Source organism: Saccopteryx leptura, chromosome 4 (assembly GCF_036850995.1).
Source record: "Saccopteryx leptura isolate mSacLep1 chromosome 4, mSacLep1_pri_phased_curated, whole genome shotgun sequence".
NCBI lineage: Eukaryota > Metazoa > Chordata > Mammalia > Chiroptera > Emballonuridae > Saccopteryx > Saccopteryx leptura.
Window position 1 is genome coordinate 118,560,489 of NC_089506.1, and position 70,519 is coordinate 118,631,007.

The 70,519-nt window shown below is 49.9% G+C and overlaps 2 protein-coding genes across 2 annotated transcripts; one reads left to right on the forward strand and one right to left on the reverse strand.

Moving 5' to 3' along the window:
• Nucleotides 1-32,356: 32,356 nt before the first annotated feature.
• Nucleotides 32,357-58,695, forward strand: IL17RA (interleukin 17 receptor A). Its single transcript, XM_066381126.1, has 13 exons — nucleotides 32,357-32,826; nucleotides 42,783-42,807; nucleotides 44,523-44,669; nucleotides 45,517-45,629; nucleotides 46,836-46,962; nucleotides 48,559-48,606; nucleotides 48,695-48,861; nucleotides 49,548-49,631; nucleotides 49,960-50,044; nucleotides 50,767-50,778; nucleotides 53,201-53,302; nucleotides 55,266-55,307; nucleotides 55,865-58,695. The coding sequence occupies exons 1-13, from the start codon at nucleotides 32,461-32,463 to the stop codon at nucleotides 57,388-57,390; spliced, it is 2,844 nt and encodes a 947-aa protein (XP_066237223.1). The 5' UTR covers nucleotides 32,357-32,460; the 3' UTR covers nucleotides 57,391-58,695.
• Nucleotides 58,696-63,947: 5,252 nt separating this feature from the next.
• TMEM121B (transmembrane protein 121B) lies at nucleotides 63,948-66,863 on the reverse strand. The gene has a single exon (XM_066381127.1). The coding sequence runs from the start codon at nucleotides 66,682-66,684 to the stop codon at nucleotides 64,960-64,962; it is 1,725 nt and encodes a 574-aa protein (XP_066237224.1). The 5' UTR covers nucleotides 66,685-66,863; the 3' UTR covers nucleotides 63,948-64,959.
• Nucleotides 66,864-70,519: the final 3,656 nt, after the last annotated feature.

The window sequence follows — 70,519 nt, forward strand, 5'->3', positions numbered from 1 at the left end:
CATAAAACCGTAAGCATCTTAGAAGAAAACATAGACAGTAAGCTCTCTGACATCTCTCGCAGCAATATATTTGCCGATTTATCTCCATGGGCAAGTGAAATAAAAGACAGGATAAACAAATGGGACTATATCAAACTAAAAAGCTTCTGCACAGCTAAAGACAATAAGAACAGAATAAAAAGACAAACTACACAGTGGGAGAATACATTTGACAATATGTCTGATAAGGGGTTAATAACCAAAATTTATAAAGAACTTGTAAAACTCAATACCAGGAAGACAAACAATCCAATCAAAAAATGAGCAAAAGAAATGAATAGACACTTCTCCAAAGAGGACATACAGATGGCCAATAGGCATATGAAAAAATGCTCAACATCACTAATCATTAGAGAAATGCAAATTAAAACCACAATGAGATATCACCTCACACCAGTCAGAATGGCGCTCATCAACAAAACAACACAGAATAAGTGCTGGCAAGGATGTGGAGAAAAGGGAACCCTCCTGCACTGCTGGTGGGAATGCAGACTGGTGCAGCCACTGTAGAAATCTGGAGATTCCTCAAGAAATTAAAAATCGAACTGCCTTTTGACCCAGCTATTCCACTTTTAGGAATTATACCCCAAGAGCACCATAGCACTGTTTGAAAAGAAGAAATGCACCCCTATGTTTATGGCAGCATTGTTCACAATAGCGAAGATCTGGAAACAGCTCAAGTGTCCGTCAGTGGATGAGTGGATTAAAAAGCTTTGGTACATATAAACTAAGGAATACTACTCAGCCATAAGAAATTATGACATCGGATCATTTACAACAACATGGATGGACCTTGATAACATTATACTGAGCGTAATAAGTAAATCAGAAAAAACTAAGAACTATATGATTCCATACATAGGTGGAACATAAAAAGGAGACTCAGAGACATGGACAAGAGTGTGGGGGTTACGGGGTGGGGGGGAGGAGAGGGAGGGGTTTGGGGGAGGGGAGTGGCACAAAGAAAACCAGTTAGAAGGTGACAAAAGACAATTGGACTTTGGGTGATGGGAATGCAGCATAATCAAATGTCAAAATAACCTAGAGATGTTTTCTCTGCACATATGTACCCTGATTTATCAATGTCACCCCATTAAAATTAATAATAATAAAAAAAGCTTGGGGTCTTCAGAATTCTATGGACAATGTCATTATTGCATTTACTACGGTAGATACAAAGAAGTGTTCCAGGAAAAGGAAGTGACTTGAGTAGGTTCACACAGTGACTCAAGGCAAATCTAATATTTCCCGTAATATTACATTTCCCTACACAGAGCAGAAAACCCAGAATGATACAGGCACAAAGTCAGTAATTCTGTCATTGTCATGAGGGAGAGCTATGGATATGGACAATCCATAGTTAGGGTGGACGTAACTGCCCTCCTTAACAGGAGGCCATTATCTGTCTTTCTGCCCTATCTCTTATTGGAATCCATCCTCAAGACTTTGTCTTAGTGTCAGAGACTGCTGGATGAGCAGCGCTGAACCATGTCCACATTTCAGGTTATGCGGCATCACCACCTAACTGCCTTAATTTCAGCAGTACATTACTTACTACATATGATTGCAAGTATTACTGGGAGGATGCTTAACTTGGAGAGACTACACTTTTTCACATGCTAATTCAGGAAACCAGAGTTCTTCCACCATATGCCTTCTCCATCCCTAGCACACCAATGCCTTCTGCATCTGTCAGCAGAAGTGGATAGACCTTGGAGAAATGTATGAGGGAGAATAGAATTTCACAGGCTGGGTCCGCAGTGGTACATACCAGTCTACTTCCTCTTGCATTGATAACTTAGGACACGATTGTGTGGCCTCAAGGGAGGCTGGGAGAGGCAGTGCAGTTGTGGGCCTTGAGAGATAAAATGTTCTCTGCCTCAGTGAGTAACTCATTCAGATTCATCGTGATTTTCAAATGAATAATGAGTATTTACCATACACTCACCTCCATCTGGAGAGCTGAAGTGTGATTTGACTGAGGATAGTTGTCCTAGAAGGAAATCCACAAAATAAAGATGATGAGGCATGGTGTGGTGTGCCTGGCATCCTGGGAGAAAATGCAGAAGGGCTTTGGAAGTTCAATGAACAATTCTAGATTTGAAGGCTGCATGCAGATCACTGCAGGTGAGGCCCACATTCAAAGGGGGGGGAAAAGATGACAGCAAGAATGATAGAAGCAGATCACTCATGTGCAAGGTTTTAGAACACATACTATGTAGCAATGAAACATATTCTGGAGAGCTTATTAGGAATGGGATAATTGCTTACATAAAGTGAAAAACTGATGGAGAATTAGGATGGTTCCATTATTAAAACATTCAGCCCTGGCCAGATGCTTGATTGATTAGAGCAGGAGTAGTCAACCTTTTTATAGCTACCGCCCACTTTTGTATCTCTGTTAGTAGTAAAATTTTCTAACCACCCACCGGTTCCACAGTAATGGTGATTTATTTAGTAAGGAAGTAACTTTACTTTATAAAATTTATAAAGCAGAGTTATAGAAAATTAAAGCATATAATAATAATTACTTACCAAGTACTTTATGTTGGATTTTCGCTGTTTGGCAGAATAAATCTTTATAAAACAACTTACTATAGTTAACTCTATCTTTTTATTTATACTTTGGTTGCTCCATCCACCATGAAAGCTGGAATGCCCACTAGTGGGCAGTAGGGACCAAATTGCCTACCACTGGGTTAGAGCATCATCCCGATGTGCAGAGGTTGCTGGTTTGGTCCCCATTCAGGGCATATACAGGCACAGAATGATGTTCTTGTCTTTCTCTATCTCTAAAGTCAATAAATATTTTTTTTAATTTTTATGAATTTAGATGGCTTTATACAGATATATTGAGTTGTAATATTCAAATTAAAAAATATTTTGATACAGTCAGGAGATTTCATAAAGATTCTTTGGTTGTTTTGCCTGACTAGGCAGTGGTGCAGTGGATAGAACGTCAGACTGGGATGCGGAAGACCCAGGTTCAATACCCCAAGGTCACCAGCTTGAGCACGGGCCCATCTGGTTTGAGTAAAGCTCACCAGCTCGGACCCAAGGTCGCTGGCTCGAGCAAGGGATTACTCGGTCTGCTGTAGCCCTACAGTCAAGGTACATATGAGAAAGCAATCAATGAACAACTAAGGTGTCACAATGAAAAACTAATGATTGATGCTTCTTATCTCTGTTCCCGTCCGTCTCTGTCCCTATCTATCCCTCTCTCTGACTCTCTCTCTGTCTCTGTAAAAAAAAAAAAAAGATTCTTTGGTTGTTTTAATATGATTCTTAAAGCAAGTACACAGATCTGTGATGTAAACAAGTTATTTCCAACACTTTCCGTCTATTTGCTGAGCTGTGACGCTGGGCTTTACACAGGTGCCAATATCTATTCCCTGAAATATTGCATTTGCGAACTGGCCTATGTTTTTCACAATGAGAAATGCCAAGACAGTGATTTGTATGGAATGCACCCCATAAACATTGATTCTCACAGAATGTCACTCAGTTTCCAGCAAGCCTGGGAAGATGTCTCAGTTCTGTAATGGCTTCCATAGCTGACACAACCTGAGCCCTGAAGGGTTTATGCCATTTATCAGTTGGCCCCAAGGGGGCAGTGCTTGTCTGTATGGGACAGTGACTCTGCCTTCAAGGTTTCTTTTTAATTTTTTATTGAATTTATTAGGGTGCTGTTGGTTAATAAAATCTTGCAGGTTCAGGTGCACAATTCTACAGCATATCTCTGTACACCGTATTTGGTGTTCATTACCCCAATCCATCACCATTCATCCCCCTATACCCTCCTCCACCTCCCCCCAGCAATCACCACATTGTTTATGTCCATGAGGGTTTTTTCCTTTTTCTTTCTTTTTTTTTTTTTTTTTTTGCTCAGTCCTTCCACCCTCTTTCTCAGACCCCATACCTGACAGCTGTCAACAAATTGTTTTTCAAAATCTTCCTTTCTGGCTTTAATAATTCAAAGGTAACTGCAATTAGAGGTCTGAAGTTAAAAAAAAATATCAGAGTCAAGTGGTTACAATGTTAAATAATAACATTCCAATACACTAAGATTTTACTGGATTAAATGATAAATAAAGCCAATGAGGGGAAAAAATTAATTTTTAACCATGATCAAATGATAGGGTCAAGATGAATATTTTCAACCTAATACTGGTACATCTTTTTTTTTTTTTTTTGACAGAGACAGAGAGAGGGATAGATAGGGACAGACAGGCAGGAAGGGAGAGAGATGAGAAGCATCAATTCTTCATTGTGGCACCTTAGTTGTTCATTGATTGCTTTCTCATATGTGCCTTGACCGGGGGGAGGGGGGCTACAGCAGAGTGAATGACCATTTGTTCAAGACAGAGACCTTGGGCTTCAAGCCAGTGACCTTTGAGCTCAAGCCGGCGACCTTATGCTGAAGCTAGTGAGCTTGTGCTTAAGCCAGTGAGCCTGTGCTCAAGCTGGCAACCTCGGGGTTTCAAACGTGGGTCCTCCACATCCCATTCCAACACTCTATCCACTGTACCACCACCTAGTCAGGCCAATGCCTGTACATCTTGATTTAGCTTTCTGAATTAGCATCATCTACTTCTTGGCAAACTTGATAAACTCTTCCTGGGGCAATGTTTCAGCTAAAAGAGTAAGAAACTTACCAATTTGTAATAACTCATGTTCCTACCATAACACGAAAAAGAAACATCACAACTAGCTCTGGCCAGTAGCTCCATCAGGTAGAGTGTCATCCCGATATGCCTACATTGCAGGTTTGATCCCCAGTCAGGTCACATACAAGAATCAACCAATAAATGCATAAGTCAATGTCTTGCTCTCTCTTCCTCTCTCTAAAATCAATAAATGAAAATTTAAAAGAAGAAATACCATGTCTGCCAAAAACAAAAATTCTACTAAATATGTCAACCAAACACGCTACTTTTTGAAATGAGCAAAAGCAGCTTCAATTTTCAGTTGAGCAATTATTAGGAAATGTAGAAGGTGGCACATATCCTCTTACATACAGACATCACTGTCAGAGGTGAAGACACTGTCAAGGTTCTGATTTCTTTCATTATAAAATTAGGGAACTGGGACTAATTTTACTTAAAGTTCCAATGAAATTATTTCATTTTGTCCAAGGCTGAAAAGAAGTCTTTGCCTACATGCAAGCACGTAAGCATAATTCTTACAGCAATGAGATGAACCAGGTTGCATTTCGTCTTTAACTTAAAAATCGGGGGAAATTACTTGACCCGTGGGCTCAGTTTTCTCACCTATAAAATTGGATAACAATGGTAGTTATCATGGTTACCACGAAGCTGCTGTGATGAAGTAACTGTTTAAACAAGTGCATGAAAGTCAGTAAGCTGTTGTGGACTGTTAATGGTAGGAAGCCATTATAGATTCGAGGCTTAGCAAAAGGCTAAGTTCTCCCCCCTCCATCTCCATATTTGGCTTTGATGCTGAATATTTGCACCCACTCCACTTGCTTCCTTGGGTTGCTGGAAGCAATATCCATGCCCTTCCTCTGACTCTTTGTTTGTTTCAGATGTTTGTAAATTTCACTAATGTATCCTGTTTTTGCCTTGGGAGAGTTCCTGTTTTAGCCTTTGATGTGCAACTTTGTATCAGGGTCCTTGATTTGCATAGGTCTATATAATAAAGCGAACTGGGGCTATGACTCACTCAGATACTGCCAGGCAGTTTGAGGAGTCCTCCCGGTCCCATTGGTTTTGTTTTGACAAAGTGTGTTTCCTTAATTCCGCACCGTTGTTTGGAGCCGCGCTGGTCCGCGGCAAGTGGCGCCCGAACAGGGACTTGAGTATGAGTATGAGGAAACTAAAACTGAAGGAAGGTGACGGAACTCCCCAAAGTGAAGTGCGCACAATGAGTAAAGAAAGTTTTGGGGGACAGTGTAGTTGGGAGTAAAAGAATATGGGACAGATAGGGTCAAAAGTAAGGGACCTTTATGTAGGAATGTTTCCGTATGAAGACAAATCATTGTCTGAAGAGTATCAGGGTGAGCTGGAAACAGAGGGATGTGAATACGAGGATAACTTGGATTCTGAGGATGACAAGGGGGATGAAAAATCCGTGGCTGCCTTAGCCGCGGGGCCTCCGCTGCCCTCAGCTCCTTCCTACATTCAACCCTCTGCTCCTCTGTTCCCTTAGCAGGCTGATTACCAGGCTCGAAATGTAGGGGAAACAATAAATGATGGCTTTACCCATTTTCCTGTTGTAGAAATACAGGATGATATGGGGAGACTAGTGCGAGAACATGAACCTGTACCTTGTAAAACTCTGAAAGAGCTTAAACTTGTTTGTGTTCAGTATGGGCCTACTGCCCTTTTTCACTTGGTTTATTGGATACTATTAGGGCAAAGGCTCTTCCCCCAAATGACTGGAAGGTGATTGTTTGTGCTTGTCTCTCCGGGGGTGATTATTTGCTGTGGAAGTTGGACTTTCATGAAAGGGCTGTTGAGGTAGGAGAAAAATCTCAGCATAGTCAACCTGAGCCGCCAGTTACAGCAACTATAGAATTTGAGAATGGATAGGAGATTCAGGTATTAGGAAAGTTATAGCTTTTCCTGTCCTGATCTGATTTTCTTTAATGTTTTGGCTATGATCTTCTGAACTATTATTTTGTTTCTTTCTTGTTCTTTGCCTGGAGATTGAGGTGGGGGACCTGTGTTGGATCTGACTATGGAAAATATCCCAGCAGCTGCCAAGAGCAAATTTTCTCGGGGAGATTTTATTTAGTCACATCCTTCAGTCCCTCTGTCAGAAAATATCAGGCAGGCATCTTTCTAATCTGGATGTGCTCTGAAATCCCGGGTTTCTCTCTGGTTTGTCTGGTTCGTCTAATTCTTGTTTCTGTTTAGTCTTTGTTTAATGTTGTCAAAATATGTCTGTTTTCAAGGCCTGAATTAAGGTTTTTTTGCATGCAAAAATTGGAAATGCTGGCTCTAATATTTAGAAAAAATGAAATGTTTTTAGAACTTGTAAGGAGCGCTCATTTAAATTTAAATAGAATAGAATGTAGATCCTTAAGACTTACTGATTTGGATAGTGCATTGTGAGGTGTGTTCAGAGTTAGGAGCCAAATAGTAACTTAAGTATTAGGAAACTCCTGCAAATCTTCTTTGTCATGCTCTTTTTACTTTAAATTTTTTGAATACTGATGTACAGGGTCATTCAGCAGCAGAGAGACTCTGGAACCCTGCAAGGAAAGCCTTCCCTGAAGTGCGATGGAGGGACCCGCTCACAGGAATCTGGCAAGGGCCAGACCCTGTTCTCTTATGGGGCCGAGGATAAGTGTGTGTTTTTCCTAGGTCTGCTGAAGCTCCTCGGTGGATCCCTGAACGACTGGTGAGACACCATGATTCTAGATGAGAGACTCACTTAACAAGAGCAATTGTATGAGGCTTATTTTACTATGCTCTCTTCCCTTTCTCAATTATTATTATCTAATTTTTTTAATGTTTTAGATCATTTTATTTTCCTGCTCCATTGCTTGAAAAGAGGGCGAAAAGGGGGCCTGATTTGGGTATTGCTGAACAGAAATCTCATACGGCCGTCCTGAGATTTTTCAAGAGAGATCTCTGTTTAATATATATCCTTATTACGTTCCTATTAGGGTAGCCCTACTTAAGATCAAGCAGGCCATAGTTTAATCTCTAAAACCCCGGGTTTCACTCTTGATTTTGTGATTGTATGTGAAGTCTTTGTTTAATGTCTAAGTGTTTTTGTTTATAAGGCCTGAATTAAGTCCTTACATGAAAAGTAATGATGATAATAGTTTTGGAAGTGCCGGCTCTAGTATTGAAAACAAAATGGGGATAATTTCATTTCCCTATATAAATATAATTTTGTTTGGAATAAATAAAGCGCGCTCATTTTGGATCCAAAAGACTTGCTGGTTTGGCCAGGCTGCTCCAGGCTGCAAGTGAAAGGCTTGAAGCAGCATAGATTTACATAATAAAAGTGTAAAGATTTTTTTTACTATAGGAGAATAATGAAGATCCACTGGGATTTTTCAGTTTTGATATGTACTCTTTAAGGTGCCTGTTAATTAATATTAAGGGGGTGTTTTGATAAGTGTGGGAATGTTGCTTGAAGGTACATTTACTCTATTTTTGTTAAAAGTTAACAAAGTCAAGAATTTCTTGCAATTTTTGAAGTCAAAATATTGTAAAGTGTGCTTAACATTTGTTTGAAGATTCAATTGTAAATAATATAAAAAGAAAGGGTGGGGGGAGTCATGTCCTGGAGCTCCTGCAGGTCTACCCTGTCATGCTTTTTACTTCGGTTTCTTTTGAATGCTGATGTACAAGAGATGCCAAATTTTTTGTCCTGCAAACTACTACCCCTTTTTCTTTTTTATTTGATTCAGCTAATAACACTGTTTTGTCTTTTTCCAAATAGCTCCAGATATATAGGCAGATAGGGACCCTCAAGCCCCTCAGCGAGATCTTCTGAGCATGGCTTTTAAGGTACCAAGAGGCCGAAAAAGCCCAAAGGAGATCAGGTAAAATACTAGCTCTTGGCTTATGCCCTCAGAAGCTCCAATGCTCCAACTGGAACTTCATCTGGGTCCTGCTTCAATAGTGGAAAGGATGGTCATTTGAGCCAAAGCCTGCCAGGCTTACATGCCTTTGCTGTGAGGAAGAAGGGACACACTGGAAGGTAGGCTTCCCCCTCACTCCTCTAAGGGAGGGTTCGGTCTCTTCCAGCCCTGCTCCAGCCACCTGTGACCTAACCTTGCCCAGAATACTGGGATTTGCCACTGAAGGCTAAAAGGTGCCCAGGGCCATCGGCCCCATCTACGACACTGTGGACGAGCCTGGGGTATTTCTTCCAAGTAGCCGGTAGACTGGTCTCATTTACACAAGGGCCACTTAACTATGTCTTGCCTGAATATTCAGGTTTTTTATTCTTCCCTCGAAGATCTCTGTTGTGGGTATTGATAGTCCTGTTTTCTGCTGCTTTGTTTAATATATAGTCTTTCCTTTATTCCTCCTGCCTCAATGCCCCATATTTTAGGCTAGGACCTACTCCTAATTCAGAGCTCCTTTTTTCCTTTTTTGCCAACTTACAAATTTACCTCTGCCACCCAGCTTAGTGTATCCCAAGGTTCTCCTCACCACCCCATGGCTGTAAAGCTCCAGTATAGGACCCCTGGGTTCATCTTTCCAGTTTGAGGAAAACGGAAGCTCCGTCTTCATGCGTGCTGCGGATGGCTTTTCCAGTCTACCTGGGTCATTGCCAGCTGGGAGCAGCAGTCATTGGGACTTTGATGCTAGCTGCAGAGTGTGGAAGTGTGACGGCAATTCCACTGCCATGTGGACTTCTCCTGAATGTGGACTTTTCCTGAATGTGGACTTTTCCTGGACTCCTGCTCCTTGACAGTTTTTGATGGACTGAACTGGGGTTGGGTTGCATTTGCAGAGATTTGGAATGATGTTGGTGTCAACTTGGACTTGGTGAACACTTTAAGGACATTACTCTTTTATAGATTCTTGTTGTATTAGCTTCAAGAGTTTGCTTAAAGGCTTTAATCACTGTGATGTATTAGTATACTTGTTTTGGGTATCTGTTAGCATTGGCTATACTAATTTTGTGTTTGTTCTGTATTTTTTCCGTCTGCCTCCAAATTGGAAAATCAGATGAGTGCAAATCTCAGCACACAAATTAAAAAGAAAAGGGGGATATGTTGTGGACTGTTAATGGCAGGAAGCCATTATAGATTCGAGGCTTAGCAAAAGGCTAAGTTCTCCCCCCTCCATCTCCATATTTGGCTTTGATGCTGAGTATTTGCACCCACTCCACATGCTTCCTTGGGTTGCTGGAAGCAAAATCCATGCCCTTCCTCTGACTCTTTGTTTGTTTCAGATGTCTGTAAATTTCACTAATGTATCCTGTTTTTGCCTTGGGAGAGTTCCTGTTTTAGCCTTTGATGTGCAACTTTGTATCAGGGTCCTTGATTTGCATAGGTCTATATAATAAAGCAAACTGGGGCTATGACTCACTCAGATACTGCCAGGCAGTTTGAGGAGTCCTCCCGGTCCCATTGGTTTTGCCGCGGCAGTATGCAAGCTACAAACCACTCTCTTTGAGAATCATTGAATGGTAGACTGTTGTACGTGGCCATAAATATTACCCAGTTGAACTCTTTCTTTACATTATAGGAGAGAAGCCTACAGAATGGAGTCCCTTGCCTCCTACCTATGTCTCTGCTCTTTCCACTACACTGAATCCTCAAAAATTAGACTGCTTTGTTTAACATTTAAAAAATTGTAGGAGCAGGAGCTTTGGGCACACACTCAACTTACTTCTGGGGGTGACATGCCCACACAACCATACCTTCTCTGTAACATCCTCATTCTGACCCCCCATCTTTGCCTCTCCCACATGTGATGAAGCCTTATATAGACAAACTGCCTTGTGCTGACAGCAAGACTGCGCAAGGACTGCAAAGCAAGGTCAGTGACCAACATGGGGGCCTGAGCTGAGCTCCTATGTATCTCAAAACAGGTCATGTGGGAGTGAGACACTGTTCTGGGCACAGTCAGATGCAGTTCACTGCCTCCACTGAACCCCACTCCCACCCTGGGCACACACAGCCTCTCCCTGGTAGGGCTCATTCAGATTTCTTCAGTCCTCACTGGAGACTCAATCCAGTGGCTGGGGAGCCTGTCCTGCAAGTCCCACTGAGGGTTCTCCTCTGGAGAAGGGTTCCTTCTATTATAGCTAATGCTGACTAAGGAGGCAGCACACAAGGCAGTTGGTCCCCTCTGACTTTTTTTATAAAGAGCAAGAGACAGGAAGGGAGAGATGAGAAGCATCAACTCATAGTGGGTCACTTTAGTTGTTCATTGATTGCTTCTCATTTGTGCCTTGACAGGGGTGAAGGGGGCGCTCAAGCCGAATGAGCCCTTGCTCAAGCTGGTGACCTTGAGGTTTCAAACTGGGGACCTCAGTGTCCAGGTTGATGCTCTATCCAATGCACCTCCACCGGTCAGGCATCCTCTGAATCTTTACAGCTCATTGTCAGAAGACATTTGTAAGTAACTGATTCGAAGATACTGGGAGAAAGATGTAGCAGCGTCAATGTCACAGGCTTCTTGTGAGGAACAAATTGGATGGCACATGTGAAACAACAAGGAAATGTTATCAAGTGCATCCTGTCCACCCCACAGTGAGACAACCTGAGCCTAGCTGTCGAGGGAGAAAACAAGAACAGCACATGTTTATTTTATGAAGGAGGAAAGGCGAGAAGGTTAGCAGGAGGAAGCCCCTTCCCCCAAACCCAGTATTTAGAGGAACACAACTTCAAGTGTGAAGGATGGAAGACACTCAGTAAGAACTACCAAATAGTGGTCAAGCCAAAACTTCGCACCTGCTCGCCCCTTCAACAGGAAATGATGGATACTGTGCAGGAAGAAACCCGAGCAGAAGAGGATGGTCATGAAGGACATGGCGATGAGGGTGTAGATGGACATGCGCTTCTTCGTGGTCTCAGGATCAGGCAGAGGTGGGTCCAGGGCAGCTATCAGTCCTGCAGTGGATAATGGCTTGGCTCACCCGTGGCAGGTACTGATACATGAGAAGGGACAGATACACAGTGTGCCAGCCTGCGGAAGGAAGTAAAGGAGGTAGAAAAACAAAAGCACCTTCTGGTGGAAGTTCAGGATGGACTTCTTCGAAGAGGGGACATGCTCCTGGATTCCCCCCACAGAACCCTCCATGTCCATGTCACCTGCCACTGACTTGGCCTTGATCTGCTTAAGCCAGATTGAGCCATGAAGAATTCCACTAGGAAGATGAAGAGAAATACCAAGTTTCCTCCCTGCTAAAACTTTTCTCAAAACAATCAAGCAGGGGTAGGTATGTTGCCATGGCACTAGAAATCTTTGTGGATGGGGGACCAGAGTGTGTGGACCACCGACACCACCACTGTGTACACGACAATGAAACCAAACCCCAGCTGCCTCCCGGTGTAGTAGCCAGATGAGTCACCGGCCACAGAGCGTAACTCAGGGATCAGTCCCACCACCGCTGCTGCCATCATCTGCTCAGCTCCTCACGGGACGATGGAATTCCAGACAGGAAAACTCCGGCCTCTCCTCAGGAAGGGAAGGAGAGAGCGCAGGGTCGGAACGTGAGAGCAGGTACCAGGAATCTAAGCTCATCTGAAAAGTGTGCTCGAGTCTTAGATTCGCCACCAGCACTCCGTTTCACATCTTTACACATGAGCAGCATTTGTACACCCAGGTGGTGGTTCCTTTCTCCACATCTGGACATACCCACGGCATTATAATGTGTGTATCTCATCTCTCCTACTAGATTACAAGCCTCTGGAGGTCAGGCACCAAACTTGACTCACAATTACAGCCCCCATATCATCCAGCACAGACCTTGCGTGTAATAAGGACCTAATTAGACTTGATACATGAATGAAGAAAAGAAGGAACAAGTACAAATATTGATTGAATTACGACCTATGCAACTTACGACCATTTGACTTTATGACCACAATCAGCCACAACTGCTCCGTGTCTGGCAGTGCAAGCGTTGCCCAGCTGGGCGTACAACAGTGCAGACCAGCTTTCGGCAGCACTACCATCTCCGCGTGCACCATTTCAACTGTTATCCCAGACTCGGTACAGCAATTTGTGTTTTGTGTCTTGGATATTTTTCATCAAACCCCTCCCAAGATGTCTACCAAGAGGAAATTGTCTTTGCAAATATTAAACCAGTTGTACTGGTAATGCAGTGTTTTACTTAAACCTGATGAATGTAAAAATAAGAAACAAAATGGTGTAGAGATGATACAAATGGCATAAAATGAACAAAGAAAATTATGATATATAACAATAATGAAAGAAAATTATGAAAAAATATGACTTAAAGATTTTTATAACATCATTTCACGGTACTGTACATACAGCCTACTCAACTTACGACCAAATCATGTTACGGCCGGTCTGTCGGAACCAATCGTGGTCGTAAGTTGAGCACTAGCTGTAAGTGAATTTAATAATTCTGGTTGTGTCTGGCTGCTTTAGAAGCCCTATGGCAATCTCTATACTTTGTATCTTTGCTAGGAAATTTCCTAAGACAACAGAGAAAAGGGGTAAAACATTTCCTTTTCTTTCTTGCATGACTTCTCGTCCAACCACAACTCTTCAGAGGGTGCTTATCACACACTTTATTAATCATAATAAAAATACTGACCACCTGCCAACTCTCTGGAAGATGAAATAGCAGGTGGCTAGGTCTGCAACTAACTACTTGCTTTTCTTCTTTAATGACAGCTTTGTGGCCGAGTCCTAGTTAGCTCAAATTCAAGAGCCAGAGGTCCGATAATGTGTGTGGAATGGTGACTAGATGCCCAGGTTCTCTCTGAAGCCCATGTTTTCTCTCCTCTCCTTACCACCTCTGCTCATCAGGAATCCTCCCTTTCTCGCCAGCTACTCCAACTCCTTAGAATCTTCCCACTCGCTGCCCCCTTGGCTGTGCTACCTGTCTGTCTGCACGCTGTCTACGAACCATCATGACCCTTGGAAAAGCAGGTTTCCAGATCAGTCAGGTCCCCTGTGGGTTTTTTTGTTTGTTTGTTTGTTTTTTGTATTTTTCTGAAGCTGGAAACGGGGAGAGACAGCCAGACAGACTCCCGCATGCGCCCGACCGGGATCCACCCGGCACGCCCACCAGGGGCGACGCTCTGCCCATCAGGGGACGATGCTCTGCCCCTCCGGGGCGTCGCTCTGCCGCGACCAGAGCCACTCTAGCACCTGGGGCAGAGGCCAAGGAGCGATCCCCAGTGCCTGGGCCATCTTTGCTCCAATGGAGCCTTGGCTGTGGGAGGGGAAGAGAGAGACAGAGAGGAAGGAGGCAGTGGGGGGTGGAGAAGCAAATGGGCGCTTCTCCTATGTGCCCTGGCCGGGAATCGAACCCGGGTCCCCCGCACGCCAGGCCTACGCTCTACCGCTGAGCCAACCGGCCAGGGCCTACCCCTGTGGTTTAGGAGGGAGGGTTTATGGCATCAGGGGCCTGCTCTGAAGACTGAGCCAGGGCCCTGGTGACTTCCTGTTAGTATCTATCTTTTTCCTTTTGTCTGTTCTTGGATTCAGATGCCCCAATAGTCAGAATCTGGAACCAAGTACCAGAAGATTCAACAGCAAGTATCTGGTACCTTTTCCTTGCTTTTCAAGCCTCCAACCCCTCTCTCTCTTACCCTCTCATCTCATCTAAACTGGGGAGGAGAGGGTCACCAGCCAAGAAACTTTCTCATTTTCTATGAGTCCCAGATCCCACCCTATATCTTCTCAGGGACCCTGCCCCTCTCTCCCTGAACCCTCAATTTCTCTCTTTGCAGCATTATCACCATTAGCACCCTGTTGCCCCTGCCTAGCCTCTCCACCATTCCTCAGCCATGCTCCTTGAAAGGGTTAGCTGTCTGTGTAGGCTGTCTCCCCACCTCTGGCCCACTTTGATCTCTGCCCACTGAGGAGGTCAGACTCTCTCTCCATGTCCACTGGAAGAATGGTGTATGTGCTTTAAATAAGAATAACTAATAGTTTCCTTTTTGCTTGCCTGACATCTCAGAGCTACATGTTCAATTATATCTAGTAATTCTATTAGACCAGGTTAGGTTTATGGTGTATTTATTTTTCTCCCTTGATATTTTTTAGCTGTAATTTCATTTTTATGACCTGATACCATAGGTCATACCTATAAACTACCATAAAAATTCTTTAGAGGTAAAACTTATAGATAGACAAGAAAAGAAACACTTAGATCAATTTATGTGCAATTCAAAGAGCAATTTCAAAAGAATCATTATATAAATGTGGTAAAAACTACAAGTCCTTTATATCTAAATTCTCCATGCCAAGCATAAAGTAGAGCTCAATAAATGCTTGTATAATGTGTGAGTGAAAGACAAAGCCAAGAGAAGAGGAAATGCAAATTTTTATGTACTTAGTAAACACAACATTGCTTTTCCCTGTGTGTTTGGTATTGACTACTAGAAAGTGTGCAGAAAAGTGAAAACAGATGAAACATTCGAATGCTGGGCTTGTATTGAATCTATTTCTTTTTTTACTTATTTTACTATTGTCACAGTGAATAAAAACTGGAGTGGAGGATGTGCTGGATCTCTCTGTCATATACTCCAGTGCTCAATTGGGTAGATGTTGTCATTTGTGTCATCTATTGCTGTGAGTCAAACCATTTTGAAACTTGATGACTTAAAACAGCATTGGCATTTATTTCTAATGATACAGTGGGTCAGAACTCTGAGCAGGGCCTAGTCAGCCAGTTCTTCTGTTGCAGCTGGGGTGTCTCATGAAGTTGCAGCCAGTGGCAACTAGGCTGAGCTGAAGGCTTCACTGGTATGCCCCACTCAGCCCCTAGCATGCCCTCTGTCACTGCATGTGTTGCTGCATTTATCTCGAGCTCCTGCATAAAAGCAGAAACTACCCCTGCCTCTTAGAGGCTAGCCTCAGAAGCCACATGATTTCACTTCTGCCATCTCAGTCCCACGGAGAGGGAAATGGACCCCACGTCCTAATGAGAGAAAAGGCAATTTCTCACTGCAAAAATCATGCCAGACTGGAGGTAGAGCTGTTGTCTTTGGAAAAGTCTGCCCGAGTGCTTAAACAATATTTCATTCTCAAAGTCGCAAAGAGACCTGTTAAGGTTCTCCTGCCCAGCGGGTAGGCTGGTGTAATAGATAGTGGTCCATAAGACCCTGAGCGTTCTTTCCAATGGTCTCAATTGCAATGAACAAAGAAATGAGCAGAGGCAGTCAGTCTTGAGCAGATGTGAGGCTGCTCAGAGGCATGTCCAAATGCGCTGAGCCTGGCCACAGTGGGACCTCACCAAGATCTTCCCGCTATGGGCTCCTGAATCTTGACCACAGTTCCCAGAAAGGGGCCTGTTAGAAAGTGTGGGTTTATCCTAAAGATAATAAGAAGTCATTGAAACATATCAAGTCAGGAGGTGGTGTGATCTGTTTTACATGTTACATGACCAGCCTGTCTGTGGTGTGAGAATAGACCACACTGAGTGGAGGCAACAGACCAGAGAGGAAGCTACTGTTAGTACCTGAGCCATAAAGGGTGCAAGCTGGAACTAATAGGAAGTGGGAAGTGCACATAAGGGGCATCTGGTGGCTGACTGTAGGATGTGAGGGACAAGGTGGCATTGAGAGAAGAGAATCCTGAGTAGTTATTAAACAGCTAATTTAAGCACAAAGAGGAGTGTAGCAAAGTATTGGTAATGTAGAGTCGGGGTGTGTGGCATTGGCTTTTAGTACTTTTCCAGGATCTGGGGGATATCTTTTTCTGTCTGTTCTGATCTAACTTTTTTCTTCTTCTTCTTCTTTTTTTTTTTTTTTTTTTTTGTATTTTTATGAAGTTGGAAACGGGGAGGCAGTCAGACAGACTCCTGCATGCGCCCAACTGGGATCCACCCGACATGCCCACCAGGGGGCGATGCTCTGCCCATCTGGGGCATCGCTCTGTTGCAACCAGAGCCATTCTAGCGCCTGAGGCAGAGGCCACAGAGCCATCCTCAGCGCCTGGGCCAACTTTGCTCCAATGGAGCCTTGGCTGCGGGAGGGGAAGAGAGAGAGAGGAAGGAGAGGGGGAGGGGTGGAGAAGCAGATGGGCGCTTCTCCTGTGTGCCCTGGCCAGGAATCGAACCCAGGACTCCTGCACGCCAGGCCGACGCTCTACCACTGAGCCAACCGGCTAGGTCTAATCTTCCTTTTTTTATGGCTGGATTCTTTGTTATCTGCTTGACCTTGCTATGGCCCTCATCCAAAAACCTATCATATTTAGAGCATAATCTACATCCTGCAGCTCTCAAAACAGTCTGTTATGGACTGAATGGTATCCACCAATCAACTTTATCTGATGAGATCCTGACCACCAACATGACTGTTCGTTCGTAAGAGGGTAATCAAAGGTCAATGAGGTCGTAAGGGTGGGTCTTTGTCAGAGAGGCCTGGTGTCCTTAGAAGAAGAGGAAGAAACATGGGAGCTCCTGCCCTCTTCATGCACCCACAGATGTGAGGCCAGGTGAGCGTGTGGTGAGGAGGCAGCCATCTGCAAGCCTCCCAGAAACCAAACCTGCCAACACCTTGATCTTGAATTCTGGCCCCCAGAACTCCTAAGAAAGTGAATTTCTACATGACCTGTGGTGGCGCAGTGGATAAAGCATCGACCTGGAATACTGAGGTCGCCAGTTCTAAACCCTAGGCTTGCCTGGTCAAGGCACTTATGGGAGTTGATGCTTCCTGCTCCTCCCCCCTTCTTTCTCTCTCTCTGTCCCTCTCTTCTCTAAAATGAATAGCCTTAAAAAATATTTTTTAAAAATAAAGTAGTAAAAAAAAAACAAATTAATTTCTGTTGTTTAACACTCCCTAGTGGTATTCATGAAGGCGTCTGTGGTCCTTCGTCATCGCAGTTCAGACTAACAGTTTGAACAGGTAAATACTGTGTCCCCATTTATAGAGGAGGGTGAAGCTCAGAGTCGGACTTGACTAAGGTCCCACAGGCGCCAGCAGCTCAGCCGCTGCACTCCAGGGTGGCCTTCCTTGAGTAAGCCTTTTGTTTCCACAGAGAATTGTCCTGGCTCTCTCAGGAAGTGCACATCTCTACCAGCTCTGTTTCTAAGGCCTGGCTGCTTCCTCCCTCTCCACCTGCTGTGCAGACCCATAGAGTGATGGAACTTCTAGGGCTACTCTGAAGAACTAGCCAGACTGGCTCCCAGTCTCAGGACTGAGCCCGGCTGCACCACACTGTTCTTCCACTGTACCAAGGGGATGGTTAAGTCATTTATAGACGTCATTGCAGGAAAAGAGCCACTGCCAGGCTGCATATGACTTCACACGAGACTCAAGCACCTCACCGCTTTATGGAACTCCAGTGTTGCTAGTTTTAAAGAGGAGCCTTTCTGGTTTAATTATTTCTAGTCACCTGTGTATAAGCTATCTATGCTTCTAATACCCTTATTTTATATATATACACACACATATATGGTATACTTGCAGAAGGGCTCTATTAAAGCAACTTCTGATGTTTCAGTGTGAACCAGATGAAACTGCTGTTTTTTTGGTCACTAATGATCAAACATCAGCCATTTCATAACTCAGTTGGCCCTCATCCCTCCCTCTTCTCTCTCATTTGGTACCTTCTGGGTAGCTGAGGCTCATGCTGCCCTCTGTGGCGCTGGGTCCCTCACTGCTTCCCACCACCCAGCTGGACAACGTCCAGGTCTGCACAGACACGGAGCCCACAGGCGGTCTGACCTGGCGGGTCTTCCCTCCTTGAGGCTACCATGACCAGGAATTTCTGGAGTGCCTCCAAGAGGGGCAAGGAAGGCACTGGGCACCTGAGCACCCTCACCACTGCTGTCCTGCCCTCTGCACAGCCAGGTGCAGGGCTGGCAGTATAATGAAGGGAAAACAACATGTAATAATTCTCAACAAAGCCACCCAGCCTCCGTGGCTGGCAGGTCCCGTTTGGTAGATGTTGGCAGGATTTTGTCAGGAAGACCTTGTGATTCAATACAAGAACAAGAAAATTTCAAGGTGAGCAAAAGCCTGCCACACTCTGTCACAGAGATGGCCTGACTAGGCCCTCAGCTGTGTAGGCCCAGTGGTATGTCCCAACTGGGCCAAACTGTCCCCCAGAGGTGTAGATGAGCTGAGGTTGAAGGGGCAGGGAGGGACTGTGGTTCAAGTCTGCCTTACCACCAGTGCTGCTGGCTCATCGGAACAGACTGCCAGGGCAGGGCGCTCAGCTCAGATACCCTTTGCATTGTGAGTAGAGCTTTTCATGAGTCGGTCATGTGATCAGCATGCCTGGCCTGGGAGAACTCAATGCTAAAGATACTCAGGGTGTCTGGACAACTAACAAGCCCAGGGCTGGACACAAAAATGCAGTGTATGACCTACTTATTTAAAAGAGGTATTCCCTGAGGACTTCCAGCCCTCTCTCAATCCAGTCTTAAGCTGAACTCCACCTTTCTAGCGGTGGCTGATCTGAGGACAACTACGGAAGGAAGGGCAGGGTAGCTCACGGGGAGCTTGAGGAGGGAAATGCAAGGAATGATGTCTCCAGCTCAGCTCCAATAAGGAAGGGCCCAAAGGGGAAATTGATCATGAGTAGGGGGAAATGGAGAGGGTGGGTCAAACCCGACACCTGCAGCCAAGGCGCCAACATTTTGCTGTGAAAACGATAAAGAGGAAGAAGGCATCTGCATCCCTGGGGTCCTCAGCAAAGACTACAAAAGCACAAGGACAGGCACTGGCACGGAGGCCCTGACCTCAGCACCAGCAGTGGCTGGAAGCCCCCTTGAGGAATTCACAAAGTGGGCTGAGGCAGGCGAGCAATGTCCTATGGGGTCTGGGGGTGAGAACTTGGGTGTTCCAGGGGACCTCCATCATTTCAAGACCAATTTTTGATGAGACCAGGTGTTTCAAGGATGTTTCCTCACTCCCTCACTCCACAGGGTCAGGCAGGAGCCCGAGGGAGCAGTTGCCATGGAAGCAGAGTGGCCTGAAAGCAGCAGAGGTGGGTATTTGGGCAGCTGGCACAGGTGCTGCCAGTCTTCAGTGTCAGAGTGAAGGCTGCACCGTGGGGTGAGAAAGGCATCCTGGAAACCCTCAAGGTGCCCCACCCAAGTGATTAGCACCCGTCACTACCACTTTGTCACAGACACAAAAGAGCAGGGGTTTGTACCACCCGTTCCCTTTAGAACTGTTTGTTCTCTGTGCATCCCAGTGCCTAAAGGAGCTGAATAAGAAAGTAGGTAAGTAACAACCCACGTAGGCCAAGAAAGGTGTTTAAAATGATACATTTCGGCCCTGGCCGGTTGGCTCAGTGGTAGAGCGTCGGCCTGGCGTGCAGAAGTCCCGGGTTTGATTCCCAGCCAGGGCACACAAGAGAAGCGCCCATCTGCTTCACCCCTCCCCCTCTCCTTCCTCTCTGTCTCTCTCTTCCCCTCCTGCAGCCGAGGCTCCACTGGAGCAAAGATGGCCCGGGCACTGGGGATGGCTCCTTGGCCTCTGCCCCAGGCTCTAGAGTGGCTCTGGTCGCAACAGAGCGACGCCCCGGATGGGCAGAGCATCGCCCCCTGGTGGGCAGAGCGTCGCCCCTGGTGGGCGTGCCGGGTGGATCCCGGTCGGGCGCATGCGGGAGTCTGTCTGACTGTCTCTCCCCGTTTCCAGCTTCAGAAAAATACAAAAAAAAAAAAAAAAAAAAGAAAGAAAAAGAAAAAAAAAAAAAGAAAATGATACATTTCACCGTACCCTGCTTGAATTAAATAAAGTCATGCCCCACAGTGCTCCAGGAATAAGCCGGGTCACCAAGACCCAGGACTTGTGACAGAAGGTGTCCTCTGACAAAGGGGACCCAGAGAGTAAGTCAGGGTTTTCCAAAGCAGCAGTGAAGAGGAAACCATAACCCAAGGATCTGCAGAAATTCCCAGCCCATTACCGTGGGGGTTGGGGGGGATGTCTAGGGCCCAGAAGACACAGATGTGTATCATCAGGGGGAATTTCTTGTGGGGTACGTGCTGTGGTGCAACTCAAGAGCTAACCAATACCCCAAATTTAAGAGCCAGTCAGCACTCACCTAATAAGGACACCTTCTGAGTCACTGAAATGTTCAGAGGATCATCTTACTTTCAGTTTATAAGGAGTCAGGACATTAAGACTATGTCACCACATTGCTATGGGCATGAGATCATGTCCCAGCATCAAAAGGCAAAGTAATGACAGTGCTAAGATACATCCTGGGTGTCATCCCACCAGTCTAATACATCACACGACCAGAACCCAACGTGGCCTTTATCTGACCAATGGTAATGTTGTAGGCCGCACAGCTGCACCAGGACCGCAAGGCAATATGCAAACAGTAGGCCAGGACTGGGAAGACCATTTTCATGGCACCCCTGTCTTGTTTGAATGGATAGTGCTGCCCTAACTGTGGTGTCCTTACCAGACCAAGGGTTGGCGTGTGGGAAAACTGCTCTATTTCTCTGATGGAGGAACTCATGTCCCCATCCCTGATGTGTAGGACTGGCCCTTCCTCAGGACACAGCCTGGGTTCTCTCCCCGTAATACCACCTGTAGAAGGCAGCAAAAGCGAATAAGAGACAGAACAGATGTCCAGAGAAGCCAATATACACCACCACTTCCGATCTAAGCTAGAGGCCATGCTGTCTACCAGAGCAGGAAGAGCTTGTAGGAGCCGTCGACAGGAAAAGGGGGCAGCCTCAGTTCGACTTTTCCTTGGTGCTGCCCAACATGGAGGAATGAACATGGGGTTGATGTGAGCGTTACTCCATAGAGTAGTTCTTTTTTAATTTCAGCAGCAGTGACTACAAGGCCCATGAGGCTGGGTCGTGCTGTGTCTGAGGAAATGTGGACTCTGGACAGACCACAGTACCCTGTTACTTCAAAGGTTCCTTCCCTCGAAAATGGCTTAAGCAAACCTTGAACTCCAGTCCCACTGGGGAAGGACGGGGGGAAGAGATATATGCAGAGCATTGGGAAGAAGAGGAAGGATTGTTTCACACACACAAAGCCATGACCTATGATGTTTCTGAAAGTGCAGCCCGTAGCAGACACTGCTGTCCTGCCCTTTTCCCACAGGACGAGAACTATCGTCCAGGTGCCAAGGTGACCTGAATAAAGCCACCTTTCCCAGCCCTTCTTGTAGCCTGAAATCTTCCTGCCATGGGGATGTGAACAGAAGTGAGGTGTGAGCCTTCAGGGTTGTACCCTCGAACAGAAAGTTTCTCCTTCCACTTCCTTCCCTCTCCACTGGCTGAAATGTCATCCGCAGACACAGAGACATTCCCCCAGGATGCTGGAATAAAAAGATAGGAGCCTGGCCTGCTGATGGCTTTATGACAGGGCCTCCATATCAATTGGATGCAAAAGAAACACAATGTTAAAATCAACATTCTGTGTGTGTGTGTGTGTGTGTGTGTGTATACACCTATATGAAGGGGGAGAGAGAGAGGGAGAAAGAGAAACATCAACTTGTTGTTCCATGTAGTTGTGCATCCATTGATTGCTTCCCTCATGTGCCTTGTCTGGGGATCAAACCCATGACCTCAGGCTCAAGCTGGTGACCCTGAGAGGGAGGAGTCAGTGACCCTGGGCTCAAGCCAGCAACCTCCAGTGCAAGCCACAACCTCAGAATCGAGCCGGCGACCTTGGTACTCTCTGGGTTGACATTCTATTCACTGTGCCACCAGTGAAGCTAAGTCAACAATCTTCTGGGTGTCTTTTGACACCAGCCAAACAGCCATCCAACTAATATGTAACCTCTCCCAAAAAAGAGCAGTTCAGCAAAGCCTGATAATTTCAGAGAATTGAGAGAACCTAGGACAGGTAGCTGAAAAAGATCAAGGGCCATGTGAGTTGCAATCTAATGGTAAAAATTGCTACAAAGGGAGTGGACCAGCCCCTACCACCCTGGCAACCCAGAGGCCAGGGAGGAGGGAGGAGGGCCACCCAGGGCGTCCGGTCCCAGGCTGCTCCTGGTGATGGTCTTGCTGCAACTGTCCTGGGATAGGCACCGACCCCCACAGGTAGTGGGGGAGCCAGAGGAGTGTGACTTGGTGAGCCTCACTTCACGGGGGTTCACTAGGAACACTCAAAGAACTACGTGGAAACAGTCAAAATCATGCTAAGGGACACTTCAAGGAAACTATTGGGCAAACATAAGGCAGGTCAAATAGCCATCACCTAGTCAACAGAAGCTCTCAAGGGAAATGAAGATACACATTCCACCTTCTGGAGAGCTACAGGTGAACCACGCCAGTCTGGACATTCCTTGGCCACCACAGCCCTGACTGGCAGGTATATTCACTAGAGATTAGCACCAGAGAGAAGGTTCTGGGTTCCTGGTATCCGATAGCCTAACAATAGTATAGAAAGCAGCAGATTTATGCTTCTGGGTGCCCCCGGCCTGGAAGATTTCTCATTCTATGTGCACATAGGGAACAAGGGTACACCAGGTAGTCAGGTCATTGACTATAACCTTGATCTCATGTATGTCTTGTCCATGTCTTGTTTGCTGGTTCCATACTAAATAAAAGGAAAAAGAAAAAAGAAGAATGGGAGGAGGGAGGAAGGAAGGGAGGGAAGGATGGAGGGAGTGGAGGGAAGGGGGAGGGAAGGAAGGAAGGAAGGAAGGAAGGAAGGAAGGAAGGAAGGAAGTGGGGGGAGGGGGGAGGGAAGGAAGGAAGGAAGGAAGGGAGGGAGTGGGGGGAGGGGGGAGGGAAGGAAGGAAGGAAGGGAGGAAGGAAGGAAGGGAGGGAGTGGGGGGAGGGGGGAGGGAAGGAAGGAAGGAAGGAAGGAAGGGAGGGAGTGGGGGGAGGGGGGAGGGAAGGAAGGAAGGAAGGAAGGGAGGGAGGGAGGGAGGGAGGAAGGAAGAGAGGGAGGGAGGGAGGGAGGGAGGGAGGGAGGGAGGGAGGGAGGGAGGAAGGAAGGAAGGAAGGAAGGAAGGAGGGAAGGAAGGAAGGAAGGAAGGAGGAAAGGAAGGACCGACCTCAGCTGGGACCTGGCGTTCGGGTGTTGTGCTGTGTGCTATACAGTGCCAGGAAGCACATTTACATAGATTCCGGCACTCACAGCATTTCTTGGAACTGTGTACTGTGTATACTTCAGGTGAGTCCAAGTAGTAGTGACCATCATCCAGAACCCCATCAGTAGAGATGGCCTGTCCACCTCAATGTTAGTGAGGGTCCTCGTGACCAGCCTTGAATTGAGGCTGAGTAGAGGTGGAAGAGAGGCCAAAAGGGACTGTGAGACTGGGAGAAAGACAGAAGGGTTTCAGGGTCTGAAGACCTCCCTAGGAGGTCCAAGAATAAGGGTGGTGAGGGTGTTGGGGAACAGGAAGAACTTTGCTTTTTTCCTCAAAACTGATATTTATATTTATTCTCATGCACACAAAACCCCTGCTATATAACACTGGGCAAATTACTTAATCTCTGCAGACTTGTTTGCCCTTCTGTAAAATACCCACCTCCCAGGGTGGTTGTGAGGCTTACACACGATAACCTGGGAGAAGCCCCGCTGGAGCCTGGCACTGTGTCAGCACTCAGCAATCACTGGCTTCCTGCCATTCCCTCACCTGGGCTTCAGATTTCCTGAACTTGTCTGCAAAGCTGTCTGAACAAACAGAAGCATGGTGCGAGAGGCTAGAGGAGACGGCGGGAGAACGGACCCCGGGCGGGCGGGAGGGAGAGAGGGCAGGCTGCTCCCACCTGCTTCCCCACGGTTTTAGGGCCTCGCCAGTGAAGTCTGCCCTGGGGGCGCTCCACTTCCTCCCCACCCACTCTCTCCAAGGCATCTGACTACGGCCCCCACCACTCACTGGAGCTGTGCTCTCAAAGTTCACACGGAATCACTGGATGTCAGTCCCACCGCCTTTCTGAGACTAGTGCCCCATGCAGGGTTTGGCTCCTCGAGCTCAATAAATCTTTGTAAAACTAAAACATCTCTCTCTTCTCCAGTGGTCACCACTGTACCCAGGTGATCAAACCAGCACCGATAATTGTGGGGTACACTGTGATGACACAGTTAACAACCATGTGGCTACTAAGCAACACAAAGCTCTACACGTTAAGTGGGTGAATTGTATGGCATGTGAATTGTATCTTAATAAAGAAGTGAAAAAATAAATAAAATAATAATAGTGGGAACAACCTGACCTTATGGGTCTCCTGAATCTTGTGAAATATACAGCAGCATCTGGGAGGTATTCCTGCCCCCAAACATTTAACCTGAGTCAAATCAAGCCTCTACTATACCTCCTTCCAGTTTACAGGAAGTAGAGGGGATAGAAAATATAATGCTAAAACTCACTTCAAGGAAACTGCCAGACAAGAGGAAACTGTCAGACAAATACAGAATGTGCAGTATTTGATGTCATTTCAAAAAAAGAGAGAGAGAGTTGTTCTCGAGTTAGAGACATAACAAGCCCATGCAATGTGTGAAACTTAAATGAACTCGAGTTTAAGAAAAGCAGCTGTAGGCCCTGGCTGGTTGGCTCAGTGGATAGAGTGTCAGCCCAGCATGCAGACGTCCCAGGTTCAATCTCTGGTCAGGGCACATATGAGAAGCAACCATCTGCTTCTCTCCCCCCTCTCTCTCTTCCCTTCCCACAGCCAGTGGCTCGATTGATTTGAGCATCGGCCCAGGGCACTGATGAGAGCTCGGTTGGTCTCAGTGCATCAGCCTCAGGAGCTAAAAATAGCTTGTTTGATTCGAGCATCAGCACGAGAGGTTTGCTGAGTGGATCCCAGTCGTGGTGCATGCAGGAGTCTGTCTCTGTATCTCCCCTCCTCTCACTTAAGAAAAGGGAGAAATAAAGAAAAGCAACTGTAAAAATCTTTAGTGGCACAATGGGGAAATGTAAATATGAACTGAATACTAAAGGTTATTGTCCATTTTCCTATGTGTAATAAAGACATTGTGCTACATTGTAAACTGTCCTTACTCTTAGGAGATGCTTGCTGAAATATTTTGGGGTCAAATATCATGATGTATACAACTTCCAAGTGTTTCTGAAATGCACACATACACAGATACAGGCAAAGCAAACATGACCAAGTGTTCATTATTGAATCAAAGTGTTGGTTGTATGGGTTTAGTTATACCATCCTTTCAACTTTTCTTTGTGTTTAAAATAGTATAATAGGAAAGTGGAAAGAATAAATTTCTTCATTTTTTTCTTTTCATGTTCACTGCCACCACCTTAAGCAGCACATGACCTCTGAGAGATATAACCAAGTACCCACACTTCTCTAAGGCATGTTGCCCTCCAAGCCTGCAGCAGCCCATACCGTGCTGCTGCTTGTCTATGCACTGTCTGTCTGTCCTACCTGTCAGTGAGTCTCCACAGGGCCGGAACCACATCTCGTCATCTGTGTGTCCTGACAGCACAGAGCCTGACACAGCACAAGTGATCGATCCATAATGAAAAGTTGCATGGGTGGATGGACAGATAAACAAAAAAGCAGGGGAACAGCTGAACAGGTCTGCAAGCACCCAGGCCCCGCTGCCCCGACCCGCCTCACCCACAGTGGGGCGACTCTGCTGAGACAGGCAGGGTTCTTCCAGCACCAGTCCCTGATCGGCACACACCTCAGCGGCTTCTCTCAGCCCAGCCCTCCTCGCCTGCTGTAACTCCTGTATCCGCCAGGCACGTTTGACCACTTGCCTCCCTGGAAGAACTCTATACCTTTCCTTTTGAAGTTCCCTTTGCCTAAAATGCCCTTCTATCCTGTCCACCCTCTCATTTCTCAGGGTGCATCTCAAAAGACTTTTCGTCAAAAAAAACCTTTCAGATTCCAACAGAGAGAATATTCTGGCATCCCCACTCCTCAAACTGTTAGGAAAGAAGTCACAGGATATCAAAGCTATGAAGAAGAATATTTGAGTCTTGTTTGAGTGGGTGGGGAGGTCATATCTTAAGTAAGGACAACGACCTTCCCGAGCAAAGTTTGGGGCAGGTTACAAGGTGAATGGTTTGGCACAGCCTGCTGGAATCAGGTTGGCAGGTCCACCAGTCTGGCAGACGTGCTCACTGAGGTTCGTGGTTTCGGGTTCCTTTGGGCCCTGGGGGATGGAAGGTTCCTTCCAGCCTGAGTTTAGAACTTACAGGAACTATCATGATTCATGTCTAGTTAGTTATTTTTACAACTTGACTGAAACTGACTTGAGGCTAGGCTATTGTGATTTTGTTAGGGTCAGTTATTTTCATTGTCTTAACTGACACTGGCAGCTGCGGGCAACAACTTTTAGCTTATGCCTAACACAAACCACTTTGATTGTAAACAGTGTATATAGTTTTTATAGTATATAGCTATGCCATACTTTTTTCTTATCTTTATGCCACTTTGTGTGTGTGTGTGTGTGTGTGTGTGTGTGTGTGTTAAAGTTTTATCTGCCTGACCAGGCGGTGCCGCAGTGAATAGAGTGTCAAACTGGGATGTGGAGGACCCAGGTTCAAGACCCCGAGGTCACCAGCTTGAGTATGGGCTCATCTGGTTTGAGCAAAGCTCACCAGTTTGAGCTCCCGTGAAGGCACATATGAGAAATCAATCAGTGAACAACTAAGGAACCGCAACGAAGAATTGATGTTTCTCATCTCCCTCTCTTCTTGTCTGTCTTTTCCTATCTCTCTCTCTCTCTCTCTCTCTGTCTCTGCCACACACACAAAAAGTTTTTATCTTAGCTGCTAACAGCAGAATTCTTTCAAAGGTATTTAACATCTATTTTTTAGAAAAATATGTTAATAAGCTTGGTTGCTTGGGTTCCCTGGCATCTCAAACTATAGCTGTGAAAACAATATTCTTACTTTTTCAAGCTCATTAAACTGCTAATAAAGACAGACTTACCATACATTTTTTTTCCAACAAAACCACTCCAAGCACTTATATCTCTTTCCTAGATCTTAAGGTGGTTTGTTTTGTTTTGTTTACATAGAAGGAATAGCGTGTTTTTGTTATTTTATTATTATTATTTTTTACAGAGACAGAGAAAGAGTCAGAGAGAGGGATAGATAGGGATAGACAGACAGGAATGGAGAGAGATGAGAAGCATCAATCATCAGCTTTTCGTTGCACAGCTTTTCGCAGTGAATAGAGTGTCGACCTGGGACACTTTTTTTTTCTCTGCCACACACACTTTTTTTGTGTGTGGCAGAGACAGAGAGAGAACACCTTAGTTGTTCACTGATTGCTTTCTCATATGTGCCTTGACCGTGGGCCTTCAACAGACCGAGAAACCCTTTGCTCAAGTCAGCGACCTTGGGTCCAAGCTGGTGAGCTTTTGCTCAAACCAGACGAGCCTGCGCTCAAGCTGGTGACCTCGGGGTCTTGAACCTGGGTCCTCCGCATCCCAGTCCGATGATCTATCCACTGCGCCACCACCTGGTCAGGCTAGATCTTAAGTTTTAATTTAAACATTCCATAGATCAGTTTACCTTAAAAATCTGAACACTGATCGCAAAAGTAATCAGATTCTTGAACACATTTCAAATGATTCAAAAATGTATTATCATTCAATCTTTTATATACTTCAAAATAGATTACAAGACTAATATCAAATCCTCTTGTGTTCTAAGTTAATACCAATAGTATAACATGTCAGGCTCTCTAATATAACATTCTCCTGAAAACTTCAAAAGCCTTAGAAGCAATACATGCCAATTACCATGAAGATTTCAAACTTTCTTTCTAACTCTAACACAAAGTAGTAGTGTGGCTTTGCCACTCTTCTTCCCTCTGTGCCTGTTTCTACAGCTCCAAAGCAAGGTGCCTATACCCACCACACAGAGCAGATGAGAACTACCATCTCTCTTTGGCTGGGACTCCTGAGTTCCAAATTTGGGACTAAAATGGAGGACAGTCTCCAGTGATAGAGATTCTGGATTATAACTGAACAGATGGAGCTCCTTCCAGGGTTCTCCTCCTTGAACCCCATAAAAATAAGGTGAGGCTCTTATTACAATAATGGAACATTTTAAGTCCATGCCCTTTCCTTGCAAATAATTTTTCTTTGCCACCATAAATTAGATTTAGCCTTCCATGTATCTGTCCAAGTTTATAAATTGAAATGATAAAGTATGTGCTCTTTGGTGTAAAAGTTCTTTCACCAGCATAGCATGTTTTAGATTTATTCATTCTATTGTGTCTAACAATAGTTTAAACCATTTTATAACTACACCACATTTTATTCATTCTCCTATTGATGTATGCCTGAACTGTTTCTCACTTGAGGCTATTATAAATAAAAGCTTCTCTGAACATTTTTACACAAGTCTTTTTGTAAACATGACATGTTTTTTTATGTCTCTTGGGTAAACATCTAAGATGGAATAGCTAGATTCCAAGGTAGATAGATGTATGCTTAGTTTTCTAAGAAACTGCTAGTCCTTTTTCCAAAGTAACTGTATAACTTTACATTTCCACCAACAATGTATGGAAGCTCTGGTTGTTCTGAATCCTTGTCAACACTTAGTATTGGCAGAGTTCTCAATTTTAGCCATTCTAGATATGTAGTGGTTTTTCATTGTGGTTTTAATTGACATTTTCCTAATGAATAATGATGTTATTAAGCATTTTTTCATGCACTTATCATCTATTTATATATATTAATTTGTGAAGTGGCTATAGAAATATTTTGTGTATTTTTAAAATTGAGTTGTCTTTTTTTGAGAGAGAGAGAGAGAGAGACAGAGAAAAGGACAGACAGGAAGAGAGACAGATGAGAAACATCAACTCAGCTGCGACACCTTAGTTGTTCATTGATTGCTTTCTCATATGTGCCTTGATGGGGGGAGTAGAGGGGAGTTGGGGGGCCTCCAGGCCAGCCAGTGACTCCTTGCTTAAGCCAGCAACCTTGGGTTCAAGCCAGCAACCTGGCACTCAAGCATGTGTGTTATAAAGTACTGTATTTTTTTTTCTTTTTTTTTTTTATTCATTTTTAGAGAGGAGAGAGAGAGAGAGAGAGAAGGGGGGAGGAGCTGGAAGCATCAACTCCCATATGTGCCTTGACCAGGCAAGCCCAGGGTTTCGAACCAGCGACTTCAGCATTTCCAGGTCTATGCTTTATCCACTGCGCCACCACAGGTCAGGCCAAAAGTACACTGTATTTTAATACGCGGGTTACATAGAGACACCAAGGCAGGATACAGAAGAAATTTTAGGGAGAGATTTATTAATAAGCCGGCTACATATGACTTACACAAGGTATAGCTAACCCAAATCGTGCAGCCCAGAATATAGCTCTGAGGCTAGTTATATAGACTTGATCACATACAAGTTGGGAGGAAAAGGAGGGGGAGCATGATACAAAAGTCATTTACTGATAATCTTACAACATTTATCTATAGGATCTATTAAAAGGAAAAACATTCCTATGCATCCAACATAGTAGCGTAAATGTTTTACATCTCAACACAGTAGCTGTAAATGTCGTTTTACATATCAAAAACATTCCCAAATCTTCCAGGGTTTACACTTATCCTTGTTGCCACAACAGTGGGAAATGAAAAGTTTTAGCTTAGGATAAGGAGAGAAGCTAAATGATATTACCTTTGCTAAAAGTGTTGAGGCTAGCTTATTAGGAAACCTTAGTTTACAAGTTTTATACATATAAAGAATTTCAAAAGGGATGATTATTAGAAAGCATATAAAATGTTACAGAATGCAGGTTTTTCAAGCAAAGGGAGTGGGCTCTTGATCCCTTTGTTGAGGTATAGTCACTCTCATGACTCCAGGAGGGGAGGAAGAGTTATAGGAATTTTTAATTAAGATATGTAAACATTGTCTCCTAAAGGCTCTTAAGGAAGAATAAGGTAAGTTCTACCTTCTTTGCTCTGTCTAGCAAGTAGTGGCCTCAGTCCTTCCAGAGAACTATAGTTAAATTATGATTAACTACTAACTAACTTTTGCCTCTTTAATCTCTTTCTCTTGTTTTTTTTTTTTCTCCTCAGAAGGGAGAGGTAAGGGGGAGTCTGGCTCTTCTATTTGAAATACGAGTATCAACAGTTTTGCAGTTCCTTGACACCCTATCACATGTGAGCCCACGCTCAAACTGCAACCTCTGGAGGGGAGGGCGTGTTTCCAACCTGGGTCCTCAGCGTCTCAGGCCAATGCTCTATTCACTGCGCCACCACCTGGGCAGGCATATATCCTCTATATCTATTTAAACTTAAGATGGTATGTAAAGCCAGAAGCCACGGCCAGGGCCACTATCACAGCAGCCCGGCCCATGCAGGTTCGCATTGGATTCGGACAGTCGGTAAAGAAACAACGGAGCCAAGAACTGGTGGGCCATAGTCTTTAATCCTAGCTTGCACCCGGCGGGCAAGTAAAACATACACACTGGGCTCCAAAACCCACTCACATTCAGTGCTCACAAAGCTACTGATTTATCCGAGTTTCCTAGAATCAAAGGTTTCTAGCTCACCAGCCTTATTCTCCTCAGTTCCTCATCTCCTTCCTTATCCCAGATACAAACTCTGCACAAACTGGCATCTCACTCAGCACTCCGCCATCTTGGCTGCTTCTCCTGGCCACATGGCCTCTTTCTGCTCTCTGCTCTGCTCCCTCTGCTCTCTCATGCTAATCATCCCAGGAACCAAGAGCAGCAAGCTCCTGTTCTGCCCCTATTTTATAGTGTAGCTTCACAACCTTTAATCCAATATACAAAATAGGGAAGTCTCTAATACAAAGTCACTTCTCTGAGGCATGATTGGATTGTACCACACCACATCAAAAAGGGTGGGAAAGGCTTAATCCCAAAACCAAGCCCCAGGCTACAAGGATTCTGCTTGCCCACCGCCTGCCCCCAACACACATTAATATCACCTGGGTGATGGCCTCCACGTGGGCGGCGTCATCTTTAACAAAGTGAGCATAATACATTTTATCTGCCCAACATGGCATTTTAAAGATGCAGGAGTGGAGGCAGTTTTCCAACATTCTTTTAGAAATAAACAAGTAGAGACGTTTGAAGACCACAGAACTTCAGGTCTAATGTAGCTGGGTCCTCTTGAGGAGGGGGTCCTGGGAGGGGGACCAAGAGAGATGGTCACCAGGAGTCTGCACTCTGCGGGAAAGGGCAGTGGGTGATTTGGACAGTGAAGAAATCCACTGCCCGGATCTGGGGGCTCCAGTTCAGGTGGGTGTTAAGAACAAGGAGAAGCAAAGTGCCTCTGGATTTCTTCAGCGTCATGGTAGTGGGTTTGGGATGGAAGGGAAAAGGGGCTAAAAATGCAGTTTTCGAAACGCAAATGTGTCTGGAGTGTGTAGGTAAAAAAAGGAGGACAAGGCTGAAGCCAGGATCCAGCAGGAGGGATGGAGGGAACCCAGGACAGGGGACTGCGCCCCACTGAGGATGGAAAGGAAATGACGGGCCGAAAACATCCTTGGGGGGGGGTGTGTGGGTGGTGGTGGTGTGTGTGTGTGTGTGTGTGGCGGGGGTGGGGGGGTGTCTCAATATATATAACTGCTCGACTCCTTTCCCTGGAGCAGGACGGAGGAACCCGCTGGGCCACACACCGCCTTGAGAAAGAGAAAGGAAAGCCAGGGAAGGGGAGGAGAAGGGGCAGGGGCAGAGGAAAGGAGTCTGGGTGTAAAGAGCGACAGGAAGTAAGAAGACAGTTTGCCTCTGAGCCTTGAGTTGGGAGCCTGACCTGGAAAGACGGGGAAAGGGACGGGACGGGAGGAGAGGGGAAGGGAAGGGAAGGGAGGGGAAGGGGGAGGAGGGGAGAGGCTGCAGCAAACAGTGAGAACCGAACTCTAGCGCGACCGTAAGAGCAGCACGAATGCGGGGCGAGCCGCGGAGCAGGGGACTCAGCCGCCGGGAGCACGCAGATGGGCCGCAACGCGGACAGGCCGGGACAGCGGAGGGACGCGCCCAGCTGGGAGCCCGCCCTTCGGTCCGGGGCCCTCCCCTCGGCGCCGCCCGCCCCTCCGCTGGGCTGGAAGCCGGAAGCCGGCGGAGGCTGCGGACAGGGGACTGCTGATCCGGGCGAAGGCCCGGGCGTTCCCCTGCTGCGCCCCCACCTCTGCGCCGCGCGCCCCGCAACAGTGCCGGGGGCCATGGGTGTCCCGCGCCGCCGTCCTCCCGTTCTCCTGGGGCCCCCGCTGGCACTGCTGCTCCTGCCCCTGTGCGGGCCTGCCCCGGGTCGGGCTTCCCCACGGCTCTTGGACTACCCGGCACCCGACTGCTCCCAGCAGGTAAGACCCCGCCGCGCCCCGAAGGCGCCGGAGCTGCCACAGCGCTGCGGGCGGGTCGCGGCGGGGCTGCCGGGCGAGCGGGGTCAGCGTCGGCACGGGGCAGCCGGGAAGACCTCGCTGGGTCTCCGTGGGGTACGTGGCTTCGGGAAGGACACGCGGAGCGGCGGACGTTGCGGGGTGGACCTGGCGGGACAGAGAATTTGCGAGGAAAAGAGATTGAGCTGCGCCTGTTGCACAACCTGACCGGCGTCCCAGGCGGGAGGCGGGAGGGAACCTCCGCCGGGCCCCGTGGTTTGGAGAAGGAGACCGGGGTTCGGGGCCGGTCCGAGAGCCGAGGCGGGGCTGAATAGAAAGAGGGCGCGAACGAGGATGCTGGGGCAGCCGGGGCGACCGGAATCCCGAGCCCGGAAGGCTTCCCCTTCAGAGAAGCCCAGCCAGCCTGCGGCAGCCGGATCAGAGGTGGGGGCCCTGGCGGCTATCAGTTCGACTCCCGGGGGAACGGGGACCCAGCGGCCGGAGAACGGTGTGCTGAGGCCGGTGCTGCCCGCGGGGCGCAGGGGCTGGAGCCTCAGGTGAGACGTGGCCTGTCATCCGGGGACAGCTGTGCGGCGGGCGGCTGAGGGCGGCCGGCAGGCTCGCGGCAGCTTGCTGCCACCTCCTCAGAAGGGCGAAGTCCCGAGTGTGGCAGGTGATTAAGGCACCGCCTCTCCAGCGCCCCGTCACCACTACCACCACCACCACCACCACCACCACCACCACCACCACCACCCCTAGGGCCTGCTTGCACTTATCGAGTAGTACCCACGCTATGTCCACAGGGAGGGACACGCCCCCCCTTTGGATGGGGGCCCTGTTGTGGAGGACCAACTTGAGGGAAGAAAAAGAAACACCAAAATACAGTACCCACCTCTACATCTGCTTTCCTGTAAACGTTCCTCTCCTTCCTCTGCTTTCTGTCTGGTTTCCTCAACCCCTCCCGCCACCATCACCACTGACCCTGAGGAATAATACTCAGTATCTGAGTCAAGGAATGCGAAACATCCCTAGAAATATTTCTCCTTATCTAATTTTGTAGAGAATTTACCAAAAGAGGGTGGACGGTGAGTGTTGGGCAAGGAAAACATTTTGTTTTAATGTGAATGAGTTCAGAAGTGTGACTCTCCCTATTGGGCAAAACTGGGGACAGGTGCTCAGCCAACCCTTCCCATAGAAATGGTGTAGAACTCTTCTACCAGGAGGATTCATAGTTCATATTCTGATGGCCATTTGCCAGGTGCCTGCAAAGTACAGGGACTATTGCTTGGAACTGAAACAATAAAGAAACCCTAATGTCCAAGGGACATTATATGATCCAGGGAATAAAGGCTTGAAGACGGTAACTGTGGTACAAGGTGGCCTGAAGCAAGCACTGTTTGTACAGCCAGTGTGTGTGCAGAATTCTAGGGAAAAGAATAGTTACTTTCAGCTAGGGTGTTCTTTGTGGCAGACAAAGACAGTAGGACATGACCAAGTGGTGGCAACGTGGGTAGAGCTTCAATGTGGGATGCTGAGGACCCAGATTCAAAACCCCAAGGTCGCCGGCTTGAGCACAGGCTCATCAGGCTTGAGTGTGGAGTCATAGACATGACCCCATGGTCACTGATTTGAAGCCCAAGGTCACTGGCTTGAGCTCCAGATCACTGGCTTGAGCAAGGGGTCACTGGCTCATTTGGAGCCCCTCAGGTCAAAGGCACATATGAGCAATGATAGTGGGGACAGAGGTGTAGTAAGAGCCTCCTAGACAGAGGTGTTGAGAATTCCATTGGTGATGATAGGCTGAGCCACAGCCCTTGGTGGGCAGGGCAAGGTGTGTAGCTGGCAAATAAGAGAAGAGGCTAAAGAGGGAGGTAGGGACCCCTTGAGGCTGCCATGAGATCTGGGCTGGGGGGGGGGAGCTACTGCAAGTCCCGAGCAGGGGCGTGCAGGGGCACAGGACGATTCCAGAGAGGGCTGGAAAGATGCCTATTTACCTCCATGCTCTTCCTTCCCCGCTTGCCTCTGCCTGTACCTGGCTCACAGGACACCTCCATGACAACCAGCACCCCTGAAGCATTGACAGGCCCTTTAAAAAAAGAAAAAAGGAAAACACACCTCAGAGTTCTCTCTCTCTGCTGGTATTATAGTGGATGCAATGCCCTGTAGTGAGGAGAGCCAAAGCCACAAACTTGACTTCAGAAGGACCCAGATTGGCATCCTGACTTCACCACTTACAGTTTCTGTAGCCTCAGGCAGTCTAGACTGCGTGTGCCTGGCTCTCCTTATTTCCACAGTGAAAGGGCTGGGTGAACCATCTCAAAGTGCTCATGCCACTTTACAGTATATAACTGTCCACTCAGAGCCCGATTGGATTCAGCACTCAGTGACTCTCATAGAGAGGAGCCTCTCCTGTTTCTATCCGCAAACACAGGATATGGGGCTTGATAAGTATCTTTGGAGTAAAAGAGCACAGGAGTGAGTGAATTTTGGGTAAGTGATGAACTCTGCCCGAACAACAATGGCGAACAAGCAGACCAGGCAGAGCCTTCTTTCTGGCTGCCTGGATTGGCGCCTCAGTGGCACGGAGTTTCCACAGAAGTCAGTGCTGGAGAAGCACTGAGTAATTGCAGTTCCCTTGGGGTGTCTTCTGTCGGCCCCTCCCCATGCATAGGCTTTATCCAAGGTTTTCTTTGGCTACCAACCCAGAGGAAAGCCCAAAAGACAGTAACTTGGGGTTGGTCAGTGACACTGTTAGCATACAATTTTTCAGACAGCATGTGTTTGGCATTCTAGATTATTTTTTGGCATGAGCACTTGCAGTTTTGGCTTGTGGCAGGACAACTATTTGGTTTAACCCTTATTTTCTGATGGCCAGAGCTGCCCTTAGTGGAGCCACTCTTCCAAAGTGTAGAAAGGTGTGTTCTGTGGCTGCTATTGCGCAGTGTAGCCATCCGGCCATCAGGGCTGGGTCACTGCTGGCGGTAGAGCTGGCAAAGTTAACAAGTTCCTTAGCCATCATGACTTCCCACTTCCCCTCTCAACTAGAGTTTTATCTAGAGATCAACATCAAAGAGCAAAGAGAGGAGAGGTGATGGGGTAAAGGAGACAGGGCACTTAGCTGAGATTCAGATTTGGGCTCCCCTCACCCGCTCTGCTGCCCTGTCTGTCCCTCCACTTTGTCTATAAAGGGAGCTGACCCTCACCTATCAGTGTTATCTAGAAAGTGAATCACTTGCTATGTATAGGAAGGGGCCAGACCGCGTGGACTGTTCCGTGGGAAGGTGCAAGGGCACTACAACTTTGTGCAGGCACTGTGCTGGTGGAATAGCACAGATGACTTCATTCAGAGCTCACAGCAGCCTGCTGAGCTGACATGGTCATGTGTGTTAAACAGGCTAGGCACTGGCCCAGGGTCCTACTGCGGCTCCTGGTGAATGCTGAGCTGAGAATCAAAGCCCTGTTCAGAGCGTACTTCGGTGTACCACGCACATGATAGTAGCCATTGAATGCACCAGGTGCATGCAGTCTTTCATTTCTTCCTTTCAATCTCCACCACTGTGGACAGACAGCATTGGTCCAGCATTTTTTATTTAGAGAGGCAGTACAGCAGGGATTAAGAGCACAGGTTCTGGAGCAGTGTTACGTGGGCTTGAGTGTTAGCTCGGTGGGACCTCAAGCCACTGAGCTAACCTGCCTGTGCCTCATTTTTTTTCATCATTGAAAATGAGATGATGGTACTTAACCTCAGAGGACTGTTGTAAAGGTTAAGTGACATGTTTATAAAGTGCACGATGTGCCCTGGCCGGTTGCTCAGTGGTAGAGCGTCGGCCTGACGTGCAGAGGTCCCGGGTTCAGTTCCCGGCCAGGGCACACAGGAGAGGCGCCCATCTGCCTCTCCACCCCTCCCCCTCTCCTTCCTCTCAGTCTCTCTCTTCCCCTCCCGCAGCCGAGGCTCCATTGGAGCAAAGATGGCCCGGGCGCTGGGGATGGCTCCTTGGCCTCTGCCCCAGGCGCTCGAGTGGCTCTGGTCGCAACAGAGCGACGCCCTGGAGGGGCAGAGCATCGCCCCCTGGTGGGCGTGCCGGGTGGATCCTGGTTGGGCGCATGCAGGAGTCTGTCTGACTGTCTCTCCCCGTTTCCAGCTTCAGAAAAATACAAAAAGAAAAAAAAAAGTGCACGATGTCTGGGATAGCTCGATAAATACTAGCTGACACCATCGTCATCATCATGGCAAACATTCTCCCTCTCAGGTTTCTGCAGGAGGCTATAGCATAATGCCATTCACAAGCTGGTAGCTCATACATAATATTCTGATCCTGCTACTTTAAAAAAATAGGGCTTTGAATTTAAGAGATTAAGGATGGCCTGACCAGGCGGTGGCGCAGTGGATAGAGCGTTGGACTGGGATGCGGAGGACCCAGGTTTGAGACCCCGAGGTCACCAGCTTGAGAGCGGGCTCATCTGGCTTGAGCAAAAAGCTCACCAGCTTGGACCCAAGGTCGCTGGCTCAAGCAAGGGGTTACTCGGTCTGCGGAAGGCCCACAGTCAAGGCACATATGAGAAAGCAATCAATGAACAACTAAGGTGTCACAACGAAAAACTGATGATTGATGCTTCTCATCTCTCTCCGTTCCTGTCTGTCTGCTGTCTGTCCCTATCTATCCCTCTCTCTGACTCTCTCTCTCTGTCCCTGTAAAAAAAAAAAAAAAAATCCAATGCCAGGGCCCCGCTGCAGGCAGAATTCACCCAGGATGCCTGAGAGTGGGATAGGCACAGAGGCATTTTTAAAAACATTTATTAAAAAAAAAAGAGAGATTAGAAATGATTTGTTGGAGGGGAATAAAACAAGCTCTGTCTTAGTGGTATCCAAAGGCACTGAATGTATTTTTTACATTATTAAAACATTATGTTAAGCGTGACCAGGCGGTGGCGTAGTGGATAGAGCGTCGGTCTGGGATGTGGAGGACCCAGGTTCGAGACCCCGAGGTCACCAGCTTGAGCGTGGGCTCATATGATTTGAGCAAAACTCACCAGCTTGGACCCAAGGTCACTGGCTTGAACAAGGGGTTACTCGGTCTACTGCAGCCCCATGGTCAAGGCACATATGAGAAAGCAACCAATGAACAACTAAGGTGTCGCAATGAAAAACTAATGATTGATGCTTCTCATCTCTCTCCGTTCCTGTCTGTCTGTCCCTCTCTCTGACTCTCTCTCTGTCACTGTAAAAAACAAAAAACAAAACAAAACAAAAAAACCCATTATGTTAATATAAATTCTATATAGAACTTAAATTATAAGGAAAAAATTTTATATTTCTCCACCTAAACAAATTAATGTTTTCATTTGTTTGATTTCACTTTTTTAATTCTTTCATTTGTTCAGAGTAACAACATAGATAAAATTTTATCTTTTAATTTGTATCAAGGTGATCCTTTAAAAATGGTACCAAAATATTTGAAACAAAATAGAGGGGATCCCTTTCCCACCTCTCCATACTCCCTGAACATGTTTGTTATTTATTTTAGTTATTTTTTCTGACATCTGTCTCTGTTTCTAAATGTACTTATATTGTTATTCTTGATGTGTTTGTTTTAGATAGCATCTATTGGCTTATAATAGGTGAATATCTAAATGTCTTATATTCACCTCCTTCCCTGCTTCTCTTCCCAACCTTCCCATTGTAGTTATATCACAATTTTAGTTAAATTAGTGGTCAGTGTTTATTATGACAAATAATCTTCCCTGATGAAGCAAGTATGTGTGCTTTTGATTATATTTCTTTTCTCCCCTGGAGATGGTAATTGCTTTAATTGTTCACTTCTATAATTTTCCATGTGACTAGTCTTAGTTTTTTCTGTCAGATTTGTCATATGTTTTTCTTCAGCAAACATCAGATACTCCATCAGTTTCATTGCCCTTTCTCTGAAGCCCTCTGTCCTCAGCTCCAGTCTGTACTGATAGCTCTCTAGACCTGTGGTACAAGTAGCATACTAGATGTCGGTCACGTTTATAGCCCCTATGTCTTGGACCCTGTGTGTTCTTTCTCAGGAGTTACCTCCCTTATTGTGTTGGAGCATATGCTCCTGCAGTTTCCTAGGAAAAGCTATGAGGGTGTGAGGGTGGATATATGCAGAGGTGGGCAAAAGTAGGTTTACAGTTATGAGTACATGAAACACAGTTTATTCCTGTATCAGTATTTATTCATTATTTTATTTGTATTACAACTGTAAACCTCCTTTTGCTTACCTCTGTATAATACATATATATTTAAGTCTTTACATGTCCAATATCACAGAAAAAGAGGAAAAACTATTTTCCAAAGCTAGCAAGGCTTAATTCTAAAACTTCATAAGTCATGTACAAAAAGAGAAAACTACAGACCAGTCTCACTTATGACTATAAGTATATATAATACATGCAATTCTATATAAAATATTAGCAAATTTAGCCTGACTAGGTGGTAGCTCAGTGGATAGAGCATCGGACTGGGATGCAGAGGACCCAGGTTCGAAATTCCAAGGTTGCCGACTTGAGCGCCAGCTCATCTGGCTTGAGCACAAGCTCACCAGCTTAAGTGCAGGGTTGCGGGCTTGAATGTGGGATCATAGATATGACCCCACAGTCACTGGTTTGAGCCCAAGGATTGCTGGCTTGAAGCCCAATGTTGCTGGGTTGAGCAAGGGGTCACTTGCTCTGCTGTAGCCCCCAGTCAAGGCACATATGAGAAAGCAGTCAATGAATAACTTAGGAACTGCAACGAAGAATTGATGCTTCTCATCTCTCTCCCTTTCTGTCTGTCTGCCCTATGTGTCCCTCTGTCTTTCACACGCAAATTTAATAGCAGAATGTCAAAAGAATAATGCACCATAATCAAGTAGCATTTCTTCCAGGAGTTCAAAATTGGTCCATTATCAGCAAATCTATTAACATAATTCATTACATCAATAAAGGAGAATATCTACAAAGTTATGTTAAATGCTGGAGAGGTATTTGGTAAGATCTGGGAACTGTTTTATATAAAAACTATAGAAAATTATAACAGAAGGAAAATATTTATATACAACAATAACTATCAAAAATTGAGACCAAAAATGGTAGTAAATACCAAGCTATTTATATCAATCACAGGAATTAGAGGAAGAGACCCACCAGCATCATTGCTAATTAGCTGGCTGCATTTCCTTTTTTTTTTTTTTTTACAGTGACAGAAGGAGAGTCAGAGAGAGGGATAGATAGGGACAGACAGACAGGAATGGAGAGAGATGAGAAGCATCAATCATCAGTTTTGCCTGACCAGGTAGTGGTGCAGTGGATAGAGCATTAGACTGGGATGTGGAAGACCCAGGTTCGAGACCCCGAGGTCACCAGCTTGAGCCCAAGGTCACTGGCTCGAGCAAGGGGTTACTCGGTCTGCTGAAGACCCGCAGTCAAGGCACATATGAGAAGCAATCAATGAACAACTAAGGTGTTGCAACGCGCAATGAAAAACTAATGATTGATGCTTCTCATCTCTCTGTTCCTGTCTGTCTATCCCTGTCTATCCCTCTCTCTGACACTCTCTCTCTCTCTGTCTCAAAAAAAAAAAAAAAATCAGTTTTTTGTTGCGACACCTTAGTTCATTGATTGCTTTCTCATATGTGCCTTGACCATGGGCCATCAGCAGACCAGCGACCTTGGGTCCAACCTGGTGAGCTCTGCTCAAACCAGATGAGCCCGCGCTCAAGCTGGCAACCTCGGGGTCTTGAACCTGGGTCTTCTTCATCCCAGTCCAATGCTCTATCCACTGGGCCACCACCCAGTCAGGCGCTGGCTGCATTTTTCAAAGCCTTGCACTTCCTCTGGGTCTACATGAAGACAATAACCATCAGTCACATGTATCACCTGGCCATTGGTTTGAGTAGCTACCCGTGGAGACTAGGGAGCTACTCAAAGTGGGTATCTGCCTTTTCTGGAAGAACTCCCCAGCTTAAGGTGAAAGAACTAGTTTCATGTCCTCCACATCCCTGCCCTAGGAGTCTCAAGTGGAAGAAGAAATAGAACATCGAAGGAAGTTAATCTCCTCACCATCCAAGAAACAGAGTGACACCTGTTAGAGCTCAGGGGCAGTTAGGTGGGTCTTGTTGAACCTGTGAGGAATGCCCTGCAGGGCTATGACGGCCCGGGACCAGCAGGTGATCATTAATCCTGAGGAGCTGGACAGGATACAGAAAGTCTAGGTATCCCCCCCTCAACCCCGCCCAGAATTAATTGGTGTCCCAGAAAGGTAGTCTACAGGTGAAATGGCATGCTTACGCTTAGAACCACTTCTGGAGTGTGCCTGAGGACAGCCTCTCTTTATCCGCTTTGTGAACAAGCCCTGGTGGAACAGTGTCTCCTCCCATTCCTTAACCCTGCTTCCCTGCTCCCTCTTGAGGGAAAGGCAGGTGCCAACGTCGATGTCTATTTACATGCATGTACCAAACCTCTGTTGTTCTTTTTTTCTTTTTTTGTATTTTTCTGAAGTTGGAAATGGGGAGGCAGTCAGACAGACTCCCGCATGCACCCGACCGGGATCCACCCGGCACGCCCACCAGGGGGCGATGCTCTGCCCATCTGGGGCATCGCTCTGTTGTAACCAGGGCCGCCATTCTAGCGCCTGAGGCAGAGGCCACAGAGCCATCCTCAGCGCCCGGGCAAACTTTGCTCCAATGGAGCCTTGGCTGCGGGAGGGGAAGAGAGAGACAGAGAGGAAGGAGAGGGGAGGGGTGGAGAAGCAGATGGGCGCTTCTCCTGTGTGCCCTGGCCAGGAATCGAACCTGGGACTCCCGCACACCAGGCTCTACCACTGAGCTAACCGGCCAGGGCCTCTGTTGTTCTTAAAATCATATGTCTGGTCCACTTCAACATCAGACTTCCCACCCCACAGGAGGTGTTTGGTCCACTTGATCAGTCATGATGACTGGGAAAACTCCTGAACCCAAGTTCTCCCTCCCTCCGTGGCCAAATTAGAATGTGTGGAGGTCACCCATATAGTAATAGCTTATGTTTATTGAGCGCTAACTATACACCAGGCTGTAAAGAAGGGGGACCAATAACTAAAGAGCAGCCGTTATGTGCCACTCACTAGGTCTCATTCAGTGAGCACTGAGCTGGTCCTCTGGGCACCACGGCCAACAGGGTCTTCCTAATGATTCTTCAGGGCTTCTAGTAAGCATCCTGTGTGGGCGCACTTACTATTTTCACTTACTAGTATGACTAGTACCACGTACCACACAGACACAAACCACTACCCCTGCCAGCCACTCCTTGCCCCAGGATCTTTATTTCTGTTTGTATCGTTTAATTCTCAACAGCACTAGGATGTGGGTATTGTGATTATTCTGATTTTGACATTGATAAAAAAAATCAAGGCTTGGCTGTGATTGGCTCAAGGGTTTCTCAAAGCTTTCTCAATTTCAGGAGCTTTATGAGGATTCGTGCATGAGACAGTATGATCTGTAACTCCGGCAGAACAGGGTCTGGTCCATCTTCCCTAGGGAATTTGTGGGACTTGGTGATGATACTTCTGTAGCAGGGACTGTAGTTTTTTGTTTTCCCCTCGTTCGACACTGTTTCCAGACTGAAGGTTGGAGGCCTTGTGAGATCAGAATGCTGTCACTAGGGTACCCAGGGGGCCCTCTCGTGTCTTTTAAAGTTGGAGGTTCCCAGCTCCTCACGGTTACTCAGAAAACACGAGTTCCATTTTGCTCTCCACTGTCCTCACATCTTATCCTGTGTCCTCAGTTGGGCAGGATGAAAAAAGCATGAGGATAATATGGTCCCTTCCCCAGACACCCCCAAAATGAGAAGGTAGGGGCTGTGTATATTTTGTTCTTGAGAAAGAGCCAGAGGAAAGTGTCCACAGCCCAGTTTGTGAATTAAAGTTATTTTCCCAGGTGTAATTTTCTCCTTTTTTTCCACAGGGGCTAATCTGCATAGTCAAAAATAGTAAGTGGCCTTTTTTGTTCTTCTTGTTGCTTTGATATGAAGTGCTCACCTTATTCTGACGGCTGACAGAGCTGTCTGGGCTGAAGGCTGCACCTTCCAGCAGGAGGCGTCCTTGAGAACCTTGGATGTGCACACCTGCACTTCCTATCAGGAGTATTCATTTTGACCTGGCTGGTGGTAGTGCAATGGATAGAATGTCGACCTGGGATGCTGAGGTCCCAGGTTCAAAACCCCAAGGTCGCTGGCTTGAGTATGGGCTCACTAGCTTGAGCACAGGGTCGCTGATTTGAGCATGGGATTATAGACATGACCCCATGGTCGCTTCTTAGAGCCCAAAGGTTGCTAGTTTGAGCAAGGGGTCACTGGCTCAGCTGGAGCCCCAGAGTCAAGGCATATATGAGAAAGCAGTCAACTGAAGTGCTGCAACTATGAGTTGATGCTTCTCATCTCTCTCTCTCTCTCAAAAAAAAAAAAGAATATTCATTATGCCAAAGTCAAGAAGTGAGAAGCAGTCCTTTAGATTTTGCGGTTATCCTTGGGCACTGCCCTGTTGTGTGTGTAATCCGAGGTGAATTGCCAGAATTTATCACTACCAAGTGAGAGACCTCTGTGGTGCTGATTGTTTTGTGCTTTCACTCAAAAAGGAGGCCCGTATTTCAAGCGTCTGTGCTAATGAGGGACCCTGGCTTAGAAAACAGACCAACTCTTATCACTGCCCTATCCTCTCTCTGCCCCATTTCCAACCACTGCTTCCCCGCAGGGCGTGCACCTTGTGCTCTCTCCTGAGGCGCCCTCTAGACTTCAGAGCTTTGCAGTGATCCTGACAAGCGTGAGAAAAGAGGGAGCAGGGTGTGTTGGGCAGATAAAATATATTATGCTCACTTTGTTAAAGATGGCGCTGCCCACGTGGAAGCTGTCGCCCAGGTGATATTAATGTGTGTTGGGGGCGGGCTGTGGGCAGGCAGGATCCTAGTAGCCTGGGGCTTGGTTTTAGGACTAAGCCTTTCCCACCCTTTTTGATGTGGGGTGGTGCAATGCCATCATGCCTCAGATAAGTGACATTGTATTAGAGACTTCCCTATTTTGTATATTGGATTAAAAGTTTTGATTTCTACACTTTAAAATGGGGGCAGGACGGGAGTTTGCTCTCTCCGTTCCTGAGATTAGCATTAGACAGGAGAGCAGAGAAAGGCATGTGGAGGAGGCCAGGAGAAGCAGCCAAGATGGCGGAGTGCTGAGTGAGAAGTCAGTTGTGCAGAGTTTGTGCAGGGAGAAGGAGATGGGGAACAGAGGTGAAGAAGGCTGGTGAGCTAGAAACTTTTGATTCTAGGAAACTTGGATAAGTCAGTAGCTTTGTGAGCACTGAATGAGTGGGTTTTGGAGCCCAGTGTGTGTTTTTACTTGCCCGCCGGGTACAAACTAGGATTAAAGATGATGGCCCACCAGATTTTGGCTCCGTTGTTTCTTTACCAACTGTCCGAATCCAATGCGAACCTGCATGGGCCAGGCGGCTGTGATAGTGGCCGTGGCTACTGGCATTACAGGGTGAGAAGGCTGAGACCCCTGCCAGTATCCTTGCCAGGCCCTGCCTGTGTGAGGCCCAGCTCTCTGGACGCACTGCTGGGCATCTTGCTTGCATGCTTCAGTTTCCTGCAGTTTCTTCAGTTTCTTGCAAGGCATGCAAACCTCTGGTTTCTGCTCTTCTTGGCCACCAGGTACCTGCCTGGACGAGAGCTGGATCCAACCTCAAAATTTGACCCCCTCGGCCCCAAAAGATGTCCAGATTCAGCTGCTCACTGCTCACACCCAGCATGGCGATGTTGTCCCTGTGGCCCACATCAAATGGACACTGCAGACAGATGGTGAGCGGGCATGTCAGTGGGAACCAGGAGGACTCTGCCCCACCCCCAGGGAAACCCACAGACACGACTGTCCGGCTCTCCGGTCAGACTCAGAATGAGGTTCCCAGCCCTGTGCTCACATGTGCGGCCCCACATTGAATGCTGAAAGGAGCCATCATTTCCCACAGTGAATGCTTCCTTGGGGTGTTCTATGTTTGTCCATGCCGACGTGTTCCCATCATGAAAGGCCATCCTTCTGAAATCTTTATTGCCCTGGAAAAAAAGTCGCATGGGTAATTCTGTGATTGCAGTGGCAAGGATATACTGGAAAAACGGTAACCCAGATACCAGCCTGCTTTTTCCCTTAATTTAGAGGCTGCCATTTTTTAAAACGACACCCATAAACCTCTTAGGCATAGAGAAATGTATTACCAAATTGAGAAGATTGAAGATTGGGATTAATGAGAGCCAGTGTGAGGTTTGTGACCAGGGCCTGGGGTCTCTAAGCCCCCAGCTTCTGCTGCTGTGCAGCCTCTTGAAGGACAGTGGGATGGCCACATTAGACACCCAGGCCCTGTGGCCAACACCTTAGCCACATACTTGCAAAGCCTTTGCTTCTAGCCCGAGTATAAGAGGTTGCTTGTCCTTCTCTAGCTGGGAAGTAACTATCTGCAGGGCAGGAGGCTAATTAGGCCCAAGAGTGAGCTGGGAGGAACAGGAAGTGGATGATTGGGTAAGATAGGCAGATCTTCTTGTAAGAGTGAGCAAGCCCAAGCAACCGGGAAGTGAGGGGGTGACCCACCCAGGGGTTTGTTTCCGTTACTGCATCTGTATCTGTGTCTCCTCCTCTCCTCCCTCTGGCCTGCAGCCAGCATCCTCTACCTCGAGGGAGCCGAGCTATCAGTTCTGCAGCTGAGTACCAATGAGCGGCTGTGCGTCAAGTTTGAGTTTCTCTCCAAACTGTGGCATCATCACAAGCGGGTAAGAACAGAGCCCCTGGATGGCTTGCACTTCCCTCACAGTCACGAGGAGCAGAACATGGGTTTTGAAAGCCATCCAGATGTGCCAATCTCTGCTTTTTCCTTCTAGTCTCTAGCTAGTCACTGCAAATAGAGTTGAATGGGGAGAGGATGTTCTGGGCCCTGCTCCAGAAAGGGGCAACTTGACCCCACACCGGAGAACAGCAGTGACCCTGGGCACAGGCAGATGGTTTCTGCACAATTTCACCTCACGTTGCTGCTCACAGCCAGATAGTAGAATGTTCAAATTTATTCTCACTGAGTTTGTTTAAGGCTGTTGTTCCCAAAGGGTGCTCCCAGATCAGCCGCTCTGCATGACCTGGGAGCCTGTTAGAAATGTATATTCAAGGGCCCCTCCCTACACCTGCTGAATCCAAAACTCCAGCCATCCTTTTTAACAAGCCTCCCAGGGGATTCCAGATGCAAACTGCAGTTTGAAAACTGCTAGTTTAAATCTGCAGGAAGTGGCCATTTGCAGTTTTCCCACGAACACAGGCAGCAAAGACAGGAGTTCCTCTTCAATGTTTAATGAGCGTCCCCGCGTTTGACTGCTAGGTGGGCATGGTGAGGATCAAGTGCCTAGACACTTAGACACCAAGGACCCCACCCCCGTCCACCAAGGTGATTAGGTTAAAAGTTGGAGTCGGCATCAGAAAATCTGTCCACTCCCATCCTGTCATCTCTGCAACAAAGGTGCCAGCAGGCTCTGGGCGCCTGGGGGGCTCCCCAGCACCCCCTCTGTACATCTGTGCTCCGGAAAATTCTCAAGCGCTCCCTCACTCTCCCATTTAAGGAGGAAGAGTCACTGGAGAAGGCGTTTTCTCACTGCCTCTTGTGGACCAGCTCCCTGCTAGCCAAGGCCTGGCCTGGGTGCGGGCCTGGCTCCTTTCCAGCACTGTTTTGCACTGTGACAGTGCTGCTTTTCCCAGGCCCCTTGAGGGGAACGCTGTGAGGCCAGGGCTCAGTTTTCTGAAATTGTCAGGAAAGACCAGAGGAAACAGAGCAAAGACACAGAAGCCTCTGGTTCTGGATCCTGTTGTGATGGTTATTTTTTACTTTTTTTTGACTGATCTTTTGGGAGCTGGGTAGGGTGGGGTTCTTTGGCAACAGCTGTGTGAGAGGTGTGGTGTGTAACCTGTCCAACCTCCCCTTCCTTTCTCCTCTCCAGTGGCATTTTAACTTCAGCCACTTTGTGGTAGAACCTGGCCAGAAATATGAATTGACTGTTCACCACCTGCCCAAGCCCCTCCCTGATGGGGACCCAAACCACCAGTCCAGGGACTTGGTTGTGCCAGGTAAGAGTGCCGTGCCCAGCCCCTCCCTTCACCCCGTGGCTCTGCGGAAAGAAACAAGCAAATGGCCAGCACATCAATCTCCCTGCTCAGCTGGACAAGCCTGCCGCTGTCAGCATGTGGTACCCACAGAGCAGATGCCAGGGATGGGGAGCCCTTAGGTATGGTCTGCAGCCTCTGCCCTCTGAATGCAAGGCCTGTTCTCTGTTGTTACAAACAGTGGCTATTGGCCCAAGACCCCAGGAGTTTTATGGGAACTGGAGTTCCTCCCGACCTCTGTCTAGAGAAGCATGCTTTGTACCCAGAAAGTATCAGGAACACAAGCCACTCGCGGCAGAGTTGTCAGCCTGCACCGCCTTGCCCCTGCTTCCACCCCCTCTTCGCCACGTTTGCCCCACATCCGGCCTGTGTTTACCTAACGCTGTCCCATGTGTGGCATCGTCTCTCCTGCCCCACTGTCCCTCCTGCCTGTGAATGCTGCCAGGTTCACCCTCTAGAGTAGCGTTCAGGGTGTGTGTGACTTCTCTGTCCTCCCCAGAATCTCAGACACACACACATCCCTTTTTATTTGAAAAAGCTACATCTGCAATGCCAGCCCCCTTGAGGACAAGGTCTGGATCTTCTATGTGTTTGGGCAATCACTAGGCCCTCACAAATTGGCTCTCATGTAGTAGGTGATCAGGCAGTACTCGTTAGGATGATGGTGACCTTTATCTGCGGAGCGCGCATGCGTGCGCACACACTGCATACCATATTTCTCTGTCTTACTCTTCACTCCCTGACATTACATTGTCATATTTGTGATGTTGTAGATGCTGTTTGTTTTTATTAGTCTCATCTACGGGGATGTCATCTCTGGAAGACAGGGACTTTGTCCAATTCACCCCGTATCTGCAACTGTTAAACGGCCTGGCACAGATTGGGAGCTCCATACACATTGTCGAAGGAGTGACTATCCACAGCCCCTCCCCTGTCCCTAAAGTAGACTGACTTAGCCCGCTGTCACTCATAGCAGTTCATGCCTGTCATGTGTCTTAAACCAAAGTAAAAATGTTAACGGTTAAGGGAACTGGGGGAGGGGATCAAAAGGATACCCATGGAGCATGGTCCTTAAGGCAGTCCGCAGATCAGCAGTGTCATTGAGTCACCCGGGAACTTGTTAGAAGTGCAGATTCTCAGGACCCACCTCAGACCTGCTGAGTCAGAAACTACTGATGGTGACGCACATGAAAGTTCAAGAGACACTGCCGTGGAGGGACTGGACAAAGGTCTCCCCTTGTGAGAAGCAGAGGCAGCCCTGAAGAGGCTGCGGCGGGGATGGGACTGAGAGGCCCAGCACTCTGGTCATCTGAAGGAAGCTCAGCAGGAACCTACTTAAATCTAGAGGGCTCCCTGAGAGAGGAGGGCGGGACACCCAAGGGAGCCCCAGTGCTTGAGGACCTCTGGCCAATGGCCACAGTCCTGTCCTGGAGCTTCTGAAGGGGCCACCCTTGAACAGGCTCCTGGGAGGGAGAAGCTGCTTACCTGTGGTGTCAGCGGTCTGGGAGAAGAACAAACTCTAAAAGGCAAAGGCTTCATGGTTTCTTTCTGCGTCTGCAGACTGCGAGGACCCCAGGATGAAGATAACCAGGCCGTGTGTGAGCTCAGGTGAGGATGGCTGGCAGCCTAGCGGGGGAGCTTTCCCTGTGCACACGACACCCTCGCCTCACTCAGTCTGCGTCTCTGCCCCGAGCAGGCAGCCTGTGGGTCCCCAACATCACTGCAGAGGCCCTGGACGCGTGCCAGCGGCTGCAGGTGAGCTTCACCCTGTGGAACGAGTCTGCATCTTACCAGGTCCTGGTGAACAGTTTTTCCTGCATGGAGAACCGGAGCTGTTTCAGAAGCCTGCTGAATGTGCCTGCGGTAACTCTCTGCCACTCTTGTTCCCTCAAACACAGCTCAGCCACCCTGCAGGCCTCCAGCTCCCTCGCTGGTCCTGGCGGGTGGTCGCCAGAGGCCTGGACTCAGCGGCACCACCTGGCGGCTCTGTTCCGCACCCCCTTTTGTCGGCACGAAGCTCACCCGTGGTGGTGCTGTGCCTGAGGTTTCCCTGTGCTCTCTCTGCACTTGACAGAATTCAGGTGGTCTCTGCCCTGCTCACCACCTCTGTCCTTTTGTCCTTTGCTCCCACACAGTGTCCCCTGTTCTCTTTTTGTCCTTTGTTTATTTCATTTCTTTCAAAAAGGATGTGGAGATTTTTAAAATATGGAAGTGCAGACAAAGGGGAAGTAAGGATGAGGCGATATGATGAAGCCTGGGTGCAATGTGTACAGAAAACGTGCCTCACTGTGTGGGTTTGGGGGGTGGTGAGCGCAGGTCTGTCCCCGCAGTCCCTGCGGCCGGAGCACAGAGGGAGACGCCTATCACCAGCTGTGCTCGTCAGTTAATAGCAGGCCCAGTGCATGAGGGAAATGGCCTTCTTCTGGAAGAGACCCGGAAGGCCCTCCTGAGGGACCCTGACAACAATGGGGACCGTGGTCACCGATTCCCGCAGCACTGCGGCCAGCTTGCAGCCAGCTAGCCTGACCCTGCCTCTCCCCTCTCCTCAGCCCACACAAGAGGACTTCCACCAGCGGGTCAACGTCACGCTCACCCTGACGAAATACAGTTGGTGCTGCCACCACCAAGTGCAGGTGGGTGGGTGTGGCAGAGACAGGGAGAGCGTGTGCAGGGGGGCATTACTTGTACAGAGACAAGGGGTGGAGAGGCGTAGTTTGTGCTGGCGCTCTCTCTGAGGACCCAACGCCACTACCATCTGGGAGTCACTACCAACGCCCCACTCTCCTAGCTCACCCCGGCAGGGCTCCTTTGGGCCCGTCAGTGATGGGCCGCCTACCTCACAGCCACGTGGAGACGGACCCTGGAGCAGTCAGCCCGGGCCCTCATTCTGCATCAGGAAGCGTCAGTGGGCCTGTCCCCAGCCTCCTGACCCCCTCTCCTCCCACCCTCTCGGCTCCCCAGGTCCAGCCCTTCTTCCGCAGCTGTCTGAACGACTGCCGCCGGTACTCCATGATGCTCTCCTGCCCCCAAACCCCAGACCCTCCAGGTAGGAAGCTGTCCTGGGACACGTAGGGTGAGGATGTACAAAGGCCAACGGCTTGCGCTAAACCCTAACCTGGTCCTGAGGGTGGGGGCAGAGTTTAAATTGGAGTTATGCAGGCCTGGGCTGTGGGGCTTCAGAGAAACCCCTGGGATGGGCCCGACCACCTATAGGAACTCCGTGGCCTTGGGCAAAGTTCTGACCCTTTTTCCTCCTCAACTTTTGTGACTGGGAAAACGGGCATTGCTCTTGTCAGAGTCGCAGGTCTCTGCTGCATGCAGAACAACGGGCTTTTAGCACCGCATCCATGTTTGACCCTCACAACTTGTGAACCACAGTACTAAGAAGTAGAGACTCCCTTCCCCGGGTTCACGGATGGAGAAACTGAGGCACAGGGAGGTTGCGTGACTTGTCCAAGGTCACATGCCAACAAGTGGCAGAGCCCATCCAGAAGCCGTCTGCAGCCTGACTGGTGGCTGCCATTAAACTGAGAAGAAAGCGGTAGACGGTGCACTGGCCGGGTGTAAGCCTGCCTCCTGGCTGGGAGGTGAGGCATTGTAATCAGTCAGAAACTTGGGCTTCATGCCGATGGTTTCATGGTGTTTAGCCCATATCTGAAGTGCTCGGTGTAGTGCCAGGGGCATTAGCGGACCCCCGGTGGATGTCAGTGATGGTTGTGTGGTTACTGTTCACAATTAACCTCCTATTTCTCTTTGTTCTCATTGTAGATGCGGTTACAGGTAAGGCCAATTCAGCGCTCCCTTTCCCACAGTATATTGCAGGGGCCTGAGGGGACATTCCTTGGGGCCACGTGGGAAGTCCCTGACTGAATCTGGTGCAGAGCCAGGCTCAGAAGGCTGAACTGAGAGGCCTGCCCAGGGGACGGTGAGAACACCAGCATGTCATGGTGCAAGTGGGGGGGAGGGCAGCTGAGGGTCTGGGCGTCAGGGCTGGGGGACCTCAGAGCTGAGAGTCAGGGCTGGGGGGCCTCAGAGCTGAGAGTCAGGGCTGGGGGACCTCAGAGCTGAAAGTCAGGGCTGGGGGGCCTCAGAGCTGAGAGTCAGGGCTGGGGGACCTCAGGGCTGGGCGTCAGGGCTGGGGGACCTCAGAGCTGAGAGTCAGGGCTGGGGGGCCTCAGAGCTGAGAGTCAGGGCTGGGGGACCTCAGGGCTGGGCGTCAGGGCTGGGGGACCTCAGAGCTGAGAGTCAGGGCTGGGGGACCTCAGAGCTGAGAGTCAGGGCTGGGGGGCCTCAGAGCTGAGAGTCAGGGCTGGGGGACCTCAGGGCTGGGCGTCAGGGCTGGGGGACCTCAGAGCTGAGAGTCAGGGCTGGGGGACCTCAGGGCTGGGCGTCAGGGCTGGGGGGCCTCAGAGCTGAGAGTCAGGGCTGGGGGGCCTCAGGGCTGGGCGTCAGGGCTGGGGGACCTCAGAGCTGGGAGTAAGGGCTGGGCGTCAGGGCTGGGGGACCTCAGGGCTGGGGGTCAGGGCTGGGGGACCTCAGGGCTGGGGGACCTCAGAGCTGGGAGTCAGGGCTGGGGGACCTCAGGGCTGGGGGACCTCAGAGCTGGGCGTCAGGGCTGGGGGACCTCAGAGCTGGGGGACCTCAGGGCTGGGGGACCTCAGGGCTGGGAGTCAGGGCTGGGGGACCTCAGAGCTGGGAGTCAGGGCTGGGGGACCTCAGAGCTGGGAGTCAGGGCTGGGGGACCTCAGAGCTGGGAGTCAGGGCTGGGCGTCAGGGCTGGGGGACCTCAGAGCTGGGAGTCAGGGCTGGGGGACCTCAGAGCTGAGAGTCAGGGCTGGGGGACCTCAGAGCCGAGAGTCAGGGCTGGGGGACCTCAGGGCCGGGAGTCAGGGCTGGGGGGCCTCAGGGCCGGGAGTCAGGGCTGGGGGGCCTCAGGGCCGGGAGTCAGGGCTGGGGGACCTCAGGGCCGAGAGTCAGGGCTGGGGGACCTCAGAGCCGAGAGTCAGGGCTGGGGGACCTCAGAGCCGAGAGTCAGGGCTGGGGGACCTCAGAGCTGGGAGTCAGGGCTGGGGGACCTCAGGGCTGGGAGTCAGGGCTGGGGGACGTCAGGGCTGGGCGTCAGGGCTGGGGGACGTCAGGGCTGGGGGACCTCAGGGCTGAGAGTCAGGGCTGGGGGACGTCAGGGCTGGGGGACCTCAGGGCTGGGCGTCAGGGCTGGGGGACGTCAGGGCTGGGGGACCTCAGGGCTGGGCGTCAGGGCTGGGGGACGTCAGGGCTGGGGGACCTCAGGGCTGAGAGTCAGGGCTGGGGGACCTCAGGGCTGGGGGACCTCAGGGCTGGGAGTCAGGGCTGGGGGACCTCAGGGCTGGGAGTCAGGGCTGGGGGACCTCAGGGCTGGGAGTCAGGGCTGGGGGACCTCAGGGCTGGGAGTCAGGGCTGGGGGGCCTCAGGGCTGGGGGGCCTCAGGGCTGGGCGTCAGGGCTGGGGGACCTCAGGGCTGGGAGTCAGGGCTGGGGGACCTCAGGGCTGGGAGTCAGGGCTGGGGGACCTCAGGGCTGGGAGTCAGGGCTGGGGGACCTCAGGGCTGGGGGGCCTCAGGGCTGGGCGTCAGGGCTGGGGGACCTCAGGGCTGGGAGTCAGGGCTGGGGGACCTCAGGGCTGGGAGTCAGGGCTGGGGGACCTCAGAGCTGGGAGTCAGGGCTGGGGGACGTCAGGGCTGGGCGTCAGGGCTGGGGGACCTCAGGGCTGGGAGTCAGGGCTGGGGGACCTCAGAGCTGGGAGTCAGGGCTGGGGGACCTCAGGGCTGGGAGTCAGGGCTGGGGGACCTCAGGGCTGGGAGTCAGGGCTGGGGGACCTCAGGGCTGGGAGTCAGGGCTGGGGGACCTCAGAGCTGGGAGTCAGGGCTGGGGGACCTCAGGGCTGGGAGTCAGGGCTGGGGGACCTCAGGGCTGGGGGGCCTCAGGGCTGGGCGTCAGGGCTGGGGGACCTCAGGGCTGGGAGTCAGGGCTGGGGGACCTCAGGGCTGGGGGACGTCAGAGCTGGGCGTCAGGGCTGGGAGTCAGGGCTGGGGGACCTCAGAGCTGAGAGTCAGGGCTGGGGGGCCTCAGAGCTGAGAGTCAGGGCTGGGCGTGAGGGCTGGGGGATCTCAGAGCTGGATCACAGGCCACCTGCCACATCACTCACGTTCTCCTGCTCGCCACAGACATCATGCCCCTGTGGGTGTATGTGTTCATCACGGGTGTTGCCATCCTGCTGGTGGGTTCCATCATTCTGCTGATCCTCTGCATGACCTGGAGGCTGTCTGGTAAGAGGCTGATGGTGTGCCACGTGGGTCGTGGTGTTTCCCCTCGCTCCTCTCTTCCATCTCATGTCCCCCTTCCCACTCCAGTATATAAGGCCAGTCTCAGAGGGCACCTTTCAGTTTCAAATGTAGTGCAGACGTCACCTCTGTTACCAAGAGCTCAGTGGGGCAGCACAACTGACCTGGGCTCAAAGACCAGCTCCGTCACTTGCCACCTGGTCAGATTACTTAATTCCTGAGCCTCAGTTCCTCTTTTGTACAAATGGAAATTATAATGATACCTACGTCATAAAACAATTGCAAAGATTTTGTGAGATAATGCATACAGACCCTTAGCATAGAGTCTGGCACATGTTTGCTCATTATACATTAGCCACAATCATATTTCTTGCTATTACAACTATTATTAAAATCAGCTGGTTGGGAAGGAAACAGAGTGGTTTCCCTGCCTCAGACATGACCAGCCAGGCAGGTAGAGTAGCCTGAGCAGCCCCACCCTGCAGCCCCTAGACTTGTACCCTGAGGTCAGGGACAGGAGTAGCATGACAAGGGACAGCATAGTATGACAGGGAGAGCTTCAGGGACCCAGAGCACAGGGCTGTGCCCCCAGCTCTGCCTCACGGGTTTGTTGTCCAAAGCAAGTTGCCTAATAAATAGTTCATTTGGTTGTCTTTCCTGGAAAACAGTCATGCTACCCGCCTCTCAGGGCTGTGGTGAGGGTTACACGATGTAGCGGAAGGTGCTTGGTGGGCACTCATCAATACCAGTTCTCCCTCCACACTGCTGTAGCCCTCTGGGTGGGCCTAAGCAGGAGAGGGCGTGGGTCACCAGCTTAGGGGGCTCGGCCTTGCCCTGCCCCTCAGGACCCTGGGCTTCTTCCCTCATCTGGAGGCCATTTCTGTACTTATGAGGCTCATCAGGTTTAGGTATTTAATTAGTATTAATTATTACTGTGTGGTGGGAAGAACACCAGGCCAGGCACCAGGAGACCTGTGGAGAGGGTACTTCTCCAGAGGATTATTGGCAGAGTCTCATGAGCTAGTGTCTCTACAAGTGCTGTGCAAACTGTTCAGCTCTCTGTAGACGTCGGGGATGCTGCTTGTTTCGTTTCTGCTGGTGTGCTCTGACCGTTCCTGAAGCGCCCCCACAAGCTGAAGGGAAGGACAGGAAAGAAACCTCCTTGGTTATCCGACTGTCTTGACAGTTCTGGGAAGAGGCCGGGGGTGGGGATGGAAAGGAAGGTGCTCAGAGTCTTCCTTGGCCATCTGGGGGTTCCCTTCCTCCCGTCCATGTCACCAAGGAGCTGACTCCTGTACCCAGCTTCCTTCACTCCTCTCTGAGGAGAGCAATTGCTCAGTCCTGTAGCTTTCCCTTCCCCCCTCGCAGCTGCCTGGAGAAAACACGAACACGCCTCATGGAGGCTACTTGTGGAGCTGTGTTGTAAGATCCATGCCTCCTGCAAGGACACCTCTTGGGGAAGGGCTTTTCCTTCGGTGGGGAGTCTCCCTGGTGGTGACCAAACTGTGGCAAGGGGGCAACCAGTACTGTAATGAGGTCCCAGAGGGGAACCTTCAGTTAACATTGCAGGGGTTCCAGTGGGGTCAGTGCCCCAGAATGCCTGTGACCCCAGCGTTCTGAGCATGTCCGATGTGCCGGGCTCTCCACACCCTCAGCCTCACTCACTTCCCTGCCACAGACCCATTTCACAGAGGAAGGAACTGAGTTTCTGAGGTGTAGTGATTTTCCCAGATCTCACAGCTTGTGGCTGACCGGGATTCACCTGAGTGGCTCCTCACAGTGCGATCTCCCTGCAGAGGCCCAGAGCGTCTAATAACCCCTGCCCTGGCTGCCTGCTCACCCTCCTCAGTTGCCCTCCATCAGGTGGGGCAGCACACCTGTCACACTCCTCTGCAAACTAGTCCCCATTTCTCTTCTAAAAGAGCCACTCCGGTGTTTTGCTTTTCAGGATCTCATGGTGAAAAACATAGCAACAATAGCAAAGACACAGGTCAGTATCTCCTGGTGTGGGTATGCGGGTGTGGTGTGTGTTTTTAAAGGTACAATGGAGGGTTCTCCTGAGACCTGGGGGTGGGTCACCTTCTAGTTTCACTCCTGAGTGCCTTCAGGAGGCCTTACCTGTAGAGGGCCCACATTCCACCCTCCTCTGAGGCCCCTTCTATGGCAAGGCTGGGGTAGTGTGTTCTAAATCACTTAGACAAGGAAAGGAAGGTAAGGTACCAACCCTATTTTGGAAAAGGGGCTGCCCTGTAACATTTCTGTTCCTAGAGGGCCTTTGTACCTTTGTTCTTGTTACTGAAGTACAGGCTAGAGGCCAGGTAGACATGTGAGAGAGTCTGTTTCCCAGAAGACACCAGACTGGTTTTTTTCATGCAGCCAACACAGGTCAAACAGCAACGTTTAGCTAACTCCAAGGCCTCAGTTGTACTTCTCAGGCTAGGGAGCCATGCTCTGCCTGGTCTGGGTCCCTCCCGTTGGCTTGTGGTGTGAGGGTCAGTACAGATGTGCCCCTGAACCTGTGGGTGTGGCTTGCCTTGTTTCTCTCAGGTGTCCTGCCCACCACTGGCCTGACACCCCCTCCCCTGAAGCCCAGGAAGGTCTGGATTGTCTACTCCGCTGACCACCCCCTCTACATGGACGTGGTCCTAAAGTTCACTCAGTTCCTGCTCACTGTCTGCGGCACGGAAGTGGCCCTAGACCTGCTGGAGGAACACACCATCTCAGAGATGGGAGTCATGACCTGGGTGGGCCGCCAGAAGCAGGAGATGGTAGAGAGCAACTCCAAGATCCTCATCTTGTGCTCCCGAGGCACCCGGGCCAAGTGGCAGGCCATCCTCGGCCGGGAGGAGCCTGCCGTCCAGCTTCGGTGTGACCACCAGAAGCTCACTGGGGACCTCTTCACAGCGGCCATGAACATGATCCTCCCCGATTTCAAGAAGCCAGCCTGCTTCGGCACCTACATCGTCTGCTACTTCAGTGACATCAGCAGTGAGAATGATATCCCCGACATCTTCAACATCACTTCCAGGTACCCGCTCATGGACAGATTTGAGGAGGTTTACTTCCGAATCCAGGACCTGGAGATGTTTGAGCCCGGCCGGATGCACCGCATCGGGGAGCTCACCGGGGAGAACTACCTGCAGAGCCCCAGCGGCTGGCAGCTCAAGGAAGCCGTGGAGAGGTTCCGGGCGTGGCAGGCTCAGCGCCCTGACTGGTTTGAGCATGAGAACCTCTGCTCAGCAGGTCCCCCGGACCTCCGGTCCCTGGACGAAGAGGTGTTTGAGGAGCTGCTGCTGTGGCCGGGAGGAATCGTGAAGCAGGAGCCCCTGGTGCGGGAGCCCGCCGCCAAGAGCCACCTGGTGGTGGAGCTGCTCGCTGCTGAGGAAGGCAGCGGAGTCTCCAGGCTGCAGCCTCCCCCTCAGCCCCAAGGGCCCCTGGCAGCCCGAGCGCTTCACACTGCGGTGCTGCCCCTGGAGGCAGTCCCTCCTGCCCGGGCTGTGGAACCGGTGGAACCCGTCCCTTCTGCCTTCGGAAGCAGCACAGCCAGTCAGGTAGCAGTTGTAGAGGGAGATGAGGCCTGCCCACTACTGGACTGCCGTGACCCTCAGCGTGACCCTCAGCGGCACAGTGTCCTCTTCCTCCCTGTGGACTCAGAGGACTCACCGCTCTGCAGCAGCCCGCCGGCATCACCAGACCACATTCCAGAGAGCATAAGGGAGCAGCTTGAAGGCTTGATGCTCTCCCTCTTCCAGCAGAGTCTTAGCCGCCAGGGCCCAGACAAGTGGGCGAGACTGGCAGTGGCCCTCGAAGACCCAGGCACACCCTGTGGGGAGGGCCAGCGGGAGTCAGTGCAGTCTGACCAGGGGTATATCTCCCGGAGCTCTCCACAGCTCCCCGATGGACAGGTGGAACTGGAGGGAGAGGAAGTAAAGCAGGAGCTGGGACAGTCTGCCAAGCACCTCTCCCCTAAGGCTCTGGAGAGCCTGAGAAGCCTCCAGCAACAGCTTTTCTTCCAAGAGCTTCAGAAGAACTCTAGCTGGGACAGTATGGAGCCAGAGACACCGGCCACATAGGACCTCCCCGACCCAGAGCATTGAGAGAAGAGAGGGAATGTGTGTGTACATGCTGTACATGTATGTCTCTCTGTTTGTGTATATAGTCTGTGAAATGGTACCTTTAAAATGTAGACATCTTGAGTTTAATGCCTAGATATCCCTCCCCTTAATTTTTCTTTCTGAGACCATCTGGTCCTCTTCCATTCCCACAAAAATCTGCAGCCTGCTCTCAGGAGTTGGTGGCAGTGTCCTTGAGTCTCCTTCATTCATTCATTTATTCAACATTTATTTGTACCTACTATGTGCCAGGTGTCTGAGCTACAAAGAGAAATTGCACCTGTCATCGGTCCTGACTGCTAAGGGGCTTAAATTAACATCTAGTGAGAGCACCAGCTTAGCAAAGAGAAGCCGGTCATGCAATGTATAAAGGCTGCACAGAGGCCCGCCCAGGAATATGCAGACACAGAGAAGGGGCATCTGCCCAGGGAGAAGTCTTGGAGTGGGTAATTATGAGCTGAAGGAGAAGCTAGTTTCCCGGGCCAAGAGGTGGTGGTTGGAGAAGGCACCCGTCTCAGGGAAGGGAAGGGTTGGAAGGTGAGTGGGAGCCGGGCCCATCAGCAAGCTGCGTGTTGAGCCTCGACAGGAAGGAGGGAGGCCTGAGAGATGTGGTGGAGCCCGAGCTGGGAGTCGGAACATCAGCCTGAAGGCCTGGGCTCTTTGGATATGATAATCTGTTGCCCTGCAAAGGAGGAGGCTGAGGGTCATTGAATATACTTGGAAGCCACCTCAAATCATTTTGGAAAAAGAGACAACTGTGATGTGAAACAATAGCATTCATCAGGGAGACGTCCGAAGCCCTGAGCTCCCAGCAGCGGTGGGAGCCACAGCAAGGGATGCTTCAGGGGCTGCTGGCTAGAAGTCCGCAGCCCCACACTGCAGCCCAACAGCACAGTGAGCCGAGTATGAGCTACAGAGGGTCTGTGACAGGGTGTGAGTGGGGGAGCAGGGACGCTCTGGGCAGTCCTCTTGGGAGGAAAGTGTGCCACTCTGTTCTTCGAGGTCAGGTTCACACAGTGTTTGAGGAGAGATGCTCAGGCCCAGTGTTTGAAGTTTTCCCAGAAGAGCACACAGGGATGCTGTCTGCCCTGGAGCTGAGCGTTCTCCATCGCCTCTAGTTGAGTCCTTAGCTCGAGCTCCGTGTCTCAGGGAGGAGGGGAGGACTCGGAAGTGCGATGGGAAACCCAGGGCAGGTGTGTGTGCACACATGCACTCGTGTAAGTGTGCGAGAGAGATGGCCAATAAAAGGACGAATAAATAAGTTTGACTTTGGTAAGAATCCCTGCTGGTTATTTTGAGTCACATGTTACCATAGGTTAAGAAGTTCCTAGTTTCTGAGTTCTTGTAGTAAGATCTTGACAAGTAGCAGCAGGACCACCCAGACTTACGTCCCAGACTGTCAAGTCCAGATCCAGTGACAAAAGACTAGGTGAGGGAGTGCTGTAGATGGGATGTCTGTCCCTCAAAACACTTGCTGAAATCCTAACCCCCAAAGTGGTGGAGGTAAGGGTGGGGCCTCATGAATGGAATTAGTACCCTTTTAAAAGAGACCCCAGAGGGCTCCCTCTGCTTTTCTGCTGTTAGAAGACAGCAAGGAGGTCAACTGTGAACCAGAAAGTGGGCTCTCACTAGATACCAAGTCTGCTCATGCATTAACCTTGGACTTCCTGTCCTCCAGAACAATGAGAAATCAATGTCTGCTGTGTATAAATGACTCGGTCTACGGTACTGTGTCACAGCAGTCTGAGCAGACTAAGACAGGGAGAAAAGGCACGGAGCCCTCCCAGCCACCCCTTTTGGGGTCCATCTCTTCAGTCACCCTGGAGGTGGGTATCATTGTGTCCAGCTGCCTACCAAGCTCTCTGTGAAGAAGTGCTTGTTAAGTGTCCAGAGTGTGGAATATCATGGTGGACTTCCTCGCTGGGGCCAGGGCTCTACCTAGCAGCAGAATGGCCCAACCAGTGTTGTCCTGGCGCCTGGAAGCACGCTTCCATTTGGATCACGTTCCCCACAAACCTTGAATTCTAGCTTTGCTGGCCTTTGGGGCCAGGTGTCTTCAATCAACATTGTCCACTATGTCCCCTTTATGTCCAGGACTGCTGCTTTTTTCCCCTAACAGCTTAATTTTTGAGCTATAATTCACATGCCATACTACTCACAATTGACCCTGCACAGTTCAATGGCTTTGAGGCATTCAGAGTTCAGCAATCATCAGCATAATCAATTTTAGGACGTTTTCTTACCCCGCAAAAGAAACGTGGCACCCTTTAATCATCATCCCCAAACCCTCTAACCCCGCCCCTATCCCTATTAATCATCACCCCCAAACCCTCTAACCCTGCCCCTATCCCTAGGCAACCACTAAGCTTTTTGTCTATGGATTTGCCTGCTGTGGACATGTCATATATAAATGGAATCATAGGGTTCCCAGGCTCCTTGACCCTCCCTTTAATGTTATTTCTTTGTTGCTTCTACATTCCCTGTCCCTTCCCTCTGTACCCTGGTACCTAGATTCCTTTCCTAGATGGAATAGCCCCTTAGGTAGTGAGCACTTTAGCATGAATTAGTTTACTGGCTCCTTTCTGAATAGAAAGAAGATACAATAGTGCTCTGAGAGGACACAAGGGAGCAGAAAAGAGAAGGGGAGGCAAACTGGCCAGCCCCCACTTTTGCCTGCACACTGACAGCATGTCTTACCAGCTGACTTCTGCTCAAAACTGTTCCATGGTGCTCACACAATAGGAAAACCAGCCCGCTTTTTAGCCGGAACTATCCAGCTTTAATAAAGGACAAGCCAAGCCTGTTAACAGCTGAAGTCCATGCCTGGGTAGTTTTAGACCAGACAAACCTGGGTTCAGACCTGGATTCCCTGTCCTAGATGTGGCACTCAGCATGCTTCTCCGTCCTTCTGGACCACAGGAAAATGGAAACAAAGTCGTCTTGAGGTGGCTGTGAGAAAGGAACGAGCCAGGGAGCGCCAAGGGCCCAACAGTCAAACAGCGTCCAGCTCCGGACTCCCACTCAGGGCCAGAGCTGCAGCGCCAGATGCCACCCACAGGCAGGCCCGAGTGCAGTCCCATTGCTTTCTCATATGTGCCTTGACCAGGAGGCGCCAGCCGAGCCAGTGGCCCCTTGCTCAAGCCAGCAACCCCACATTCAAGCTGGTGAGCCTGTGCTCAAACCAGCGACCTCAGGGTTTTGAACCTGAGTCCTCACTTTCCCAGGTCGATGCTCTATCCGCTGTGCCACTGCCTGCTCAGGCAGTAAGATCTTGTTTTACATCTAGATGTAGGAAGAAATGAAGTCATGGTCTTGGTTCTGTAATTAGTTCCTGTGTAAATTTTGTCTCTTTATTATGATTATAAAAATGTCTTAAGGGGAGAGATCTATTTTTGCATATACTGTATCACCTCATTTAATTCTTGCCACAGCTTTGTGAGGTAGGTAATATTTCTCCTGTTTTATAAGTGATGAAAATGTTCTAAGATGTCAGATAAGGAGGGCCCAAAGCCACATCTCACTGGAGGCAAGCAAGCATGTGCCAGGATCTGACATGCTCTAACTTTGGAATGGCTGGAAGCCTATAGGGCAACAACATAGAGTGGTCTGGATAGTGCTGGCTGTCTCTGTGCTACAGAAAACAAAAACTATGACTTTGTTTTTGTGCAGACTCAATGATATAGCTTAGATTTCACAACTCTTTGTATTAAAAAAAAAATCAAAAACAGCCTGACCAGGTAGAGGTGTAGTGGATAGAGCATCAACCTGGAATCCTCAGGACCCAGGTTTAAAACCATGAGGTGACCAGCTTCAGCATGGGCTCAACCGGCTTGAACACGGGTCACTGACTTGAGCATGGGATCATGGACATGACCCCATGGTCGCTGGCTTCAGCCTAAGGTAGCTGGCTGGCTTGAGCAAGAGGTCACTAGCTCAGCAGCAGCCCCCAGTCAAGGCACATATGAGAAAGCCATCAGTGAACAACTAAGGTGCCGCAAGTATGAGCTTATGCTTCTCATCACTCTCCCTTCTTGTCTGTCCCTGTCTGTCTCTCACTAAAAAAAAACAACAACAAAAAAAACCCCATGGCCTTGTTCTCATTCATACTTAGTTCTCAATCTTTCCTCCTTGGTAAGTTATTTTTAGAGAGAAATGGGAGAGAAAGCTCCTGGTGGCTGGGCAAGTTATTCTCAAACTGCATCTGAGTTAACTCTGCCTGCAGAAGCCTGGCTAGATGCCCCCGTCAAGGCCAAAGCCACACTGCCTCCCTGAATAGCATGCCACTGTCTAGAAGGAAATAGCCAAGGTATGCTCATGATGTTAACACAAATGTATAAAATGGTGACAAATGTCACAGTGACATTTAAGAATTTAGTAAGAAAAACAGGACAGGAAATATCTTAAAACAGACCACACATAAGCTTGTCACAAGTCTCAAGTATTTTTAATTTTCAGAACAGAAGCTGGTTTTATTTTTAAAAGGAGAAGGTGGAAAAAAACATGACGAATGCTAGTGAGGTGCCGCTTCCCATCTTCCCGACTAACTGCACGCTAGCTGTCTATGGAAACACGGAATGAGAGTCAGAACGTGTGATCGCAAAGCGGCCTTCAGAAGGTCTAGCCCAAGCCCTTTCCAAAACAGATGAGAAGTCAGCCACTCAGAGCGAGGACACGCCTTCTGGGCCTGGATCCTGAACGCTGTTCCTGCCTGTGGACAGTGCTTCCAGCACCAGCCTCAGCAGACCGTGCACTCCTGTTTATCTGGTACCAGGGGGGACATCTCCAGTTTGACCCCCACACTACAGATGCCCCTACAAGGCAAAAAAAAAAAAAGAAGAAGCTTTAGGGGTCATTTCTTCTTGTGAATGGGGCAAGGGAAGTAAGTAAAAGGATTCAAGGAAAACACACCAGAAAGAAGGAAGGAAGGGACTGACTCCTGAGCACAAGGCGCCTGCACCAAATGTTTGGAAGAGGAGGGAGGTTGGGAGGAGCAGACAGACAAATCTACCAGAATTGGCCTGGTTGCCATCAGTTCCTCAATGTACCTAGGGAAGGGGCAGCTCGAGAGCCTATCACAGCTCCCATGAGAAGCCCAACAGCACTCAGAGACTGTGCACTCGGCCAGGAGACCACCGTCCAAACAGTACAAAGGGGAGGCACAGGGGGCCAGCGAGGAACAGGCTCACGGCTCCCTTCACTGTCACCAAGACTACGTAGCCCAGGAGGAGCAAAGCTGGAGGGAGGATGTGGAAACAGGGGAGCAGCTATGGGGGCCACCCGGATCCCAGAACTCTGAGTGCTAGGAACTCAAAGAGAAAGAAGAGGTGTGTCAGTACAGGAAGGAGAAAAGGCAGGGGAAAAAAACAACCCCAATGAGCTGCAAAATCCAATCAGCTCATGTTAAACCTGGTAGGGGGAGGGGCTGAAAGCATAGACAGTGAGTGCACTGAGTGTAAACGTTTTTTTCCCCAGAGTCCCCACTGTGAGAGTAGGGGGCGCTCGGGAGACCTCTGGTTAAACCATCAGCCCCTTGTGTTTCTGTCTACATGGATGTCTTCTGTCAACAAGCCCCAAGAAGTTGGGGTAGAGGAGCCCCAAGCAAAAAACAGAGGCCCAGGAAGCAAAAGTGAATGACAGTCAAAACTATAATCCATGTCTTTTTCTGGTCTCTTTTTCAGGTTTTTGTTTGTTTTGTTTTTGTGGGGTTTTTTCTGTGTGAGAGAGAGGCAGAGAGAGGAACGGATAGGGACAGACAGATAGGAAGGGAGAGAGATGAGAAGCATCAATTCTTCATTGCGGCACCTTAGTTGTTCATTAATTGCTTTCTCATATGTGCCTTGACCAGGGGGCTACAACAGAGTGGGTGACCCCTTGCTCAAGCCAGAGGCCTTGAGCTCAAGCTGGTGAGCCTTGCTCAAACCAGATGAGCCCCTGCTCAAGCTGGTGACCTTGGGGTTTCAGACCTGGGTCCTCCGCATCCCAGTCCAATGCTCTATCCACTGTGCCACCTCCTGGTCAGGCTCTTTTTCAGGGTTTATTACACCACACAAAACTTCCTTTCACAGGAAGGGTGAAACAAGAGATCTTACAATTTCACCCCCATCCCTGTCCTATTGTGGGGTGGAAGAGAGTATCTCCTGGACTTGCTCCCAGCTGCACTCTTACCTCCCCTAAAAATACTCTACTTCTCCTGCCTCCAAGATTTGAAGAGTGATGAGCACATCAAGACCGTTAGTGGGAAACCCTGGATGTCCCTCTTCATCAACCTCAGCAAGAGGAACATCAGGGAAGAAGGCTGGGCGGTGGTGGGTTTGCTCCCAGTTGCATGAAACCTGCCTTCTCCCTGGAGATGCTCTTAACCAGACCAAAAACAAAGGTCACCAACACCGTTTCTGATCTACACCAAACTTCCTTGAGGGAAGACAGAGGAGGGCCTGTGGGAGGCCCAGCTTCATTCTAGGAACCCCACCAAAGCTGTTTTTCTGAGCCAAGATCTAACCCAGCCAGCAACAAGCCTCAGGAAGGATAAAAGACCTGGGTGCAGAGGGAGGAGGGAGGAGGGCACACTAATGGCTGATACTCCACAGACCCTGTAATAACCTTGACTCCAAACCCCAGCTGGATTCAGTGGCCACTTTGAATGCAACTTCTGAGTATTTTGTCTTTATTTTTTTTGCAAGCAGCATCAGTGTATGACGCACCAAAAGTCAAAAGCATGGAGGTAGAAATGCTCACTCACCCAAGAAAGGGTGTAGTTTGGTCCTTAAGAGTCTGAACCCTCCCTCCTCTCCCTAAGCTGAGAAGAGAGGAGTAGGATTGAGGAAGATCTTGGGTGAGCTTCTCTCCTGAATGAGAACAACTGGGAAGCTCCCAGGAGCCCAGCTCTTTCTGGGAATTCATGGCCACAGATTCAGTGAGGATAGAGGAGGGTGGTGATATATATGGTGGGGAGGGCAGGGCAAGGGGCTACAGGGTGGACACAGAGAATATAACAATACACATACATAGAGCCATAGACTGCATCTACCATTTGGAAGAAATCCAACAGACACATCAGGGGACAGTGGATTCTGAGGCAATGTCAAGGCATGGAACAACAGTCACTATACACAGCTTAAAAGAAGCTGGCACTTCCAAGCAAGATGGAGGGCCCAAGGCCTGGGCCTGGGTACCTTATTTCCTCCATTCCCCTCCTCCACACAGTAGTAGGAATTAGGGAGGAGGTTGGCAAAGTAAGAAGCAGAAATATTCAGACCCTTGAAGGCTAGGATTAGGGTCAGGCTTGGAGAAGGGAAACTGTAGTGAGTGGACCTTCCTCCCTCACCACTAGCTGCTGATCTTCCTTCAAGCAGTCTTGAACCGGGAGTGCAAAAGGACACAGTGGCCCTTAGTCTCATTAACAGTTGCCTCTTCCAAACAGAGCTTCAGATAATCCAGGTGAGAGAAGGTCGGAGGACAAGGGAGCTGAGGTCTCTCAAACAGAAAAGCAAGCCGCCCTCCCTCATTCTCCTCAATTCTGGGAGGCCACGGCTAGGGTGTTGACATAGCCATGGGCCCCCCCTCATTCTCTGAGACACAGTGACTCAGCTGGGAGCCTCCCTGAGGTGGTGGCGGCAGTGGCATAGGAGGCGGGGCAGAGGGTGGAGCACCATAGCCCCCTCTGGCCCGACTGGAGGAGGCCCGACTCCCTGTGTCCCAACAGCCCTCCAGGGCCTCCAGGCCTCGGCATCCGAGGAAGAAGAGGTTCTTGAACATGAAAATGGAGAGGGGCTGCTGGTAGCTCACCACCAGGAGGCAGCGCAGAGCCAGCAAGGGTACGTCCACCAGGCAGCCACCCAGCAGGCGCAGAAGGCTGCTGCAGCTGCCGGGCGCTGCGGACTGGCCCCAGGGCAGAGCTGCAGCCGCGGCTGCCGCGTTGAGCTCGTACAGCCAAAGCACCGGCGAGGAGAGGGTGAGGAAGTAGACTGCAATGAGCAGGTAGCGCAGGTGTGCGGGGAGCGGCACGCGGCCTTCCAGCATCAGCTCCACCAGGGTGAAGCTGTCGAGTAGGTCCAGACACGTGCCCAGGAAGCAGCCGGCGGCACGGTGCTGCTGAGGCTGCAGGACCAAAGGGCCCGTCGAGCCCTGGGGGGCGCCTGCCTCGTTGATGGCCCTCACCAAACTGTACAGCAGAGGCACCGACAGAGCCATGGTGAGGCGGAAGCCGGTGGTGCCGAAAGGCGCGCGCAGCTCGATGAGATCCAGGATGGACGTGCCCAGGATGAGCACCACCTTGGGCGTGAAGGCGATGGAGTAGATGAGCCAGGCCAAGTAGGCGAAAGCGAACTCGCCCACCGCTGCGGCCGCCCCCGGGCCGGCCCCGGAACCCCCAGCGCACCCGCGGCCGCCGCGCGCCTTCGCCCCGGCCGCAGCCCCAGCGGAGGAAGCCGGCAGGTGCAGGGGCGGTGGGGCGTGGTGGTGGTGCTGGTGGGGGGTGTGCGCCCCGCTCGCCGCGTGGCCCTGATGACCTCGGCTGTTCTTGGCGAAGAAGATGGCCCAGCCCACCACCACCACTAGGTCGGTGGCGATCCAGGAGCACCAGTACAGGTCGGTAACGGCGATGAGGTACAGGTCTAGCAGCCCTCCCTGTGCCAGCAGCAGCACCACGGACAGCGCCTGGTAGCCCCAGTGGCACCCGGGGCTGGGCACGCAGCCGTGGCGCCGGCCTCTACGGTCCCGCGGGGTCGGGCGGGCGCAGCAGCAGCAACAGCACAAACAGCAGGAGGCGCCGCGACTAGTACCTGTGCCGCCCGCAACTCCGGCTGAGCGGCCTGCGGGGCCCCCGACGCCCCCGGCCGCGGTGCCCCCGCCGAAGTCCGCGGCTGTCATGCTGCAGGAGGAGGTGGGCGTGGAGGTGGAGGAGGAGAGCGCGGCGAGCGCGGCGTCGGTGTCCGGGACGCCCCCCTGTGCCAGGGGCCCCGGGATCCCCACGGCAGCAGCGGCGGCGGGCACCAGCGGCTTGCTGATGCTGACGCTCTCGTCGTCGTCCTCGCGCTCCGCGCCGGTGCTGCTGCTGGGGGAGCCACCCACTCCACGTCTGCCGCCGCTGCCCCCCCGGCTCGTGCTGGCGCTGCTGCTGCTGTCGCCCGAGCCTCTCCCGCCACGCGGGGAACCCCCCCGGAGGAAGAGGGGCTGCGCCCGGGCGGCGGCTGGGGGCGGCAGGAAGGAGCCGGGCGTGGACGAGACCGAGCGGGGGTGGCCGAAGGCTGGTTGCATTGTCTTCCCGGGCACTGCCAGCCGTTCCCTGTCCGCCAACCCCGGGCTGGCAAGGCGGTCGGGGAAGCCGGGCCAGCCGCCGCCGCCTCCTCCCAGGCGGCGGGAGTCCGACCGGAGTCGGGCAGCAGCGAGATCCGGACTGGACCCACCGGACCGGGCGAGCCAAGTCCCAGGTGGCTAGGAGCTCGGGTTGGCGACGAGCTAAACCCGAGAGGAGACGGCGGGCGCAGCGGGGCGGGGCGAGCCCGCGCGGAGGGGAAGGAAGCTGGCTGCGGGGAAACCAGGACTGGATTCAAGGGGGAGAGGAGGCGGAGATCAGAGGAGGGTAAGCGCGGCTTTCTGGATCAGCCTGGAGAAGAGAGGAGTGACAGAGACAGGGGTGGGAAGCGCTGTGGGCCCGTGGGCCCGGAAGTGAAGAGGGAAGGAGGAGGTAGCTGCCACGAAGAGGATGGACAGGAGGTGGTGGTGGTGGTGGTGGTGGTAGTGGTGGTGGTGGGTGGGGGTCAGCGCTGGAAGAGCCAAAGGGAGCACAGGATTTCTAGAGAAGTCGCTTGGGTGTCCTATCAGCAGAGCTCCTGGAGTATTAGTGCTTAGGGACCACATGGACTTGATCTCAGTAGAGACCATGCTTCCCGGGGCCATGCTGAGACCACAGGTGCAGGCCTCTGCTCCTGGTTAGCACAGTTTCTTTTGCAGGCGTCTGGGCAGCTTTGGCCTCTACACTATGCTGTCTGCCCATTCCTGTGCCATCCTGCCTCTCTTTAAGGCACTTACGAAACTAGTGGAGGAGTCAGGCTTTTCTGACTGAAAGGGCCAGGAACAGCAGCCGCAGACAGATATTTCTATATATTCATGTGCCCTGCACTGGGTGCAGTGAGGCAGCCTCAGGGTGGTCTTATTTCCAGAGACTGGAGCAATTTCCCTCTAAATATAACTGCTTAAGAAGAAAAGGCAGGTAAAATAATGATTGAATTGGAAGCAATAGGAGGATGTATCTGGTAGAGAGAAAAACAAAGGGACATTTTAGAGGTGGGTATCCTGATAAAAAAAAAAACAAAGGCTCAAAGTGGGTAATGGTGAATATTACAGCCTGAGAGGTAGACAGAAGGCAGTGTGGCCCTGCATCTACATGCACAGATCTCATACTGACTCAACCCCATGGACTTGGTCCATGACTGGGGCTGGACATCTGGTCACAACTCAGGAGGGCAGCAGGTAGCATTATTATGTCTTTAAGGGCTGCAGGGGGGGAGAAATGACTAGAGCAGTTGGGGCTGAAAAAAAAAGATGAGGCTCATTCACGTATGATGCAAATATGCCAGTCACATTAAAGCAAAGCAGAAAGCTTGCTTGTCCCTTCATCCTTCTCCACATGCTCCAGACTGCCTGTTTCCCAACTTCCTTAAACCTGCTGCTCCTGAGCTCACCTTCCTAGAAGATACCATGTAACCAAAGGGAGGGGATCAGTGGAACAGTTGTGGTTGGTTGCCAGGGCTTGCCACTAAACCTGCCTCTTGAATAAGGGTCAGTTTGAGCCAAACCTTCTCTCTCCAGTCTCTCAGAAGTCCGTCTGTATAAAAAATCCATGGGAATGTGGAATTTAGAGCTCACAACCTGCATTATTTCCACCTGTCCCTGGCACACACAACCTTTGAAAAGCTCTAAGTCCAGTCGTCCTGCAAGGCAGAGCAGGTGTCGTGGGTGGTAAGAGTTTGAGCTCTGGAGCCAGTGGTCTTTGCTCTGCCACTGAGCATGGGTGAACTTGAACTGGTTATTTCACTTCTGTGTGCCTTCAGTTATCCAACTGTAAAAAGGGACCAATATCTATCTATCTTAATAGGCCGTTGTATAAAGAGAGGTCATGAGTTCAAAGGGTTTTTAGCCTAGTACCCAGAGCATAGCGTGTACTCAGTTAAAGGTAGCTGGATGTGATGATGCTATCATCATAATTCAGTTAGCTCATGCCTTAGCTTCCCAGGAAGCATTTACTCATAGCACAGGCCACTAATGACTGTTTTCCAGGCTGGATCCCGTCCTGAGGCCATATTCAGAGTTCTGCACTCCCATAGCTTTGCACTTTGGTAAGTGCCAGGGAGCAAAGCTGCTCTTGTGAGGAGCAAGGATACTTGAGGCTGGTCTTCACAGGCATCACAGTGTGAGATCTTCAGCTACACCAGCTGCTACCAGAGCCCCTGCATGGGGCAAGGCTACAACCTGCACTTGTGTGTGAGCACTGCAGCAGGCCCAGATGTCGGGGCTGAGCCAGTCCAAGCTAGGAAACGGGTTGGGGAGCTGCCAACGGCTAATGGGCGTGATTACAGGCTGTCTCCTAGCTCTCCACCAGGGAGAACACCAGCCAGCAGCTACCCTGGATGTTGGCCCAAGACTTCCACTCAAGTGAATAAAGCAGTTGAAGAAGCAGATGACGGCCCCGAGCAGGGCCCCTGAGAGAACACTGACAGATCTGTCCCCCGGGACCCCGCGCTCCCTGCCCTGGCCCACTACACACTCTCCTCCTGCTCTCATCTGTCAGGACAGGTCTCCACCCTGCTGACCTGTAACAGCCTTTGGGAGTAGTCCTTTGTATTTCTGGGAAACGTACTGTCCACCGGTCAGATTAACTTTCTGTAAGAGATTCTTTAGCCCAACTTTTTCCAGGTCTGAGGCCACAAACAAAAAGACCACAGATAAAAAGGGTGAGGTAAAAAAAAAAAAAAAGGGGGTGAGGTACATAATAGAATAAGTGGGTAGTCTGAGTATTACAGAGATTTCCTCTTCGCACTGGTTTTTTTCTAATCTTCTATGTATACATGCACACAAACACACACACACACAGTTTGCTTCAGCCTGGAGAGGTCTTGACAAAGATGACTAGGTGAGAAGGAATACAAAAGACTTCCTCTTATATAAATAGTGCAAACATCCCAGGAGGACCTAGAAAAGGGAGGACACCGTCACTGAGCACCTCATAAGCACCTTGGGCCCTGCTAGGTATCTTACATACAGAACTGGAAACAGAGAGATAGGGAGGTAAAGCAACTTACTCCAAGTCACACAGCTAGTAAAGGGCAGAGTCGGGGCTATATCTAGGCTTGTCATACTCAGCCCAGCATCCTGTCCACATGCTGCTCCTTCTCACAAGCCTAAGATGGCAGCAGCTCACGAGCATCCTGACTTACAGCAGCAAATCAAGCAGAGTTCAACCCCCCGGAAATATTTCCCTAAGCACTGGTTAAGTGCTGGGCACTAGGACAGGCTCATTTGGAGATCTATTCAATAATATTCTTATCCCCCTGGAACAGAGACACCAATGGCTCACTGCCTCCCTGGTACAGCAGTGGATAGACGAAGGGGAAGGAAGGGATGTCCCTAGCCCCTCAGCAGCAAAGGAGAGCTCACTGAGGCGAAGCCAGACCTATTGCTGAACCGAGGCCCCACGTCTTCCTGGGCCGCTCTCTCCATTATCACTGCCGTCTTTCACATCACAGCACGAATAAAGAGCAGCCCAAAAGGAACTGTCAGAGGGTGTGCGGAGCCTCAGAGGTACATCCTGTGAACAGGACACAAGCACGGCCCTCTGTGCTCCATCACAGCCGCCACGGTGACTCAGAAAATGGAAGTGAAGCTGGCAGGCAACGGCGCCTGCGGCACCATGAGCCTTCAGTGCTTTGGATTATTAGGCACTCGGGCCTCTGAACTACTTTGAGAGCTCTCTGGAAACAGGCACGACACCTGCCCCAATTCAAGAGCTCCTTTACACCTGGGGCCAGGCTGTGCCCAGAGTTTCTCTGCAGATACTCATGGTGATACCCCCACCCTCCTGAATGAAGCAGAA

Excerpts from the sequence above, each read along its gene's own strand:
- IL17RA (XM_066381126.1), top strand. The coding sequence starts at position 32,461 with ATGGGCCGCAACGCGGACAGGCCGGGACAGCGGAGGGACGCGCCCAGC. Across the intron at positions 46,963-48,558 it reads CAGGGACTTGGTTGTGCCAG|ACTGCGAGGACCCCAGGATG; the intron begins GTAAGAGTGCCG and ends CTGCGTCTGCAG. Across the intron at positions 48,607-48,694 it reads CAGGCCGTGTGTGAGCTCAG|GCAGCCTGTGGGTCCCCAAC; the intron begins GTGAGGATGGCT and ends TGCCCCGAGCAG.
- TMEM121B (XM_066381127.1), bottom strand. The coding sequence starts at position 66,684 with ATGCAACCAGCCTTCGGCCACCCCCGCTCGGTCTCGTCCACGCCCGGC.